We start from the raw sequence: 67,830 nt of genomic DNA, 5'->3' as shown, positions 1-67,830 counted from the left end.
GATAAATCTGATAACGGACTGTTATCCAAAATACACAAAGAACTCTTAAAACTCAACAAGAAAACCACATCCCAATTAAAAATGGGCAAAAGATCTGAACAAACACCTACCAAAGAAGATATACAGATAAGCATATGAAAAGATACTCAACATCATATGTCATTAGAGAATTGAAAATGAAAATAACAATAAGATGCTACTACACACCCATTAGAATGGAGAAAATCCAAAATGTTGACATTACCAAATGTTGCTGAGAATACTGAGCAATAGCAACTCCCTTTCATTGCTGGTGGGAATGTAAAATGGTCCAGCCATTTTGGTTTTTTTTTTTTATATATATATATGAAATTTATTGACAAATTGGTTTCCATACAACACCCAGTGCTCATCCCAAAAGGTGCCCTCCTCAATACCCATCACCCACCCTCCCCTCCCTCCCACCCCCCATCAACCCTCAGTTTGTTCTCAGTTTTTAACAGTCTCTTATGCTTTGGCTCTCTCCCACTCTAACCTCTTTTTTTTTTTTCCCTTCCCCTCCCCCATGGGTTCCTGTTAAGTTTCTCAGGATCCACATAAGAGTGAAACCATATGGTATCTGTCTTTCTCTGTATGGCTTATTTCACTTAGCATTACACTCTCCAGTTCCATCCACGTTGCTACAAAAGGCCATATTTCATTTTTTCTCATTGCCACATAGTATTCCATTGTGTATATATACCACAATTTCTTTATCCATTCATCAGTTGATGGACATTTAGGCTCTTTCCATAATTTGGCTATTGTTGAGAGTGCTGCTATGAACATTGGGGTACAAGTGCCCCTATGCATCAGTACTCCTGTATCCCTTGGATAAATTCCTAGCAGTGCTATTGCTGGGTCATAGGGTAGGTCTATTTTTAATTTTCTGAGGAACCTCCACACTGCTTTCCAGAGCGGCTGCACCAATTTGCATTCCCACCAACAGTGCAAGAGGGTTCCCGTTTCTCCACATCCTCTCCAGCATCTATAGTCTCCTGATTTGTTCATTTTGGCCACTCTGACTGGCGTGAGGTGATACCTGAGTGTGGTTTTGATTTGTATTTCCCTGATAAGGAGCGACGCTGAACATCTTTTCATGTGCCTGTTGGCCATCTGGATGTCTTCTTTAGAGAAGTGTCTATTCATGTTTTCTGCCCATTTCTTCACTGGGTTATTTGTGTTTCGGGTGTGGAGTTTGGTGAGCTCTTTATAGATTTTAGATACTAGCCCTTTGTCCGATATGTCATTTGCAAATATCTTTTCCCATTCCGTTGGTTGCCTTTTAGTTTTGTTGGTTGTTTCCTTTGCTGTGCAGAAGCTTTTTATCTTCATAAGGTCCCAGTAATTCACTTTTGCTTTTAATTCCCTTGCCTTTGGGGATGTGTCGAGTAAGAGATTGCTACGGCTGAGGTCAGAGAGGTCTTTTCCTGCTTTCTCCTCTAAGGTTCTGATGGTTTCCTATCTCACATTTAGGTCCTTTATCCATTTTGAGTTTATTTTTGTAAATGGTGTGAGAAAGTGGTCTAGTTTCAACCTTCTGCATGTTGCTGTCCAGTTCTCCCAGCACCATTTGTTAAAGAGGCTGTCTTTTTTCCATTGGATGTTCTTTCCTGCTTTGTCAAAGATGAGTTGGCCATACGTTTGTGGGTCTAGTTCTGGGGTTTCTATTCTATTCCATTGGTCTGTGTGTCTGTTTTTGTGCCAATACCATGCTGTCTTGATGATGACAGCTTTGTAGTAGAGGCTAAAGTCTGGGATTGTGATGCCTCCTGCTTTGGTCTTCTTCTTCAAAATTCCTTTGGCTATTCGGGGCCTTTTGTGGTTCCATATGAATTTTAGGATTGCTTGTTCTAATTTCGAGAAGAATGCTGGTGCAATTTTGATTGGGATTGCATTGAATGTGTAGATAGCTTTGGGTAGTATTGACATTTTGACAATATTTATTTTTCCAATCCATGAGCAGGGAATGTCTTTCCATTTCTTTAAATCTTCTTCAATTGCCTTCATAAGCTTTCTATAGTTTTCAGCATACAGATCCTTTACATCTTTGGTTAGATTTATTCCTAGGTATTTTATGCTTCTTGGTGCAATTGTGAATGGGATCATTTTCTTTATTTGTCTTTCTGTTGCTTCATTGTTAGTGTATAAGAATGCAACTGATTTCTGTACATCGATTTTGTATCCTGCAACTTTGCTGAATTCATGTATCAGTTCTAGCAGACTTTTGGTGGAGTCTATCGGATTTTCCATGTATAATATCATGTCATCTGCAAAAAGCGAAAGCTTGACTTCATCTTTGCCAATTTTGATGCCTTTGATTTCCTTTTGTTGTCTGATTGCTGATGCTAGAACTTCCAGCACTATGTTAAACAACAGCGGTGAGAGTGGGCATCCCTGTCGTGTTCCTGATCTCAGGGAAAAAGCTCTCAGTTTTTCCCCGTTGAGGATGATGTTAGCTGTGGGCTTTTCATAAATGGCTTTTATGATCTTTAAGTATGTTCCTTCTATCCCGACTTTCTCGAGGGTTTTTATTAAGAAAGGGTGCTGGATTTTGTCAAAGGCCTTTTCTGCATCGATTGACAGGATCATATGGTACTTCTCTTTTTTTTTTGTTAATGTGATGTATCACGTTGATTGATTTGCGAATGTTGAACCAGCCCTGCATCCCAAGAATGAATCCCACTTGATCATGGTGAATAATTCTTTTTATATGCTGTTGAATTCGATTTGATAGTATCTTATTGAGAGTTTTTGCATCCATATTCATCAGGGATATTGGCCTGTAGTTCTCTTTTTTTACTGGGTCTCTGTCTGGTTTAGGAATCAAAGTAATACTGGCTTCATAGAATGAGTCTGGAAGTTTTCCTTCCCTTTCTATTTCTTGGAATAGCTTGAGAAGGATAGGTATTATCTCTGCTTTAAACGTCTGGTAGAACTCCCCTGGGAAGCCATCTGGTCCTGGACTCTTATTTGTTGGGAGATTTTTGATAACCGATTCAATTTCTTCTCTGGTTATGGGTCTGTTCAAGCTTTCTATTTCCTCCTGATTGAGTTTTGGAAGCTTGTGGGTGTTCAGGAATTTGTCCATTTCTTCCAGGTTGTCCAATTTGTTGGCATATAATTTTTCATAGTATTCCCTGATAATTGTTTGTATCTCTGAGGGATTGGTTGTAATAATTCCATTTTCATTCATGATTTTATCTCTTTGGGTCATCTCCCTTTTCTTTTTGAGAAGCCTGGCTAGAGGTTTGTCAATTTTGTTTATTTTTTCAAAAAACCAACTCTTGGTTTCGTTGATCTGCTCTACAGTTTTTTTAGATTCTATATTGTTTATTTCTGCTCTGATCTTTATTATTTCTCTTCTTCTGCTGGGTTTAGGCTGCCTTTGCTGTTCTGCTTCTATTTCCTTTAGGTGTGCTGTTAGATTTTGTATTTGGGATTTTTCTTGTTTCTTGAGATAGGCCTGGATTGCAATGTATTTTCCTCTCAGGACTGCCTTCGCTGCGTCCCAAAGCGTTTGGATTGTTGTATTTTCATTTTCGTTTGTTTCCATATATTTTTTAATTTCTTCTCTAATTGCCTGGTTGACCCACTCATTCGTTAGTAGGGTGTTCTTTAACCTCCATGCTTTTGGAGGTTTTCCAGACTTTTTCCTGTGGTTGATTTCAAGCTTCATAGCATTGTGGTCTGAAAGTATGCATGGTATAATTTCAATTCTTGTAAACTTATGAAGGGCTGTTTTGTGACCCAGTATATGATCTATCTTGGAGAATGTTCCATGTGCACTCGAGAAGAAAGTATATTCTGTTGCTTTGGGATGCAGAGTTCTAAATATATCTGTCAAGTCCATCTGATCCAATGTCTCATTCAGGGCCCTTGTTTCTTTATTGACCGTGTGTCTAGATGATCTATCCATTTCTGTAAGTGGGGTGTTAAAGTCCCCTGCAATTACCACATTCTTATCAATAAGGTTGCTTATGTTTATGAGTAATTGTTTTATATATTTGGGGGCTCCGGTATTCGGCACATAGACATTTATAATTGTTAGCTCTTCCTGATGGATAGACCCTGTAACTATTATATAATGTCCTTCTTCATCTCTTGTTACAGCCTTTAATTTAAAGTCTAGTTTGTCTGATATAAGTATGGCTACTCCAGCTTTCTTCTGGCTTCCAGTAGCATGATAAATAGTTCTCCATCCCCTCACTCTCAATCTAAAGGTGTCCTCAGGTCTAAAATGAGTCTCTTGTAGACAGCAAATAGATGGGTCTTGTTTTTTTATCCATTCTGATACCCTATGTCTTTTGGTTGGCGCATTTAATCCATTTACATTCAGTGTTATTATAGAAAGATACGGGTTTAGAGTCATTGTGATGTCTGTCTGTTTTATGCTTGTAGTGATGTCTCTGGTACTTTGTCTCACAGGGTCCCCCTTAGGATCTCTTGTAGGGCTGGCTTAGTGGTGACAAATTCCTTCAGTTTTTGTTTGTTTGGGAAGACCTTTATCTCTCCTTCTATTCTAAATGACAGACTTGCTAGATAAAGGATTCTCGGCTGCATATTTTTGCTGTCTAGCACACTGAAAATCTCGTGCCAATTCTTTCTGGCCTGCCAAGTTTCAAAAGAGAGATCAGTCACGAGTCTTATAGGTCTCCCTTTATATGTGAGGGCACGTTTACCCCTTGCTGCTTTCAGAATTTTCTCTTTATCCTTGTATTTTGCCAGTTTCACTATGATATGTCGTGCAGAAGATCGATTCAAGTTACGTCTGAAGGGAGTTCTCTGTGCCTCTTGGATTTCAATGCCTTTTTCCTTCCCCAGTTCAGGGAAGTTCTCAGCTATAATTTCTTCAAGTACCCCTTCAGCACCTTTCCCTCTCTCTTCCTCCTCTGGGATACCAATTATGCGTATATTATTTCTTTTTAGTGTATCACTTAGTTCTCTAATTTTCCCCTCATACTCCTGGATTTTTTTATCTCTCTTTTTCTCAGCTTCCTCTTTTTCCATAACTTTATCTTCTAGTTCACCTATTCTCTCCTCTGCCTCTTCCATCCGAGCTGTGGTGGTTTGCATTTTGTTTTGCATTTCATTTAAAGCGTTTTTCAGCTCCTCGTGACTGTTCCTTAGTCCCTTGATCTCTGTAGCAAGAGATTCTCTGCTGTCCTGTATACTGTTTTCAAGCCCAGCGATTAATTTTATGACTATTATTCTAAATTCACTTTCTGTTATATTATTTAAATCCTTTTTGATCAGCTCATTAGCTGTTGTTATTTCCTGGAGATTCTTCTGAGGGGAATTCTTCTGCTTGGTCATTTTGGATAGTCCCTGGTGTGGTGAGGACCTGCAGGGCACTTCCCCTGTGCTGTGGTGTATAACTGGAGTTGGTGGGCGGGGCCGCAGTCAGTCCTGCTGTCTGCCCCCAGCCCACCGCTGGGGCCACAGTCAGACTGGTGTGTGCCTTCTCTTCCCCTCTCCTAGGGGCGGGATTCACTGTGGGGTGGCGTGGCCCGTCTGGGCTACTTGCACACTGCCAGGCTTGTGATGCTGGGGATCTGGCGTATTAGCTGGGGTGGGAAGGCAAGGTGCACGGTGGCAGGGGGGGCAGGCTTAGCTCGCTTCTCCTTAGGTGATCCACTTCAGGAGGGGCCCTGTGGCAGCCGGAGGGAGTCAGATCCGCTGCCGGAGGTTTGGCTCCGCAGAAGCACAGAGTTGGGTGTTTGCGCGGAGCAAGCAATTTCCCTGGCCGGAACCGGTTCCCTTTGGGATTTTGGCTGGGGGATGGTCGGGGGAGATGGCGCTGGCGAGCGCCTTTGTTCCCTGCCAAACTGAGCTCTGTCGTCCGGGGCTCCGCAGCTCTCCCTCCCTTTGTCCTCCAGCCTTCCCGCTTTCCGAGCAGAGCTGTTAACTTATGACCTCCCAGACGCTAAGTCGCGCTTGCTGTCGGAACACAGTCCGTCAGGCCCCTCCGCTTTTGCAAGCCGGACTCAGGGGCTCTGCTTCGCTGGCGAGCCGCCCCTCCGCCCCGGCTCCCTCCCACCAGTCCGTGGAGTGCGCACCACCTCGCCGCCCTTCCTACCCTCTTCCGTGGGCCTCTCGTTGCACTTGGGTCCGGTGACTCCGTTCTGCTAATCCTCTGGCGGTTTTCTGGGTTATTTAGGCAGGTGTAGGTGGAATCTAAGTGGTCAGCAGGACGCGCGGTGAGCCCAGCGTCCTCCTACGCCGCCATCTTCCTGTCTCTCCGGTCCAGCCATTTTGGAAGACAGCTTGGCAGTTTCTTAAAACACTAAACATATTATTACCAGATGATTCAGCAATCACACTTCTTGGTATAGGCATACTTGTTTTATTGTTTCACTTTATTGAGGTTTTTTATATAAATCTTATAAATTGAATTGAGCATTGCCAGACTTCATTGAGGAGGTCTATCAGTGCCATTTTTCCAACAATATTTACTCACTTTGTGTCTCTGTCACATTTTTTGGCAATTCTCATAATATTTCAAATTTTATCATTATTACATCTGCTATAGTGATCTGTGATCAGTGATCTTTGATGTTACTATTGTAATTGTTATGCAGTGCCACAAACCATGCCCACATAAGATGGCAAACTTAATAAATGTTGTGTGTGTGCTCTGATTGCTCCATCAGGCACCTGTTCCCTCATCTCTTTCCCCCTCCTCAGGCCTCCCTATTCCCTGAGAAACAACAATATTGAAAGTGGCCAATTAATAACCCTACAATGGCCTCTAAGTGTTCAAGTGAAAGGAAGAGTCATGTATCTCTCAATTTTTTTTATTTTTTAAATATTTATTTATTTGTGAGAGAGAGAGACAGAGCTTGAGAGGGGAAGGGCCAGAAAGAGAGGGAGACACAGAATCTGAAGCAGGCTCCAGGCTCTGAACTGTCAGCACAGAGCCTGATGTGGGGCTCGAACTCACGAACCATGAGATCATGACCTGAGCCAAAGTCAGACGCTTAACCAACTGAGCCACACAGGCACCCCTCTCTCATTTGAAATCAAAAGCAAGAAATGGGTAAGCTTAGTAAGGAAGGCATGTCCAAAGCCAAGATGGGCCAAAATCTAGGTCTCTTGCACCACACAGTTTGCCAAGCTGAGAATGCAAAAGAAAAGTTCTTGAAGGAAATTGAGAGTGCTACTCCAATGAACGCATGAATGATAGAGAAACTATAAGAAAGTGAAACAACCTTATTGATGATCTGGAGAAAGTTTTAGTGGTCTGGATAGAAGATCAAACCAGCCACAACATTCCCTTTAAGCCAAAGCCTAATCCAGAGCAATCTCCTAACTCTCTCCAATTCCATGAAGGCCAAGAGAGGTGAGAAAGCTGCATAAGAGAAGTTTGAAGTCAGCAGAGGTTGCTTCATGAGGTTTAAGGAGAGAAGCCAGATCCACAACAAAAAGTGCAGTGTGAAGCAGCAAGTGCTGATGTAGAAGCTATAGCAAGTTATCTAGAAGATTAGCTAAGATAATTCATGACGGTGGCTAAAGTAAACAACAGATTTTCAATGTAGATGGGAATAGCCTTTTATTGGGAGAAGATGACATCTAGTACTTTCATAGTTAGAGAGGAGAAGTCAATACCTGGCTTCAAAGCTTCAAAGGACAGGCTGATTCTTTTATTAGGGGCTAATGCAACTGGTGACTTTAAGTGGAAGCCAATGCTCATTTACCATTCCAGAAATCCTATGGCCCTTAAGAATTATGCTAAGTCAAAAAAAAAAAAAAAGAATTATGCTAAATCTATTCTATGTGTGCTCTATAGAACATCAAAGCCTGGATGATAGCACAGCTGTTTACAACATGGTTTACTGAATGTTTTAAGCCCACTATTGAGAACTACTGTTCAGAAAAAAAAGATTCCTTTCAAAATATTACTGCTCATTGACAGTGAGCAGTCACCCAACAGCTCTGATGGAGATGTATAATGACATTAATGTTGTTTTCATGCCTGCTAGCACAACACCCATTCTGCAGCCCATTAATCAAGGAGTAATTTCAACTTTCAAGTCTTATTACTTAAGAAATACATTTCACAAGACTATAACTGTCATAGATAGTGATTCCCTTGATGGACCTAGGCAGAGTCAATGGAAAATGTTGTGAAAAGGATTCACCATCCTAGATACCATCAAGAACATCTCTGATTCAGGGGCACCTGGGTGGCTCAATCAGTTAAGCGTCCAACTTCGGCTCAGGTCATGATTTCACAGCTTGTGAGTTTGAATCCTGAATTGAGCTCTAGGGTGACAGCTCAGAGCCTTGAGCCTGCTTCAGATTCTGTGTCTCCCTCTCTCTCTGCTTGCATGCTCTCTCTCTCAAAAATAAACATTGAAGAAATTTTTTTAATTTAAATTTTAAAGAACATTTCTTATTCATGGGAAGAGGTCAAAATATCAACATTAACAGGAATTTGGAAGAAGTAGATTCCAACCTTCATACATAACTTTGAGGGGTATAAGACCTCAGCGGAGGAAGTAGTTGCAGATGTGATAGAACTAGAATTACAAGTGGAGCCTAAAGATGGGAATGAATTGCTGCAATTTTATGATAAGACTTGAACGGATGAGCAGTTGCTTCTTATGGATGAGCAGAGGAAAGTGGTTTTTTGAGATGGAATCTATTCCTGGTGAAGATGTTGAAATGACAACAAAAGATTTAGAAAACAGACGTGGTTGATAAAACAGTGGCAGGATTTGTGTGGATTGACTCCGATTTTGAAAGAAGTTCTAGTGGGTATAAAATGCTATCAAACAGCATTGCACACTACAGATAAATTGTGGAAGGAAGAGTCCATCAATGAGGCAAACTTCATGTCTTCTTATTTTAAGAAATTTCCACAGCCACCCCAACCTTCAGCAACCACCACCCTGGTCAGTCAGCAGCCATCAACCTCAAGGCAAGACCCTCTCTTCCAACAAAAAGATTGACTCACTAAAAGTACATAAGATGTTTAGCAATTTTTTTTCAACGTTTATTTATTTTTGGGACAGAGAGAGACAGAGCATGAACGGGGGAGGGGCAGAGAGAGAGAGGGAGACACAGAATCGGAAACAGGCTCCAGGCTCTGAGCCATCAGCCCAGAGCCCCACGCGGGGCTTGAACTCCCGGACCGCGAGATCGTGACCTGGCTGAAGTCGGATGCTTAACCGACTGCGCCACCCAGGCGCCCCTAGATGTTTAGCAATTTTTAACAACAAATTATTTTTTCATTAAGGTATGTACATTGGTTTTCATAATGCTGTTGCACACTTGACTACAGTACAGCGTAAACATAACTTTTATATGCACTAGGAAACCAAAAATTTCATTTGACTTGCTTTATTGTGCTATTTGTTTTATTCATTGGAATCAAACCTGAAATATCTCCAAGATATGCCCATATTTATCCAAATCAGTTGACAGATTATGTCCATACCAAAACTTGCACGTGGATTGTGTGTGATTGCCAAAACTGGGAAGCAACCAAGATGTCCTTCAGTACATGCATGGGTAAATAAACTATAATAGATCCAGACAATGTAATATTACTCAGCACTGAAAAGAAATGAACTGTCAAGCCATTAAAAGACATGAAGGAATTGGGGTGCCTGGGTGGCTCAGTCAGTTAAGTGTTCGACTTCAGCTCAGGTCATGATCTCACAGTTCGTGGGTTTGAGCCCACGTCAGGCTCTGTGCTGACAGCTCAGAGCCTGGAGCCTGCTTCATTCAGATTCTGTGTCTCCCTCTCTCTCTGCCCCTCCCTCACTTGTGCTCTCTCTCTCTCTCTCAAAAATAAATAGACATTAAAATTTTTTTTAATTATTCTAAGCATCCTTTTTCCCAGCTTTACTGATATATAATTGACATATTCTAAATATCTTTATGAATATATTTATTCTTTTTGAGATTATATAAGTAGAATTATTTTCTTAATTTCATTCTGGATAATTCATTGCTAGTGTATAGGAAGGGATACAATTGATTTGGAGATTTTTTTTCCAGCTTTAGTGAGATATAGTATTTTTTCCAGCTTTATTGAGATATCCTGTAAGATACTTAAAGTGCATGTCACAATGATTTAATTACTTAAGCACTGTGAAAGGATTCTTCCCATATAGTTCATTAACACATCCATCATATCATATATTTACTTTTTTGGTGTGAGAATATTTAAGGTCCACTCTCTTAGAAAATTTCAATTGTGTAATACAGTCTTATCAAATATAGTCACCACATTATACACTAGATCCTCTGATTTATGTATATTGCTCTTGTACCCTGCACCTTTGCTGGACTTATTAGTTATTTTGTTGGGTGGATTCCTTAGGATTTTCTGTACATAAGATCATATCATCTGTGACTAGATATACTTTTACTTCTTCCTTTCCAATTTGCATTCCTTTTATTTCTTTTCCTTGCCTAATTGCTATAGCTGCTACCTCCAGTAAAATGTTGAGTACCAGTAGTGAGAGTGGACATCCTTATGTTGTTCTTGATAATAAGGGAAAGCTTTCAGTTTTTCGCTACTTGAGTATACTAGTCAAGGGTTTTTCATAGATAGTCTCTACCAGGCTAGGGATGTTCCTGGTTTGTTGAGTGCTTTCTTCTGTATGTATTAAGATGACCATGTGGTTTGGTCCTTTATTCTATTAGTATGGCATGTTACATTGCTTGATTTTCCTGTGTTAAATCAAACTTGCATTCCTGGGATAAATTCCACTTGACCCTTTTTTTTTAAGTTTATTTATTTATTTTGAGAGAAAGAATGCAAGTGGGGAGAGAAGATTGAGGGGTGGGGGGAGGGGGAGAGAGAGAGAGAATCTCAAGTAGGCTCCACACCACCAGTGGAGCCTGATGCAGGGCTCAAACACGTGAACTGTGAGATCATGACGCAAGGCCAAGTCAGATGCTTAACCAATTGAGCCACCCAGGTGCCACTACTTGACCTTTCTTATATGTTGCTGGATTCGATTTGGTAGTATTTTGTTGAGAAAGTCTGCATCTATGTACATAAGGGGTAGTGGTCTGTAGTTTTGCTTTCTTTTGATGCCTTTGGCTTTGTAGAATAAGTTGGGAAGTATTCCCTCTCCCCTCTTCCCCCTTCCTCCCTTCTCTTCCTCCTCCTCCTCTTCCTTCTTTTTCCTTTTTGGTGCTCTAGCTTCACTCCACCTTCATAGGTTGCTCTGTGTAACTGCCTTGTTCAGTGGGGCCCCAGAACTTGGCTGAGTCATATCCCTGGAAGTTTACAATTCACTGTATCAACCATGCTTGCCCTCAAACACATACTCATATATGTGGTGAGAGCCTTCTCTGGGTGGATAAACAGTTTTCTGAAACACCGTCTACCAGCTCTCAGGTAGTTGTTAATAGGCCTTGGGGTAGTTTCTGTTACAAAACTGGCCCAGTCTCTCAGGTTGAAGTGCATTTTTCTAGATTTTTGTGGAGACATTTCAGAACAAGAAACATCTGCTCGATTATGTTCTGGCCAAAGGGGAGTGAAGTAAGGGAGATGTTGTCCCTACAGGAAGTGGGAGCTCGTCTGAGAAGTTCTTTAAGATAACATCAGCCAAGTATCAGAAAGGATCAAGGGGATTGGCCAAGGCAGAGTGTTCTGAGTGGCACCATCTTGTCTGGGAGTCCACCATCCTGTCACCAGCTCATTGAAACACAGAGGCTGCAGGTGCCCTGAAAATCCATTTTGGTCTTGCTTTGCTTGGATGGATTGTCATCATTTTGTTGACAAGTTAAGACCATGTCAAGCCAACTTTTTCACTTTCAAAAAGCAGTAAGTGCAGAGGGACAAAGACCCCTCAGCCCCAGGAATAAGTAAGTCTGAGGTGAGTTTGTGATGGCTACATGATGGGACATGGGGGTTGCCCATGCTGTGGGAAATGGCATGGAGTGGGTGCCCAGCATATGACCTCTCACTGATACCCATGAGTGAGAAGCTGCTGTTTGGGTCCCCCAGGGTCCTCCAAGCCTGATTGGTGCTCCTAGGCTGGGATGGGCTGTCACTGGCATCTGAGGAACCCTAGGGTTGCCCCAAGCTGGAAAGCTATAGATTTTCCCCACAAATCCACTTGCCTCCTTTCAGAACAAGGCTCGGAACAGCCAGCAGTTCCCTCAACTCACAGAACACTCCCCAAAAGCCGTGCACTCCCTCTCCCTCAGCAATGTATGAGGGTGGCTTGCTGCCATCCCATTGTACAGGAGAGGTCAGGGATTGGCCAGGGCCACTCAGCCAGACCCATACCCTCATCTCACCAGAGGCTTGCCCGAGTCCTTGCAGCCCCCAAAATGCCCCAATATTGGGGGAGGGGATCTTGGACAGTAACTGGCTGAGCAGAGTACATGTGCTGGGATGAAGAATCAAGGAGGGTTACTGCAGCCACAGCAAGGGGGTGCATTCCAGATCCCTCCAGACCTGGTCCCTACTCTTGCCTGCCTCCTGAGGCCACCCCAGTGATCTGGATTAGTCACTTCTGGTGGCTTGGGCTTCCTCATCTGTGAACCAGACACAGTAATAGGGCGTCCCTAGATCTGGTGAGTTCTGGTCTGGATCGTGTGAGGTATGGGTACGGTGGGCTATCTGGATACTTGTGTGACAGCGAGGTGGGTGGGGCGCCGTGCTGGATCTGGGGATCTGGCGCAGGGGGAGTGGGGGCGGGCTCTGTGCACGGGCGACGCCAGCTGGCTAGGCAAGCACAGCACGCAGAGCGGCGGCAGCGGTGACAGCAGGTAAGTCTCAGCGAGTCCTGCAGGGACGTACTGGGGCCTGAAAGGAGGCAAAGACTTGGATATCCGGGTGGAACTGGCTCTAGGGGCAGCAGCGGAGGCGGTAGCCTATCGGGGCAGGGGCAGAGAAAGAAGCTTTGGCTTCTGGTGCAGGGCTAAGAGAGCCCCACCTCCGGGCCTGTGCGTCTGTCCCCAAGTCTCACGGGGCCAGGGAGGGAGCGGGGGGTGGGGGTAGTGGTGAGTGCCAATGCCTGAGGCCAGATGGCCGCCTGGTCCCCGCCCAGGACAGCAGGGCTGCTCCTGTTCCGGGGCCTGGAGGCCTGGAGACCTGCCCAGCTCCCGGGAAGTCTGGGGCTTCCACCTTGCTCTTGGATGCCAGACCAAGGAGAGTTTCCCAACCACACTTCCTGGAGCTGCACCCTTTCCACCTTCAGACCCACCCCCACCCCTGGCCCCCCAAGCACGCCCAGGTCCAGCTGCAAGAGGTTCCTTCACCTGCCCAGAGGCTTCCCTGTGACCTCCTGCCCACTTCTGACTCATCCCAACCCTCAGGCAAGCTAGCTATGCAGGTGTTCGGTCCGGGTGTGTGTGTGTGTGTGTGGGTGATGGATGGACAGAGCAGACTGAAGCTTGGCCCGAACCTAACTGGGCAGCCTGTCATTCCCCTCTTGCCCTGGTAGGTGCCGGCAGCTGGCTTGGTGCTCCTCTTATGTGCCCATCATGCTCAGGGGGCTGCCCAGCACTGCCAGCCTGGCGCGCTTCTGCCAGAAGCTGAACCGACTGAAGCCACTGGAGGAGTCCACCATGGAGACATCACTGCGGCGCTGCCTGTCCACGCTGGACCTGACCCTGCTGGGCGTGGGTGGCATGGTAGGCTCAGGCCTCTATGTGCTCACAGGCACTGTGGCAAAGCAGATGGCTGGCCCTGCGGTGCTCTTGTCCTTCGCTGTGGCTGCCGTGGCTTCCTTGCTGTCAGCTCTGTGCTATGCAGAGTTTGGGGCACGGCTGCCACGTACGGGCTCTGCCTACCTGTTCACCTATGTGTCCATGGGTGAGCTGTGGGCCTTCCTCATCGGCTGGAATGTGCTCCTCGAGTACCTCATTGGTGGTGCAGCCGTGGCCCGTGCCTGGAGTGGCTACCTGGATGCCATGTTCAACCACCGCATCCACAACTTCACCGAGGCCTATGTTGGAACCTGGCAGGTGCCCTTGCTGGCCCACTACCCAGACTTCCTGGCTGCTGGCATTATAATTTTGGCCTCTGTCTTCATCTCCTGCGGAGCCCGGGTTTCCTCCTGGCTCAACCACACCTTCTCTGTTGTCAGCCTCGTCATCATCCTCTTTATCATCATCTTGGGATTTATCCTGGCCCGCCCGCACAACTGGAGTGCTGAGGAGGGTGGCTTTGCACCTTTTGGCTTCTCTGGCATCATGGCTGGCACCGCCACCTGCTTCTATGCCTTTGTGGGCTTTGATGTCATTGCTGCCTCCAGTGAGGAGGCCAGAAACCCAAAGCAAGCTGTGCCTGTAGCCATTACCATCTCACTTGGCCTGGCAGCTGGCGCCTACATTCTTGTCTCCACCGTGCTCACCCTCATGGTGCCTTGGCACAGCCTGGACCCTGACTCCGCACTCGCTGATGCCTTCTACCGGCGGGGATATAGCTGGGCTGGCTTCATTGTGGCAGCTGGCTCCATCTGCGGTAAGGGGCCATTCAGGCACGGTGGAAGTGACCGGGGCAGTGGGGCCCTGCCCTAAGCTTCCCAGGGATCACATCTCCATCTGGGTCTGTTACTGGTTGCATATTGGGCCCAGGAAGTTGCTAATTATTAGACTCTCCACCTAGGCTTGTTGAGAGGGATCTACCCACTGTCCCCTCCTAATTGTACATTAGATGTTGGTTCTGAGCATGTGCTTCCAGGTCCTTTCCTGGGAGAAGGACTTAGCCCTCATCAGATTCTCTGATGGACCTGTCACCTAAACTAAGGTGTCCCATTTCTGGTGGGGGGGAGGTGGGGAGTAAGCCCTCAGGCTCACCTTGAGATCCCAGACAAACGCATGCCCGTGCTCCCAAGGGGTTGGGCATGCCCTGGCTCACAGAAGAGGCCCCTGGTAGGCCTGTCACCATGCTGACCAGTCCCCCACCCTCTGCCACAGCCATGAACACTGTCCTGCTCAGCAGTCTCTTCTCCCTGCCACGCATCGTCTATGCCATGGCCGTCGATGGGCTCTTCTTCCAGGTGTTTGCCCAAGTGCACCCCCGGACGCAGGTGCCCATGGCTGGCATCCTTGTGTTCGGGGGCCTCATGACTTGCCTGGCACTGCTGCTGGATCTGGAGGCACTGGTCCAGTTCCTGTCCATTGGCACACTGCTGGCCTACACCTTCGTGGCCACCAGCATTATTGTGCTACGCTTCCAGAGGACCCCTCCGTCCAGTTCCTCAGGCCCAGCCAGCCCTGACCCCAGCGTCAAAGAGTACCATTCTTTCTCGGACCACATACAGCTGGTGGGCACTGAGCAGGACTTAGCCCCCGAGCCTGGGCAGCTGCGGCCAGCCCTAAGGCCCTACCTGGGCTTTCTAGGTAGGTACAGCCCTGGAGCTGCTGTGGCTTGGGCCCTCGGCATCCTGGTGGCCTCGGCCATCACCCTGGCCTGTGTACTAGTCTTCGGGGACTCAGCCCTGCACCTCCCATACGGGGGCTACATCCTGCTGCTCCTGCTCAGCTCTGTCATGTTTCTGTTCAGCCTCCTCATCCTGGGGGCCCACCAGCAACGGCGCCAGCAAGACACCTTCCAGGTACCTTCCCCAGCCAATCCCCACTGGCCGTCAGCCAAGCTAGCTCTCTTTGCCCCTTCCTCCTCTACTGTAGCAGGATGAATCAGGGCTCACAGGGTTGGGGAGGCCAGTATGCCCATCTCCCTCTCTTTCTGCATGGCAAGTGGGCGCTTGTTTCCAGAATCTCCAGAGGTGGAGAACGGCTCTGTGGACTCTTGAGGAATCAGGCCCTGAGCCAGCAGACCTTCTCTGCAGCCCAGCCCAGCCCTGCTCTTCCCCCTCAGATCCCCATGGTGCCCCTGACTCCAGCCCTGAGTATCCTCCTCAACATCTGCCTCATGCTGAAGCTAAGCTACCTGACTTGGCTGCGCTTCTCCATCTGGCTGCTGATCGGTGAGTGGGGGCCAGGCTTGGGGCCCTGGGTGGGCTGCAGGAAGAAGGCAAGGAGAGCAAGCAGGGCCGGGACCTGCCCTTCAGTCTCCCACAACTCCTGCAGGGCTCGCCGTGTATTTTGGCTATGGCATCTGGCACAGCAAAGAGAATCAGCGGGAGTTGCCAGAGCTGACCACCACACGCTACGTGGTATTCCCCAGCACCAACCTGGAGGAGACGGTACAGACTGTGCAGCCCCCCAGCCAGCTGCCCTCCCAGGAGCCCAGCCCCACGGAGTAGCCCACCAGTCCGTGAATCGAGCTGGAGGCCCGCCCATGCTTGCTCTGCCCTCACCCCACCTCCTCAGGAGCCCTGAGGAGCTGGGAGTCCCTTCTGTCTGAGCCAGCTCAGGTTTGCAGGCCTGCCCATGCTGAGGGGTCCCCCAGACCTTAAAGCCTTAGCCCAAGTGCCTAGCTTTGGGTTTTGGGGAGTGGGCCGTGGCCAGTGCTGGTGTGGGGAACATTTTGCCCAGAGCCTTACTGTTCACGAACAACTCCAGTTACTTGGGCAGGTGGGGTGGGTTAGGGTGGGTGGGGAGGAAGCCCGCAACCCCAGATAGCCATAATAATAACGTCTTGGCCAGCCACATGGCCTGCTGCTGTGTCCACCATTGCATTCTTTGTGTCACTGAGTCCTCTCCTGCCCCCAGGAACCAGGTGATTGTTCTCAATCCATAGCAAAGATGCCAAAATTTGGCAAGAGGGGGGCACCAGCTGTGGTCAGGGACACCACCGAGCCTGAGTCCTGGGGTCCTGCCCTCAGGCCGGTGCCCTTTGCCGAGCTCAGAGGGAAGCTGCATACACCCCCGCACACACCATGAGAGGAGGGATCCATGAAAAGGGCAGAGTCAGGCTCCCCTGCACAGGCTCCCCACATGTCCCCTGGTTGGGGGGCAGATCCAGAGAGCAGAGCCTGGGTCCCAAAAAAGGCCACCTAGAAAGGGCAGTGGAGTTCCAGGCCCCTCTTGGGTTCCCAGGGTTTCCAGGAAATGTAGTCCCCAGAGATGTAGAGGTACACTGCATTGGCACACGTGACTCTTAAGCATGTGCCCACGTGGCCCACATGGCTACCCTGGTAGTTCACACCCACATGCAGACTGAGGCAACAGCTGTTTCCAACTCAAGCCTGGCCACAGCTCTCCAGCTGTCACAGCTGGCACTCATCCTCTCCCCCCACCTCTTTCCTCAAGGGCTTTGAGAGAAAGGCTACACACGTGTATGATATACACTCCCTGTATACGGATGCAAAATACCCGGGCCTGCTCCAAGTACCTTTGAGTCCAACTGGTGGCTGTGAGGCTCCAGTCCTTGGGGGGGTCATCAGGCCCTCCCTGCCCCCTCCCACTGCTTTCAACTACCCATTCCTGCATATAAGGACTACACAGGAAGCTGCTGGTTTTGGCAGGCTTTACTCTTGACTTTCTGCAGCTATGACAGCTTTCGTTGGGCCCTGAGGACAACCAGGTACATGTGACCCCAACTCCAATGACCACACCTCAGAGCCATGTCCTCTCACCCTGGCTCTTCTGAACCTGCCTCCCCATGGACGTTGCTCTGGGGACTGAGAAGCAGCAGAGACCCCGAGGCTTTGCTGGGGCTCCAGGTGCCTCCCAGATGCTAGTTCAGCCTGAGCGCCAGCCCTGGTCTTCCCCAGCTGGCCTTTGTTGCTCCACCGCCAAACTGCCAGCACACCCCTGGTCACCAGGGACCCATGAGAAAGAAGCCCCTTGCCTCCCTGGGGTGGGTACTCCCAAATCCTTGCCTCTGCCCTGGGAGCAGGAAGGAGTTTGGCTCCTACAGCCCTTGTTCCTCCCCTACTGATATGGGGCTGTGGGGGGTGGGGGATTTCTCCAGCAGGCAGGACTCAGACCCTGAAAGATACCAGGCCAGCCCACTGGGGGTCTTTGTGTCCTTTGGGACGTGCAGATGCCCTGACAGGTTCTTAGATATAACCTTGGGTAGCAGATGGACAGCTTCCCTAACCCCATGGCTCCAGTGAGCAGGTTCCAGGGCTGGGGGGTTAATGAGGAGGCATATAGAAGATCCCAAAGGATCCAGTGACCACTAACTCAACCTCTTCACCTTCTCCTCCCCATCCCAACCCTCCACACCCCAAGGGCTACTACCAAGAAGGAGCTGATGCTCATAAGCTGGGCAGGTGTGAGACCAAAGGGTGCCTGTGCCCTTGCCTGGGGTGCCAGGGGGTTGGATTATCTTCCTACACACCCCTCATTCCATGGATGAGGCCCAGAGTTGGGTAGGAGCCCACCTCAGGCAACCCAACATGGGAGCAGCTGACCCCTCTTGTCAGGCTTCTTTCTACCTTGCTTTAGACTCCAGTTGCACAGACCCCAGCGGGGCACAGCTGAGAGGGAGGGGTTCTACCTAAGATGGGGTGTAGGTAGGGGGAGGAGGGCTGGAGTCCGCCATTGCCAGTGGGAGGGTCAGTGCTGACAGCTGGTGAGTAGGCCACCTCTGAAAACACTGGTGATGGAGGCTGGGAGAGAGTTCTTTAGACCTAGACACAGCAGGAGCCCCACTGGACCATTGCCCTGTCATGTGCGTATCCCAGGGGCTCCCCTTCTCTGTGGCTCCTGTTCTGCTGCAGGTCTCTATACGAAACTGGCTTCTCTGGCTCCCCCAGGCAGCATCCTGCTAGAGCTGGAGTCAGGGGAGAGACAGTCTGTCTGGGAGTAGAGGGTGGAATTCTCCCCTCCCCCATACCTGCTCCTGCTGGGGCTTTGCCCAGGAGGTCCCCAAGGTGGGCCCCCACCCCCACCCCACAACCAGCAGGGAACAGCTGCAGGCCTCAGGAACAGGCCAGTGAGTGGGAGACCGGAGCCTTGGCACGGTCACTCTGGTGTCGGTGTCTGGCTCCCAGACTGGGTCCCCTCTAAGACACCTGGGCAGCCATGCACGGGGGTGCAGAAGCTGGTTCTGTCTGCTCGGGGTTGGTGGTCACCTTCGGAGCCTTTGCCTGCAAATGAGAACATCATATCAGGGCTCTGACCAACATCCTCCAAGGTGTAACAGAACCCAAGGATCTGGACGGGTCCGTGGCTCACCTCCTCATACTTGGTCCTCCAGTAGAAATGGGCTTCTTCGTCCACATACAACAGCAGCAGATCACAGAAGAAGGTGATCTGGGAAAGGCAGGGCAGACCTGTGCCCTGGCCCTCAACTTGCCCTTCTACCACCTCCCTGGCCCTCACCACAAGACAACGTTATGCACGGGAGAGGAGTGGGGGGCGGGGGGTGGGGCTCAGGTATGCACTTGGGCAGGCCTGGGCACGCAGTTGCAACCAAAGGGAGCCCACGTTAGTCAGACTCACCACACCCAGCCAAGCTGCTCCGGTGCCCAGAGTGATGGTCGTGGGGATGAGGCCGAACTTCCCTGCCTGAGACCGACCTGGGCTGAGCCTCTAGAGCTATGACCGTCTCCCCCTCCTACTCCTACCACCCATTGCCTTCACCCAACACCTCCTACCTGCCCAGTGACAAGGATGTCGAAGCGGATCCCATAGAGCTTGAGCAGACTCCGAGCCTCCACACCTGAGGCTTTCCGCCAGTGAGTGGCTGTCCTGAGGGTAGGAAAGTCTGGTGGCTTGCTCTGCTGCCACTCCTGGGCTGGGCTGGTCCTCCCAGGCCTCCTTCTTACCCATCCATTGATTCTAAAAACCCCCATCCCCAGCTGTCTCCCCCTGTGCCATTGCTGAGGACCCAGGGAAAAGGCAACCTGGGACCTGCCCCGTAGAAGCTCCCTGCCTGCTGAGGGGACAGAGGGGACAGCAGGATCCCTACATAGACACTATTACTGGGGGAGGGGGCAGGTAGGGAGGCAAGATCTGGGCTGTGTGAGTCCAAAGGGCAAGGGGGAACTCACTACCCCTAGAAACTGGGTGGGAAGGGCTTTCTACAAGGGATACTTTGAGGCTGGTCTTCCAGGGGTCAGGAAGGAGTGTTCTAGACAGAGACAGTAGGACAGGTAAGAGCACAGAGGTGCAGGAAGCAGAATGTGGGTAGGGAGCCAGCCCCTCATCATTGCAAAGGGCCGGGGAGGTCAAGGAAGCCAGGCCAGGAAAAGCCCAGTGAGCAATGTCAAGGGACATGGTCTCTAGGCCTGGGGGCTGTGTGCGCGTATGTGTGACAATGACCAGGTGACAGGAAGTGACAAGGATTCCCGGCAGGTTGACGGAGATCTGTTTAGGAGACTCAAAGACATGACAATAAATGCAACACAAGATCCCTGAAAGCATCCTGGATCAGAAAATAAAAAGATAAAGGACTATTATTGGCATGGTTGGAGAAATTCAGAGTAAATATTCGATTTACTCTGCCAATGTTAAATTTATTGAGTGTGACTGTGGTACCGTGGTCACGTGGGTAAGGTCCTCATTCTCAGGACAGTGTTGAGAGGAAGAGTGTCAGATGTCTGCCACTTACTCTAAAATGCTTCCCTTTGAAATCTATCTAACTCTATCCAGCTCGTTCTAGAGAGGGAGAGAGAAAGCAAATGTGGCAAAATGATAAAAAATAAAACCAAAACCAAAAAAATCCTAGTGAACCCAGATAGAGGGTATATGGCTTTGCATTTTTATGTAGGTTTTTGAAATTTTTGAGATAAGACCTAAGGGAAAAGTAAAAAAGAACCCCCCCCCCAGCCGAGGAGGGAGGTGCTAGAGGCAGGGTGGGGTGGGAGAGGGGCTGGGGGGGTTGAGGAGTCCCAGGGAACAGAAGGGGGATGGGATCAGGAGGGAGGCTGGACAGAGCCTGTGCTGGGGGACCAGAGCTTAGGACACCCCTCCTGCCCCTGGGGCCCTCCTCACACACACAATGGACTCTCCAGAGAGCTGGGCCAGGGTGTGGCCAGTCCTGGTTGCCACAGGACAGTGGGGGGACCTGGCTAAGGAACAGCAGGAGGGCAGTAGGGGCCGCACCTGAAGTTGTAGCTCCTCTCCTGCAGCTGGAAGGAGTAGTGGGGCCGACAGTCGGAGCCCCCAGCATCCAGGTCACAATCCCAGTGGACTCGGACGCCCACAGCACCTCCCTGCACACAGCACATTGCTCGCTGCTTCACCAGCACGCAGGCCCCGGGACCCTCTCCCTGAGCCTTCCTGGAACTCTTCCCCCCATGGACCCACCAGCAATGCCAGGTCCTCAAAGACCCCTCCAGCTGCAGCCACGAGATCCCCAATGCGGAACACAGGGCAGTAAGGGCTGTAGCGTGAGTCGTAGCGACAGCGCTTGAAGTAAGTGGCGTCCCAGGTGTCTAAGGCATTGGACCTGGGGGTGGGGGTGGGGGATGGGACAGACGGTCAGGTAAGACAGGACACAAGGAGGGTCTGGGGCCAGCAGGACACACCCACACTTACTTGGAGAAGTTGAACTTGCTGAAGGTGACAGTGTTCTTGATGAACAAGGTGAAGTTCTCTGCCTGGACCAGTAGGGGCTTCCTGCTGGTAAAGAAGTGAAGGGCAGACTCCTGGGTTCTGGGGCCTTGTCCTGGAGGTGGGTGGGGGTGGGTGGAGAGACTTACATGGGCACAGTGCCGCTCTCCACGGGGCACCAGCCCTGGATCTCACAGGTCCTGTGGGTCCCGTTGAATCCCACACATTGGCCCGTTTTTATGCCTTGAGAATACAAAACAAACACCAGGCCCTCAAATCTCCACAGGGCCAGGGGATGAGACAGGGCAGGGGGCCACTGACAGAAAGGAGAGATGCAGAGGCACCACCAGGCCTGCCCTCAAGAACCACCCAGGGTCCCAGCCCGGGCCCTGGAGCCCCCACCCAGGGGAGCCCATGGAAGACAGGGCCCACAGTTACCGACCGTGGCTGTGTGTCCCCGTCTCCCCTTCCGGACAGTCCTCATCAGCCCAGCAGTTAGCCAGCGGGATGGAAGGGTGCTGAGGTGGGGAAAGCAAAGTTGCCAAGGGCTCGGGGACTGTTTCCCCTCTGTGACCCAGTCTTGCAGTCTGCAGGGACACAGCCCTCCCTGCCTTAGCTGCATAGAGGTCCCTGAGTTTGGGGGCACATGGCAAAGCTGGAGGGTAAAAATAAAAGGAGGTGGTTGGAGGAGGAAGGTGGCAAGCACCCCCACCCCCCACCCCCCGCCAGATAGGGGTGCAGGTGCTGCATTCCAAGGCAGAGCAAGCCTCCTTCCTTCCTGATAGCTCTCTCCTGGCCGGAGGCCCAGATCCTCTGGTCCACCTCAGACAACAGAACAGGGAAGGTGAAGGAACTCTGGGAAGGGCTAGTTCATGCCAGAGTGGAGGGGTGGGGCACGGTGAACAAAGGGCAGGGACCTAGTTGGAGGGGGCTGGGTAGGGAAGTGGCAGGACCACACACACTTGCTGAGGGACCATAGGCTAGTCCCTCCCCTACTTATTCTTGGGTAAAACAGGACACAGTCACAGCGTTCTGGCGATCAGTCAGAAGGGGGGACTAGCAACCTTTCTGGGGGTCCTACATCCCCCAAAGAGGAAGGCACACTCTCAGACACAGTTCTGCCCCAGGCTGACAGTGAGCACCATTGTCCAGGTTACCTGGCTCAGGAGCAGAAGGAGGAGCGGTGTGCCAGGGTGGCAAGAAGGACTTGGGGACTCCAAGCCAAACGAGACAGTGGGACTGTGTGGGGTTGGGACCGTGATACGTGGGCAGAGGACAGAGTGGGGCCTCCTGTGTCCTGAGTCCGCCCCTCCCCTCCACCCTGGCTGGGCCACCCTCTCCTCCAATCGAACCTCATGATAACCACCACGGGGCCGCTCTCTGCATCATCTGCCTCATTCATTCAGCAGAGACCATCCCTAGTTCTGCCATGCTCCTGTGATCAAGTTTAGCTCTTTCACAGAGTTCACAGGGCCCCTGAGGTCTTGGGCTACCCCCTTGCCACCCGAATCCAAATCTAGGCTCCAACCCCACTCAGCAGCAGGTGACCCTGGAGGTGCCTCATCTCACATAGCTTGGGGCCTTTGCTCATACAGCTCCCTCTGCCTGGACCGTCTCAAGATCCCACTTGAGCCTTGAGTTCTGTGGGAAACCCTTCCTGAGGCCCTGAGCTGGCAGACATGCCTCCCTGGGTCTGCAGCTGCAGCCTCTGCCCCCATCACGGGACCGGCCACCTTGGCTGGGCTGCCTATGCAGGAGCTCCTTGAGATAAAAGGGGGTGGAGTCTTGCAAGCCCAGCATCAGGCCTGGCCCCCAAGAGGCTCAGCAGTTGTTTGCTAAAGGCTGTGAGTCTCCAAGGAGCACAGCCAATATGTCGGGAAGGACCGGATGACCAGGACCGCCGAGAAGAGCTGGCGGGATCTCTGGTGAGTCTCCAGAAGCCATGTTGTCAGATCTGATTACTTCCCAGCTCCAGTAGTTTCATAGGAAGACCTAGAAGCTGGGACATGAGGCAAATCACATGGATCCAGAAAACACAGAATGATGGCTTCAGGAAATTTTCAGGACAGCCTACAGCCTGAACATTAATCAGATGTCCTCTGAGCATTTAGAAAATGAAGGACATCGTGTGTGTTTGCCGTGTGTAAGCACATCCTTTGTGCACATGCTTCACATCCTTTGTGGACAGAGCCAGCCTAGGACATGTGATGCCTCCAGCAACTGTGGTGGCACCAACAATCAGGACACAGGGGACAGGTGACCACACAGTTACTCCCCAGCCCTGCAAGCAATTAAATGTTAGATGTGATTTAAAAAATTTTTGTTTAAGTTTATTTACTTTGAGAGAGCGAGCAATCAGCGGAGGGGCAGAGAGAGAGAGGGAGAGAGAGAATCACAAGCAGGCTCCTCACTGTCAGCATGGAGCCCAGTGCAGGACTCAGACTTACAAACTGTGAGATCACGATGTGGGCCGAAACCAAGAGTCGTCGATGCTTAACCGACTGAGCCACCCAGGTGTCCCGTGTTAGAGGTGATCTTAAAAAGCTGTTACCATGGAAGTAGGCTTCCAAGGCTATGTCCTGAGTCCCAACTGCTCAAACAAAATCCACAATTGGAGAACCATACACTTAAAAACGGGTAAGATGCGGGGCACCTGGGTGGCTCAGTCAGTTAAGTGTCCGACTCTTGGTGTCAGCTCAGGTCATGGTCTCGAGGTTTGAATTCAAGCCCTACATTGGGCTCTGAGCTGACAGCATAGAGCCTGCTTGGGATTCTCTCTCTCTCTCTTTCCCTCTCTCTCTGCCCCTCCCCTGCTCTCTCTCTCTCTCTCTCTCTCTCTCAAAAGTAAACAAAAAAAATTCTTTAATGGGTAAGATGGTAAATTTTATGTTACATGTATTTTATCACACACACACAAAAATTTGAGGGAAAAAAAAACCATAACTGGAGAGAAGAGCACTGTGCACTGTGACAGACGCTGGATCCATGGGTCACCCTTAGGCAAGGGACAACGGGGAGATTTTAGGTGGAAAACCTGCAATTCTGGATGAGGAATAGACAAGAATAGGATGAGCGACTCTGGTGTGACCACAGTTGTAAAAACTGCCCGGGACACCTGAGTGGCTCGGTCGGTTAAGTGTCTGAGTGGAGCTCAGGTCATGAACTCGCGGTCCGTGAGTTCAAGCCCCGCATCGGGCTCTGTGCTGACAGCTCAGAGCCTGGAGCCTGCTTCGGATTCTGTGTCTCCTTCTCTCTCTGCCCCTCCCCCACTCGCACTCTGTCTTTCTCTCTCTCTCAAAAATAAATAAAACGTTAAAAAAATTTTTTTTTAATGCCCAGAGATCATAAGTGACCCTGAGGTCAGCATAAGCTGGTGTTTTCGTGCTTGCCCACAAAAATGGAAGGTGACTTGGGACACATTAATAGAGTCTGTGCATACAAGAGAGGAAGGGCTCTATTGGAGCTCACCTGAGTCTTATACCCAGTTCTGACAAACTGGAAGGTGCCCAGAGGTGGGACCAGGAAGGGAAGGGGCCTGGATATCTCACAGGGGGCTACAGTGGAAGACTCCAGAAGACTGCTTGGAGGACCAGAGACTGGGCGGCCTTGAACATGTGACTCTACCTTACTGAGATTCTCATCTTAAATGGGATCATAGTAATTGCTTTTTAAAAATTTTTTGTAAATGTTTATTTATTTTTGAGAGAGAGAGAGAGAGAGAGAGAGAGAGAGAGAGAGAGACATACACACGCAGAGTGTGAACGGGGGAGAGGCAGAGAGGGAGACAAAGGATCTGAAGCAGGCTCCAGGGTCTGAGCTGTCAGCACAGAGCCTGACGTGGGGCTCGAACTCACAAACTGTGAGATCATAACCTGAGCCGAAGTAGGACGCTTAACGGACTGAGCCATCCAGGTGCTCCTGGATCATTAGTGATTCCTACCAGGCAAGGTATTTGTGAAGACTAAATGGAATGATTCACTAAAAGGTTTTCGCTCAGTGCCTGGGATACAATAGCATATATATACTAAGCCCTCAGTTACCTGGGAAGGCGAGCGGAGGACATGGCTGGTGACCCAGGTCCGGCAGCGGAACTAGGGACCTGCTGGGAAGCTCCTGAGCAACCTTACCTCTGGACATCTGTCCTGAACTTGTTCTGGCGTCACAAGAAAATTGGTCACCAAGAAGAACACATTCTCTCCCTAGAAAGCAAGTGTCAGAGTCAGTCTCTGCTTCCCTCTCCAAAAGAGAGAGGCCAGAAGCTGGCAGCTTGGCTTGTGGGGAAAGGGGTCCTGGCCCCATCAAGTCATCAACTCTGCCCCAGGAGAGCGCCTCCAGTGAGGCAGGTTGAAATAGAGAAGAGAGGCCAGCTGGGTTTCTGGCCTTTTCTAAGCCCACAGCTGCCTCTTTGAGACAAGTGTATCTTCCATGTTTGTATTCATTCCTTCAACCAGAATTTTCCAATTGCCTCCTGCTTCCAGGCACTGAAGATCCAGAGCTGAGTTGGACCAGGAGCCTGCCCAGGCTAGTCGGGAGGCGGGCCCCTCGTTGCACACATGGTCAGGGGCCAGTGGAGCAGGCGGTGAACTCTGCCTGGGCAAACGGTGGCTAAGGACAGGCGGGGTGGCTGGCATCCAAGCGCCGTGTGTGTGAGTTCTGAAAGTTTGGGGCAATGCACACCCAGGAAAGAGAGAAGGCAGCAGGTGTGACAGCGGTCAGGATCTGGAGGGACTCGGTGGCCACCACTATGGAAAGGAAGTCTCCCCAGGGTGGAAACAAGGGTTGTCAAGCTCTGATTGATAACATATAGGACAGCTCAGGCTGGCTGCTGGGTAGAGTGCATCCGGGGACCCACTACCCACTAGAAGGTCACGGCCTCACACAGGTACGACACAGGCAGCAGTGAAAACTACTAGGAGATGGGATGGTCAGAGGGAGGGACAGGTCCAGCTTTGGCCCTCATTGGATGAAGAGAGGCCACACTGGGAGAGGGAGATGATTTTTCTATGGACGTGGTGGGTGTGCACCCAGGAGGCAGCTGTGCTAGAGGCAGGTGGTCACTGGGGTTACAGTTCTGGCACTGGCAGGATAAAGGTAGAAACTGAGGCTGTGGGCAATCTGGGTAAAGGGAGGAGCCAGAAATGCCTCGTGGGAGGGCCAGAGGAGGAGTGTCCCAGGTCAGGGAGGGGAGCATTCAGGAAGCTCAAGGCCCTGGTTCCCCACGCTTCTCCTGCCCCACCCTCAAGCTCAAGCCTTGAGTTCCTAAACTTTCCACTCTTCTAAGTACAGCCTCTGTAAAGGCTGTTCCTCTGGCCTGGCTTCCTGGGCTGTCCCCTTGTCCTCCTAGACACTCCTTACACATCCCAGAAAGCCCTATCCAGGCACCACTCCTCTGTAAGGCTCTTCCCAAGCCCGGCCCTATGACGGTGCCAGCACCCTGCTCTGGCATCACATGCCTCTCTCACACACATTCTCTGCAAGGGTGGTATCAGAGGTGTCACTGCCTAGCAGCAGAACCACGGCACCTACCTGTGGTGGCTTCACGAAGTCTGCCACATCCCACAGTCGGTTACCCAGCTCCTCGATCTGGGTCACAGAAACCCCTTTGAGTTTGGTGATGACGGAAATCTGGGGGTCCAGGTCTCGCTCCTGGTAGCCTTTTTTGGCGAGGAGAGCCCACCTTAGGAAGAATTGATGGGCAGTGTGGCACGTCCCCGGCCCATGGTAAGCAAGTGGGACCCACCCTCTCAGCCTCTCTCCTCATACACCCTGCAGGCTCCCAACCCAGGATTCAGGGCCCCTGGCTCCCCTCCAGCCTCATTTTCCACCCCAAACACCCTGCACAGATCAGAAGCTCCAACCATGATCAGAGAGCCAGTCTTTCATGGCACCCATGGGCTTGGAGATGCCCATCACCTCCTCCTTCACCAGCCAACACCCTCCTCCTGTCCTGGCTAGGCCCAACTCCTCCTTAAAGACCCCCCCGACCCAGCTAAAATTGGTGGTCTCTATCGGGGACCTTAGTGCTGCAGCTCTCCCAAACATCAGGAGCTACTTCCTACCCCACCAGGGGCCTCCTGGGTATGGGTGGGGGCCCATCTTGCTCTGTGTGCAGACCTCAATATGGGCCTGGCAACAAGGCACAGGAGAGGAGGCAGGTGGACACACAGGAAGGAGTACACAAGCATACAGCTTGCTCTTGTATCCACTGACCTCCAGACAGACAAAGATCCTCCCTTCTGCCTACTTGCTCCCCTGTTCCCACCTGCTCCCCTCTGCTACCACCAGCTCAGCCCCCGAAGAGTCAAACCCTCAACCCTCAGCCCAGGACTAAGAGTCATTATCCCTCCAGCCAGTGTGGCCCAGGAGCCATTCTCTTACCCCACCACGTAGGCCATGACCCCGAGCTGCAGCAACCTCTGCAGGGCGCCCACCCGCCAGTTCCTGGTTATCACATACTTCTCCGTTTTGTAATCCAGAAGCCCCCAGCCCGCCAGGGCCCCCGGGGAGCCCATGCCTCCAGCTCCTGCTGTCTGCTGGGGCACATGAGTCAGCACAGCAGCTGCAGCCACAGCTGAATAGGAGGTAAAGCAGGCGTCCAAGCCGGCGGGCCAGCAGCTTTTAAAGGGACACTTCCACTGGGACAGGTTCCAGCCTCCACCCCTCAGCCCTGGGTTTAGTCCCAACCACCAGCTGCCCAGGGCCTGCCACCCTCTCCCTCTGCAGGGGCCCAGGGCCAGGCAGAGAGGAGCAGCCCCTGCAACCTGCCCTCTGCCTCACTTCCTTGGGGGAGGGAAGGAGGAGGAAATGACAAGTGTCATAGGTGCTGTGAGAGGGCAGCATGAGGACTGCAGGAGCCCAGAGGAGGGGTCAAGAAAAACCTCAGGAAAGGGGCGCCTGGGTGGCTTAGTCGGTTAAGCGTCCGGCTTGGGCTCAGGTCATGATCTTGCGGTTTGTGAGTTCAAGCCCCGCGTCGGGCTCTGTGCTGACAGCTCAGAGCCTGGAACCTGCTTCAGATTCTGTGTCTCCCTCCTTCTCTGCCCCTCCCCTGCTCACGCTGTCTCTGTCTGTCTCTCCAAAATAAGTAAACGTCAAAACAATTAATAAAAGAAAAAAAGAAGGGAAGAAAAACTTCAGGAAAAAGTGATCTCTGAAGTGACGCTTGCAGATTCTGAAGTTCAACAAGGAAACTTGGAGAGGAATGTTCCTGGTGGAGGAAATAGCATATGAGACGCCAGAGCATGAGAGAGAACTGGCAGCCATACGGTGAGAGCGTGACTCTGGCTCCAGAGAGGAGGGTGATGGGGCTTTGCAAGGCTCCCCAGGCTTTCTCGTGCCGTGCGCCCGCAGAGCGCAGGGACTAAGGCACAGACTCTGGAGTCAGCCACGTTCCCCAGTCCGTGGAAGGCGGGGAAGGGGGACCGATGCTGAAACCGTGGAGCACGCTCTCATCCGCTCAGCTTGTCAGCAGGCTAAAGGTCTACCCAGGCCAGCGACGGTTTCTATAGCAACCCACAACACCTGGGTTGCCCAGACGACGGCTGTCGGGAGGGGAGCGTTCCTATTGGCTGCAGCGGACGCCTGTTCGCTGCACGGCATATCCAATTGATCGGCGCAGACGGAGGGTCCGCCCACATCCCTGGGGAAGGGCTCGAGTTGCTGTGCAGTGCAGTCTCCGCCTCATTGCTGCCACTGAGAAATGGGCGTAACTATGAGGGGTCCCAACAAGAGGCCTGGGGAGAATGAAGGCGAGGAGGAGGAGGAGGAGGAGGAGGAGGAGGAGGAGGAGGAGGCGGCGGCGGCAGCGGCCGCTGGGCATCTTGCAGGAGCTCCGGAGGCCGAACAGCGTTCGGAAGTTGATTCAGACTCCGACCAGGAGACGGAAGGTGCTCCCGGGCAGGGATGGGGGCAGGCCTTTCTCCTCAACTGGGAGCTTATCCCGCAGGGTTGCAGAGGGCAGGCTGGGGCCAAGTAGGCAGGGGACCCCTGTCCAGCAGGGAGCGCACCCCTCCGTGGGACACCTTCAGGACAGCCTGTGGTCTCTCCAGTCCTGTGCCCTCCCCACAATGCTCCTGGCGGCATCAGGAGTTCCATCTTTAGAAGACGCCTCCAGGGGCGCTTGGGTGGCGAAGTCAGTAAAGTGTCCCACTCTTGATTTCCGCTCAGGTCCTGATCTCATGGTTTCATGAGTTTGAGCTTGAGGCCCGCATCACGCGCTGTGCTGACAGTGTGGAGCCTGCTTGGGATTCTCTCTCACTCTCTCTCCCTCTCTCTCTACCCCTCCCCCACTCACACTGTCTCTGTCTCTCTCAAAATAAATAAATAAACTTCAGAAAGAAAGAAAGAAAGAAAGAAAGAAAGAAAGATCTCAAAAGAAAGAAATAAGCTTAAAGAAAGAAAAGGAAAGGAAAGGAAAGGAGAAAAAAAAAAAAAAGAAAACACCTCCAGGGGCACCTGGCTGGCTCAGTAGGTGGAGTGGGGGACTCTTGATCTTAGGGTTGTGAGTTTGAGTCCCATCTTGGGTGTAGAAATTACTTAAAAATAAAATCTTAAAAAAAAAGAGGGGTGCCTGACTGGCTCAGTTGGTTATTAAGCTTCGGACTCTTGATTTCGGCTCAGGTCATGACCTCACAGTTTGTGGGATTGAGCCCCAAGTCAGGCTCTGAGCTGACAGGGTAGAGCCTGCTTGGGATTCTCTCTTTCCCTCTCTCTTTGCCTCTCTGCTGCTCTCTCGCTCTCTCTCTCTCTCTCTCTCTCTCTTAAAAGTAAATAAATGAAATTTAACAGAAAGAAAGAAAGAAAGAAAGAAAGAAAGAAAGAAAGAAAGAAAAGAGAGAGAGAGAGAAAAGAAGAAAACACCCCCAAAGTGATGTTAAAATGCAAAAACTCCACCAAACTGTGTAAGAGGGGGTGTCCTACCCAGAAATGGGATCAGGGCTGGGTTTTCCCAACCCCCAGGAACAACTAAGCTAATGAATGTATAAAACAGAATTGTTTCAGTTTCTTCCCCCATAAAATGTTCACAAAACATACGTGTTCTGCAACCCAGTGGAAAACACATAGCATGCACTTTGGCATCAGACAGGCAGGGTCCTGATCCTGGCTCTACTCAGATTAGCTATTACTTTCTGCGTGACTTTAGGGAAAGGATTTGCTTTCTCTGAGCCCCAGTCTCTACTAGCAGAGGAAGAAATACTTCTAGAGGGAAACACAGACTGGATGGTGACAGAGGGTGGGGGGGAGGAGGCTACTGTGTGTAGAGAGGGATCTACATTCATCATCTCCCTGTCTCCTATCAGGCATCCATGGGCCTGGAGAACTGGTCAAGGACACCCTCTACCTGAGGTCTTGCCAGGCCCATAGAGTTGTGCCCGCCTCCTGCTTTCTGCGCCAAGGGAGCGCCCCAGAGCTGAACCTGCGGCACCGTGGCCTGGGGCCCCAGGTAACCTTGGGGAAACCCCGGGGCCAGGCTTGTAGTAAAAGGACCTCAGAGGCAGCAGCCATGGAGTGGCCCCTTCTTGAACCCATACTGCACACTCCCCAACTTTGCTATGTGCCAGGCATGCCCCATCCCCTGTATCTGGGTGACAGGTAGGATCGAGGCTATGACAGAATTCAGTGTAAGGGTTGAGGGGCCTGCAGGGGACCTCTAACCTGCTGGGGGGGGCAGTCAGGGAAGGCTCCAGGAAGTGAGATCTGGGTGCAGCCTAAAAGAGAAGCAGGTGTCCCCTGGGCATGTGGGAAAGAGAGAGCCTTCCAGTTGGAGGGCACCAGGTGGGCTGAGCCCTGGAAACAAGCCAGGGTAGTGGCTAGCCGTGTCTGAGGCCTTCGCCCCTAGGAAAGACCAGGCCCCTCAGGCCCCTCTTTGTCCAAGGGTGCCCGGGCTCTGGCTTTCGCACTGAACTCCAATCCCTGTGTCAAGCGGCTGGACCTTCGAGACAATGGGCTCTGTGGGGCCGGTGCAGAGGCCCTGGCAGGTGCCCTAAGCAAAAGCAGCAGCATTTGTGGTAAGTGCTGAGTTTGGGGCTGGTGGGCACATTTGAGTCCTCCCTTTCCTGAGGGGTGTGGGCTCCCCCCATAGCTGGGCCTTCTCACTTGGGGCCTGTTGGTGTTGCTGGTGCAGGGGTCTTAACACAGGGTGGGGCTGATGGGGGTGGAGTTAGAATCTCTGTGGTGCCCCCAATGCTGGATGCTACTCCTCTCCTGATTGCCTACTCCCCACTCCCCTCCTTGGCTGGCCAGCACCTCCCCCTCCATATGGTGGCCTCCCATTGCCTAAATGCAGGGTGAAAGGGTCCTCCAACAGAGAGCCAAGGGGTGGGCAGTGTGAGAGGGTGGAGGGCTGGGTGGGAATGAAGTGGGGCTGGATGCAAACGCCACCTCTACCACCGATGAGCCACCTTCTACCAGGGATGACCCTGGGCAAGCCATTCACCCTTGCCGAGCCTTACTTTTCAATCTGTGAAATGGCCCCAACGATACCACTTAGCCCTTGGAGTTGTACTGAGTATTAAATGAAACTGCATATGTGACATGCTCCAAGCATGGCCACCTGGGCCGTCATTGCCAGTTCCCAGAAATGCATCAGTGAAGACTTCTGTGGATGTATTATATCGCTGCCAGGCATGAATCATCAACAGGGTGACTGGATCTCCATCGCAGGCATCCTGCACAGCTCCATGAAGTAGGCGGTTTTAACCCCTTGACAAAGAAGCTTGTGGATGCGTGGGGTGGGTGTGGGCATCAGAGAAGCTGCCTGGGGGCCTGGGGAGAGGCAGCTGGTGAGTGGCAGAGTCACCATGCGACCCAGGATGGTCCAGCTGCAAAGCCCCTTCTGCTGCCTCAGGTCTGGAGGTTTGGGGGATAGAGGAAGGCGGAAGAGGGTGGTGCCGGGCTTCGGATGCCACTGATTGAGAAGTGGTGCTGACCCCTAGATGTGGACCTGTCGGAGAACCAGCTGGGAGCAGTGGGAGCCCAGGCTGTCTGTGCTGCCCTCATGGTGAACCCAACCATGCAGAAGATACAGCTGGCAGGAAATGGCCTAGACGAGCAGGCAGCCCCGTACCTTGCTGAACTCCTGCTGGCCCACACAGGCCTGAAAGCCCTGGACTTGAGCTATAACCAGCTGAATGACCAAGCAGGTAACATCTGACCAGGGTCACCATGGGGGCACTTGAGCCCATCTTCCTGGGGCAGGGGTGGGTGAAGGTTGGCAGAACCATTCTGAACATTCATACTCTGGCTCCCATTTCCCATGTTCCACTTTAGCCTACCCCTCTCCCTGTCCTTCCACACAGAACCCTTAATCCATTCCACGGAAGTCATGGCCTGCTGCTGCATGTGCTGGGTGCTAATTTAGCCACTAGGGACCCAGTTGTGAACAAAACAAAGTCCCTGGCCTCAAGGAACACACGTTAACTAGATAATTGTCTACAATTATTGGTGCCACAAGATAAACAAAAGGAATGATTTTAGAGAAGAATGCTATAGAGAGGTGGTTGGGGAGGGCTCTGTGAGATGACATTTAAGCTGAAATGCGCAGGGTGGGAAGGAATCAGCAATAGCAAGACCAGAGAGAGAGAGCATTTAAAGCAGAGGAACAGTAAACATGCAGGCTTATTTCCCAGACTGATAGACACCGGTGTGACTGGGCTAGTGAGCCAGGAGAGAGGGGCCAAGCTGTGAGTTGAAGAGGCAGTGGAGAGCTTCAGGCCTACAAATCTTGGCAAAAGGCATGAAGATTTTATTTCAAGTACCGTCTTCACGGTACATCCACTTTGATGGGATTTCTTGATCTCACCACTTTCTCTCATGTCCCGGGGCCTTTGCACAGGCTGTCAGCTTTGCCAGGAGCATGCACTTCTACCTGTCTGTCCTCAAGCACTCCAGTCAGTTACAGGAATCACTCAGGACCCTGGGTTAGGAATACAAATTCCTGGGCCCTGGGCCTGCTGAACCAGAATCTTGGTGGGGGGATGCCCATGCATCTACATTTTAATGGGTACCCCAGGAGATTTATCTGATCAAGACAGTTTGGGAATCACTTTTCTGTCTCAAGCTGCTTAGGGTAGGAATGGTACCAGCCTTGGCCTTTGAGAATCAGCCTTAGAATTTAACTGCCAGAGAGCCATTTACCTTCTAAGAAAATTATCTTTTTTTGAGAGAGAGAGAGAGAGAGAGAGAGAACACAAGGGGGGTGTGTGTGGGGAGAGAGACAGAGAGACAGAGAGACAGAGAGGAGACACAGGATCTGAAGCAGGCTCCAGGCTCTGAGCTGTCAGCACAGAGCCCAATATGGGACTCGAATCCATAAACTATTAGATCATGACCTGAGCTGAAGTCAGTCGCTTTAACTGACGAAGCCACCCAGGTGCCTCCCTTCTAAGAGAATTATCATGAGAAGTCTGTGAAATTAAAAGAGAAGTTCAGGGCTGCTTGGGTGGATCAGTCGGTTAAGTGTCTGACTTCACCTCAGGTCATGATCTCGTGGTTTGTGAGTTCAAGCCTTGCATTGGACTCTCTGCTGTCAGCACAGAGCCCACTTCAGATCTTCTGTCTCCCTCTCTCTCTGCCTCTCCCCTACTCTCTCTCTCTCTCTCTCTCTCTCTCTCTCTCAAAAATGAATAAATAAACTTGAAAACAGGGAGAGAAGTTTATTTCAGACTTCCAAAAAACTAAGTATAGATGTCTCCCAGATCTTCACAGTGAAAAGGTAAGCACCAGAGAGACAGCCAGGATAGTAGGGGCCGGAAGCTAAAGCTCTGTGAAGCCTGCACAAATATGGAGTATGGAGGTCTTCATCTTGGAAAAGGACAAACTCAGCAGGACCATTTTGTTTCCCTAAATGGGGATCTGTGGGGATCTCAACTGCCTTGAGGGGTGAAGAGCTTAGGTCTCAATCTCCCGATCTGACCCATGGCGAAGGTAGCCCCTGCCTCATAGTTGGCTACAGAGGTCATGAAGACCAAGTATGGGAATTTCAAGAGGCCAATCATGCATGTTGGAGAATCTCCTCACCCTCTAGTTGTTCAGAAAGAAGGGTTTCCCTACAAAGTGCGGACCACCACTCTCTCTTCTCAGCCCTAGAAGCGTCTGTATCTGAGAACCCGCCGTGTCAGACCCAGTGCAAGTGTGGAATCCAGAGTCCTAGCTCAGGAAGGCATCACTGGGAGTCCTAGCAGCCTTGCAGGGAGCTCTCCAAGGTGCCAAAGCATCTTGCTCCAGTGGGTCCTGCTGGAGTAGTCTGGCTTGCTTGCTTGCTTTCTTTCTTTCTTTCTTTCTTTCTTTCTTTCTTTCTCCCTTCCTTCCTTCCTTCCTTCCTTCCTTCCTTCCTTCCTTCCTTCCTTCCTTCCTTCCTCTCTTTCTTTCTCTCTCTTTCTTTCTTTTAAACATTTTTAACATTTTTATTTATTTTTGAGAGACAGACAGAGCGCAAGCAGGGGAGGGACAGAGAGAGAGGGAGGCACAGAAGCAGGCTCCAGGCTCTGCAAGGTCAGCACAAAACCCGATGCAGGGCTCGAGCCCACCAACTGTGAGATCATGACCTGAGCCAAAGTTGGATGCTTACTGGACTGAGCCACCCAGGTGCCCCTGTTTCTTTCTGTCTTTCTTTTTGCCTTTCTTTCTGCCTTTCTTTCTGCCTTTCTTTTTTTCTTCATTCTTCCTGTCTTTCTTCCTGTCTCTGTCTTTCTTGTCTTTCTTTTTTCTTTTCTTTTCTTTTCTTTTCTTTTCTTTTCTTTTCTGTCTCTCCTCTTTCTTTCTCTTTTCGAGATTTTATTTTTGGGGCTCATGGTTGGTTCAGTAGGTTGTGCTTCTGACTCTTGATTTTGGCACAGGTCATGATCTCACGGTTTGTGGGATTGACCCTGAGTTGGGCTCTGAGCTGAGAGTGTGGAGCCTGCTTCAAATTCTCTCTTTCCCTCTCTCTCTGCCCCTCCCCTGCTCACTCTCTCCCTCTCTCAAAATAAATAAATAAACTTAAAAATATTTCAGGTTTAAGTAACTTCTACACCTAAGGTGGGGCTTGAACTCACAACCCCTAGATCAAGAGTTGCATGCTCTACTGACTGAGCCAGCCAGACACCCCCCAAGCAGGCTAGTTCTGCTTAATTAGTGCATCTGTTTTTCTTCCATGCATTTCTTCAAACTAGCCTCACTAAACCTGCAAGAGGAGGAGCTGAGACCATGGAGAGGAGTCAAATTCAGATCCTTGAGGGACTCCTAGGCTGATGGGAAAGACTGGCCAGAAAAGAGAGGTCATTAGATCAGAGCCTGGAAAGATAGAAGCATAGTGGACTTGGGCCTGAGGCAGCCTAGCCCAGGTGGGTAAGCAAGGCTTCCTGATGTCATGAACCCAGGTTAGAAGGACGAGGAGCTGTTATCCAGGTGAAGAAGGGGGTCAACAGTTCTACACAGGGGGACAACCCAGAGGCATGGGAGCAGGTCAGACTGGCTGAATGCTGACAGAGTGGAGAGCATGATGGGTGGCTGGGGCTTCTCTGCATTTTATAAGCTAAAAATCTCTCGGGGTTTCTTACCCTGCACTGCACCCTCTTTCCTTTCTCCACCACAAGTGTCTCCTTTGCACACAGCTGCACCAGCCTCATCACCTTTTGCCTATAGACTATGGCACAAGCCTTCCAACTGGTGTCCTGGGTTCTAACCCTGCCCCTGCCTACCCCAGTCCATACCCTACACCTGCCACTAAGGAGCCCGGCCTTGTCATTTCTTAAAGCCCTCCCTGCCTACTAATCGGTTTGTGCCCAAAAGTCTTGGTCCAGCATTGATGGCCTCTCAGTATCTTTCCAGTGTCCATCATTGCTACCTCATTTCACTGGCTTCCCCCCACCCACCAGGCCTGTGGGAATTTCCTCAGGTGTTCTATGCTCCCACATGCCTCTACACATTTGCTCTTTCCCATGTCTGTTCTCCACTGTGCATGCACACACACCTGGTGAGACCCTCAGTCTTCAAGATTATCTCCTTTTTCCTCACTTTCCTGACCCTCCTCAAAAGGGAGTAAGTCCCCATGCTGTTCCCACACATCCCCATTTGTAGTCTATAATAACTCACACCCCATTAAGTTGTATTTACATTTGAACAACATGGGTTTGACTGCGTGGGTCCACTTATACACAATTTTTTTTTATAAATACAGTCTAGTATTATAAGTGTATTTCCTCTTATGATTTTCCTTCTTTTTTTAAGTTTTATTTATTTGTTTTGAGAGAGAGAGCAAGCACGTGCATAAGCGGGAGGGGGCAGAGAGTGGGGAGAGAGAGAATCCCAAGCAGGCTCCATACTGTCAGCACAGAGCCTGACACTGGGCTTGATCTCACAAACCATGAGATCATGACCTGAGCCAAAAGCAAGAGTTGGATGTTTGACCTACTGAGCCACCCAGGTGCCCCACATAATTTTCTTAATATTTTCTTCAGGTGGGGCGCCTGGGTGGCTCAGTCGGTTGAGCATCTGACTTCGGCACATGATCTCACCGTTTGCGAGTTCAAGCCCCATGTGGGGCTCGGTGCTGACCGTTCAGAGCCTGGAGCCTGCTTCCGATTCTGTGTCTCCCTCTCTTTCTGCCCCTCCCCCGATCTCTCTCTGTGTCTCTCAAAAAAAAAATAAACGTTTAAAAATAATAATAATATTGCGGTGCCTGGGTGGCTCAGTCGGTTAAGCGTCTGACTTCAGCTCAGGTCATGATCTCTCAGTTTGTGAGTTTAAGCCCCGCGTTGGGCCCTGTGTTGCCAGCTCAGAGCCTGGAGCCTGCTTCTGATTCTGTGTCTCCCCCTCTCTCTCTCTGTCCTTCCACTGCTCACGCTCTGTCTCTCTCTCTCTCTCTCTCTCTCAAAAATAAACATTAAACAAATTTTTAAAAATAATAATAATATTTTCTTCAGGTTACTTTATTGTAAGAATACAGCATATATATGTATAACATACAAAATATGTGTTAATCAACACTTTACATTCTCGATAAAGTCTTCTTTCTAAAATCCAATAGCGGTAGGCTGTTAGTAGTTGAGGTTTGGGGGGGCGGTCAAAGTTATAGGCAGATTTTTGGCTGCACAGGGGCTGGCACCCCTAACCCCTGTGCTATTCAAGGGTCAACTGCTTCTCCCCCATTAAATGTGAATTCTTTTAGGACAGAGCAGGCCCATATAGGGTTCAACTTGGTGACTGTTGTGCCAAGCGGAGGCCCTGGCACACAGCGGTCATCAGTATTATTTTTTGAGGGAAAGAACAGAGTGAATAAGGCCTGTCTTGGTGTTTCTGAAGGGGAGATGCTTGGACCAGCCCTGGCAGAAAATACTGGACTCACCGAGCTTAATATAAACTGGAATCACCTTCGAGGACCAGGAGCTGTAGCCTTTGCCAGGGCACTGGAGGTATGAACACCTCTGTCACCCATCTGCCCTCTGGCCTGTCCTGTGGGGACAGTCTCCCAGGTGCCAGCTTCCTATCTTTGCAGCTCTTCAGAAATGACCCTTGGATCCTTCAAGCAGAGCTTAAAGAATATTTTGTTTGGTGATTTTAATTGTCCCAGCCCCATTTCGTGACTCCAAAATACCGTGCTCACTCTCATGTCACTTACTCAAGGGTCTGCAGTTCAATGTTGCACACCTTCTCCATTTATTACAGACATATGGCTGGTGGGGGACATCGTGCAGTCTGGTGACACATGCCTGCTATGGGCACATGCAGATGCTTCCCTGAGATGACAGCCCTGCACCCTGCGTCCCAGCACATAGTCTTAAACATCCCACCTGCTTCCTTCGATGTTGTGGTTCATAAGCCTCAAGAATGTGTGGCTCCTAGCCCCTGCCAGGATGCCCCTGGAGCTGGCTAGCTTTGTGGGGCCGTCCTCAGGGAACAGCAGCAGCTGCCTTGCCCCCCTCCTCAGGGGCTGACCTGGGGATCCTGCCCCACAGGGTGGTGGGTCAGGCTCTGTCCTCCCAGTGCACCCACAAGCTCCTGCCCTTCTCCCCATCACAGCCCCCCCAAAGCCCTTCACCGGAGTCCCTCTGTCATTCTGCTCTGTGCCTCAGAGGACCTGCCCTTGAGCCTCGCCCCCCCCCGCCCCCAGCAGCCATGGAACCAGACCACTGTGTCCCTGGGGTCTGCTGCTGAGCGGTGGGCCTCTCAGTCTCTGAGGATCATCCACACCCACAACCACCCTTGGTGCCGCGCTTCCAGTCATTTAGTTCTCCCGGTCACCGTCATCCAAGCCACAAGACTCTTACCAGGAACCTCTGACCTTCTGCTCTCAGCCCGTGCTTTTTTGCACCCTGGGCCTCCCGGGCTCTGAGGCGGTGACCCGTGGCTTTCCCCACTTCACAGGTGGTCTCCTGGCTTCACTCTTTTGCATTCTAGGCAAACATCTTCCTGAGAGTCCTGGACATCTCATACAATGGCTTTGGAGATCCTGGAGCATCTGCAGTGGGTGAGGCACTTAAGACCAACAATGTGTTGGAAGAGCTCAACATGAGGTGAGGCACACAGGGTGGCCCTGTGTCACAGTCTCCAGATCCATAGCCACCTGAGGGACCAGGGACTCCATGATCCTGTTACTGTTTACCACCTTAGCAACTCCCAAGCCTACCACAGTTTACCCACGATGGGGCTTGAGACACAATCCAAGAGCACCCAGCTCCCTCCTTCTCACTCAAGTTTAGCACTGGGTTGTTTTTTTTTTTTTAAGTTTGAAAAAAAAAATTATTTAAGTAATCTCTACACCCTACAAGAGTTCAAACTCATGACCCCAAGATCAAGAGTCACGGGCTCTATCGACTGAGCCAGCCGGGTGCCCCTCAAGTTCAGCACTTGTACCTTGGAGCTCATAATTCCTGACGGATAGGTGGGGGCTGCTAGTGAAAACATATATGTAAAACATCTTCACTTAAAAAGGGGAGGAGGGGTGCCTGGGTGGCTCAGTTGTTTGAGTGTCCAACTCAGTTTTGGCTCAGGTCATGATCCCAGGGTCGTGGGGGGCGGGGGGTAAGGGAGGGGAAAGTAGGGGAGGGATGCTCCAGGTGTGCTTGCTGAGTGATCTCCCTCAACACTGGGAACCAGGGTTGTTATCCAGCTTTTACATACTGACCTGCCCAGGGTCCCTGGGGCATCAGTGGAGGCTGGAACATGAAGCCCAAGCAGGTGGATGCACCAGCAACACCAGCTTGGACCCTGGGACCATCTGGCTCTACACAGCTGCTCGGAAGGTAGCAAAATGCATATGTCTTTCTGTTGCAGCAACAACCGCATCTCTGCAGTGGGAGCCCTGAGCCTGGGCCTGGGCCTCCGGGTCAACCAGACACTGAGGATTCTTGTTGTGAGTGCTAGCCTGATGGGGCAGGCCCCAGCATAGACCTGCCTGTATGCGTCCACACAGATCCCTCCCCTGCCTCATCTCCCCACTCCAGTGGCAGCAGAGTACGAAATTTCTAGAGCCCAGATGAGGGAGGGGACCTCCTGGTTTCCTCCTATGACTACTTCTTTCCCTTGCCATTCCCTCACCCACCTGTGACCTGACCCCGGCACTTCTTCCGACTCCTCCCTCGTCCATCCTTCTCCCCCCAACCCCCAGCAGTGTCACCTCCACCTCCCGACTGTCCTTGCTCCTTCTCAGCTCACTGGGTCAGCCCAGGTGTACCGTTGGCTATGCTCAGACCTACTTGAGGCCTTGTGTGACAGATGGGGTTTCCCTTTCTTCAGCATTGCCAGTCGGGTAGGAAAAGGGAGGGTGCAATGGAAGGTGAAGCCCAAGTGGGCCACTGTGCTCAGAGGACAGGTCCTGGGGGGCATCCAGCCCTGCCTGGCTCTCAGCTCCATCAACTGGCAGAAGAGCCCCCTGTGGGCGTCTGGGTGGCTCAGTCAGTTAAGCATCAGTCTTCGGCTCAGGTCATGATCTCATGGTTCATGAGTTCAAGCCCCGCATCAGTCTCTACTGTCAGTGCAGAGCCCACTTTAGATCTTCTGTCTCCACTCTCTGTGCCTCCCCTGCTCATGCGCTCTCTCTCTCTCTCTCTCTCCTCTCTCTCTCTCTAATAAACATTAAAAAGAAGAAGAAGAAGAAGAAGAGCCCCCTGAAGCACTCCCATCCACGCTCCCCCCTGCAGCCCAGACCTCTCTTAAGCTCTGGATCCCCATTTACAGCCACCTGCTGGACCATCCCCTAGATGTCCCATGGGCATAAAGCACAACCCGAAGGCGTCCTTTCTCTCTAAGGGCTGCCTCTTGGTGGTGGGGGAGGGGGGGCTCCTCACTGAGTCAGAAGTAGGCGCCCAGTGCTCACTCCTCCCTCTCTTTTCCTTGCCTTCCAACCTTCATCTTACTTCCTGCAGGGTGCTGGGGCTGCCTGCTCTTCCTTCTCACTTCCCCTCAAGGTCCGTTGACCTGTGAATTTCCCATCTCTCGTCCTTCCTTCTCACCTGCCAGTTGATCTTTCTAAAGCAGAAACATGCTCCCGTCCCCTCCTTGCTTTAAACCTGTCAACGGCTCCCCTCTGGATAAATCCAAGGTTAGTAGTATGGCATTCACCGCACATTGGGCTCTGGGCTCTGCCACAGCCCCTCTGCCTTCCACCGCTGAGGTTCATTCGCTCACCCCAAGCTGCTCTGAATTTTCTGCACATGATGCAATTTCTCCCCTTTGTTTTGCTCCTCCTGCTCTTGCTGAAATACCCAGCTCTTCCCGCCTCACCCGTAAAGCTCAGTGCGGGTGCGTAAACTTCACCTCCCCAGAAGAGTTGATGTACACTCTCATTGCACTTATCACACTGCATTTTCATGATGTTTCCTTTTCCTCTCCTCCCCGTGATGGGCGAATTCCTTAAAGGCAGAGCTGTGCCTTGTGTGTCCGTATCTTTGGCACCTGGCACAGATTTGGGCATATGGTGGGCGCTCAGCCAGTGCATACTCCCTTCCCCTCTTCCCCAGCCTCACCGCCTCACCCAGGGTGTTTTGTCAGTGGAGACAAATTCTGAGCTGAGACAGTGGGGCTGTCCTGAGGCACTTGTCATCAGAGATGAAGAATCCTTCCCTCCCTTTTGACTTGCTCCACCTCCAGCTTCCCTGGGCTCAGTTTTTCTCAATTGTGTGTGTGTTTCTCAGATGTCCAGGAATCCCATGCGAGGCGAAGGCTGCTTTGGAGTTCTAAAGTCTGTCCGGGATAATCCAGGGTCTGCCCTAGAACTGCTGGACTTCTCTGTAAGAGCTTTTCATAAATCTCATCTGTGATCCTTGCAACAGCCCCACGAGTTCTCATTTAGAGGAAGAAAGTAGGGATTAGAGAAACAGCATGTCCTGCTCAGATACTCAGTGTGGCTAAGTCTGAGTTCCACCCCAGGCCTGAATGGAGGGTCACAGTGCCACTGTGGCTTTATTTCCACTCCTGACTGGGGGATACCGTTGCGCTCTCATCTCTGACTCATGCCTGGGTTCTTCATTGGCTGAGAGAGAATTGCCTCAGAGGACACTTAGCTCACTGTTCACTGACGTTTGGATTTGAAGGTTCAGTACTTACCCACCTCACCCCCTGGCCTGTTCTGCCTGCAGGTGGATATTGGTGCTGGAAGATTCACTCGTGTGGCTTTGAGGGAGATTAAGACTCCTTTTCATTCAGTTGTGGGTTTGTTTGTTTTTTATTTTTAGGGGAGAGGGGCAAAGGGAGAGAGAGAGAATGAGAGAGAGAGAGAGAGAGAGAGAGAGAGAGAGAGAGAGAGAATCTTAGGCAGGCTCCATGCAAAAATGGAGCCTGATGCAGGGCTCAATCCCATGACCCTGAGATCATGACCTGAGCTGAAATCAAGCTCAACCATCTGAGCCACCGAGGCATCTCAATGGTGCCTTTTTAATATAGAAAATTCAGGGCACCTGGGCGGCTCAGTTGGTTAAGTGTCTGACTCTTGCTTTTGGCTCAGGTCATGATCTCATGGTTCATGAGATCAAGCCCCATGTTGGTCTCTGCATTGAAAGGAGGGAGCCTGCTTAGGATTCTCTCTCTGTCCCTCTGTGTCCCCCTCCCCTGCTCGCTCGCTCTCTCTCTCTCAAAATAAATAAACTTAAAAATATATAGAGAAAATTATATAAGCAGTAAAACATTAAGGAGAGAATCCCCAAACACAAGTTATTAAACTGAAGTCTAGTCACAAATCACTGCTTATTCTAACCCTCATTTATTTAAAACCAGATTTGTGTCAAAGTCTTTCCAGAGACGTTTTTACAGTTCCAATCCTTCAGGCTTGGGACAACTGATGCTTCCTTCTTCTTATTGCTTATTGCTTCCTTCTGCCTGCCCAGTTTCTACAGCTCCAAAGCCAGAGAGTAGCATGCCTTGACCATGTTCTGCTTGCTCTGAGAATTCCTGTCAGCACTGGATTCCATCGTTAAAAAAAAAAAAAAAAAAAAGGAATTATATATGAAACTTCTGCAAAAATACATGCTTATTCAATATAACGTATGGTTATTAACAGAAGCTTTTAGCATAACAGAAACACCACAGACTTTGGAATCAGGCCTGGGACCAAATCCTGAGTCCATCAACATGGGATCTTCTGAATTGGAGAGCAACACCTGTCTAGATGCAATGTTCCATTTTCCTATTCCTTGACTGTTATTAGTCTAATCTCCCTAGCCTAGATCTTCTCAGTTTTAAGGGAAATACTTCAGGGCACCTGAGTGGCTCAGCTGGTTGAGCGTCTGACTTCGGCTCAGGTCATAATCTCACGGTTTGTGAGTTCGAGCCCGGCGTCAGGCTCTGGGCTGACAGCTCAGAGCCTGGAGCCTGCTTCGGATTCCGTGTCTCCTTCTCTCTCTGCCCATCCCCTGCTTGTGCTCTGTCTCTCTGTATCTCAAAAATAAATAACTGTAAGGGAAATACTTCTAAATCCTTACAGTTCATGTAAAACCAGGGCTCAGCCTGGTCTTTCTGTGAAATGAGGCTAAAATCTCCCACCCAGAGTCATTGTGAAGATGGGATGAGATAGCAGACCCCACAGAAAAGGCCTATGTAGAGAAAGACACTATTGGTGCTAGTATCCTTCCCCTCACTCCCCGTGCCTTTTCATTTGTTATTGAGGAATAACGTTTATGCTGAAAAGTGCACATGGATTGGGGTGTGAATTTCCACAAACAGCACAGACCTATGCAACCAACCCGCGGGTCAAGAAATCACAGACTCCAAGGAGCTCCCCGGAGCCCCTTCCCTTCCCTATTTTCATAGTTTGGGGACTAATGACATTGTCATCCATAGGAGAGAAGCTGCCCTAAGGATTTTCTCCAAAACCTTGTGTGTACCAGCAAAAACCAGCAAAGTTCTCAGAAGGTGGTAATGTACTGCCTTGTAATGGGTTTCTCCTCAGGATATCCAAGTGGACAGAGAGTTTGATGACCTCGCTATCTCAGTGAAGGTAATTCTTCCAGCACTTTGTATCAAGACTGCTGCCCACAGAGTGGAGTACAAAAGACTTGCCTCCAGTCTACACCCCGTCCCTACTGGCGTCTGTCCCTAAGTGACTGCGGTATGTGGCTTCCTCTCACATTGGCCACTTCAACTTCCATGTGGAGAGTTCTTGGCCTCATGATGCTTTATTACCACTTGAGTCTGTAGTGAGTCCCCATGTCAGCTGGGTGGTAAGTCTTGTGGAGCCTGTCTTCATGATGACTCAGACACTTGTACCCTCCTCTCCATCCCATGGCCTCTGTTAATGCAGAGGGTGGGCCTTCCTTTGCTCACACTAATTTCCGTAACATGAACTTGTGCTGTGTGCTACATGTTGAGCTGGGTATGGGGTCAAAGATCTCCAAAGTTCCTGCCTTGGTGACTTCAAGAGACCATGAAAATATAAGGTGGTGTGTGACTGGCATTCCCAAACTCAACTTGCCAGAGCGCAAACTGACACAAGGTTTTTGGAAGGTTTTTGGAAGGTTTTATGTACCAAGAGCCTTAAAACTGCCTATGCCCTTTGATTCAATGGTCTGACTAATCTGCTCTTCAGAAATAACCAGAGATGCATAAGAATATTGATGTCCAGGGGTGCCTGAGTGGCTCAGTAGGTTCATGAGTTCGAGCCCCGCATCGGGCTCTGTGCTAAAAGCTCAGAGCCTGGAGCCTGCTTCAGATTCAGTGTCTCCCTCCCTCTCTGCTCCTCCCTCACTCGTGCTCTCTCTCTCTCTCTCTCACAAAAATAAATAAATATTTTTAAAAGTTTCACAAAATATTGATGCCCAAAAATGCTCACTGAAAGGCTGTTTATAAATATGAAAATTGGAAATAATCTAGATGCCCAATAACAGGGGACTGATTAACTAAGAATTGGAACTCTGCAATCATTAAAAGCCAAGCGTTCAAAAAACATTGAACACGTTAACAGTTCATGAAAAAGCACATGGTTAATGTTAAGTGAGAAAATCAGGATTGAAAAAAAATCACATGGTTTGTCTGGCAATTCCTTAAAAGGTTGAACCTGTAGTTTATCACAGACCCAGCAATTCGTGTCATAGAGAAATGAAAACATGTGTTCACAGCAGCTTTATTCATAATATCCACAAAGTACAAATGTCCACCAACTGATGAATGGGTAAATAAAATATGGTATAGGGGCACCTGGGTGGCTCAGTCAGTTGAGCAACTGCCTTTTGATTTCAGCTTAGGTCATGAGCTCACGAACCTTGGGATGGAGCCCTGCATCAGGCTCTGTGCTGTGCGTTGGTGGAGCAGAGCCTGCCTCGGAGTCTCTCTCTCCCTCTCTCCCTTGCTCTTTCTTGCTCTCAAAATGAATAAAATAAACATTAAAAAATAAAATAAAAATGGTATGCCCGTACAATGGAATATTATTTGGCCATAAAAAGAAATGAAATTTGAGGTGATGATAGCATTCTAAACTTGCTTGTGGTAACGGCTGCACAACACTGTGAATATACCAAAAGTAATTGGACATTTTAAATAGACGAATTGTAGAGTATGTGAACTGTATCTCAATAAAGCTGTTTACAAGAAACAGGAGTGAAGGATCATGCTACCACAGGAATGTATCATGTAACAGGAGGAATGTGTCATGCTACAACATGAATGAACCTTGAAAACATGATGCTGTGAAAGAAGCCATTCACAAAAGACCACATATTGTATGATTCTGTTTATAGGAAATGTCCAGAATAGGTAAATCTACCAAGACAGAAAGTAGATTAGAAGTTGCTTAGGGCTGGGGCGCCTGTGTGGCTCAGTGGATCGAACATCGGACCCTTGATTTCAGCTGATTGTGATCCCAGGGGATTGAGTCCTGTGTCCTGTGTCTCCATGCTGAGCATGGAGCCTTCTTGGGATTCTCTCACTCACTTGCTCTGCTCCTGCTCTCTGTCTCTGTCTCTGTCTCTCTCTCTCTCTCTCTCTCTCTCTCAAATAAAATTTAAAAGAAGTTGCCTAGGGCTAGGGAGATGGGAGGGACTGGAGGTTGGCAGCAAAAGAGCATGGGTTTTTTTGGAGATGGTAAAAATGTTCTAAAATGGATGGTGATGGGGCACCTGGGTGGCTCAGTCGGTTATGCCTCCAACTCTTGATTTTGGCTCAGGTCCTGATGTCACGGTTTGTGGGTTTGAGCCGTGCTTCAGGCTCCCCGCTTACAGTGTGAAGCCTGCTTGTGATTCTCTCTCTCTCTCTCTCTCTCTCTCTCTCTCTCTCTCTCTCCACCCCTCCACCACTCATGCTCTAAATAAATAAATACATAAATAAACTTAAACAAATAAGTCACCTACTCTAACTTTTCAACTGGATTGTGGTGATGGTTGCACAACTCTGTGAATATACTGCAAACCACTGGATTGTACACCAGTTTAAATGGGTGAGTTGTGGGGCACCTGGCTGGCTCAGTTGGTAGAGCATGTGATTTGATTTCAGGGTTGTGGGTTTGAGCCCCACATTGGGTGTAGAGATTACTTACAAACAAAAAACATATTTTTTAAAAAATGAATTGTATGGTATGTGGATTATATCTCAAGAAAGTTGTTACTAAAACAAAAAATCATATTGTTGGATCCAATTTTGTAAAACCCATGTATAAGTATATACACAGGGGGAAAAAAACTAAGAATACCTTGACATATTAATAATGTTTAGCTATAAGGTGTGGGTTTGGGGATGATTTTTATTTTCCTTATGTTATTCTTCATTTCCTACACTTTCTCCTCTGAATATGTGTTACTTTTAAAACCAGAAAAAATAAATAGTACTTTAAAATGTGATACAGGCTACAATTCAGTTATGTATGTGGAATGATTGGAGCCGTGAGGGTGGAGGAGGGTGCTATAGACTGAATTGGGTCCCCCTGCCAAATTCCTACGTTGAAGCCCTAACCCCCAATGCGACTATATTTGGAAATAGGAGGCAATTAAGGTTACATGAGGTCATAAAGGTGGGACCCTGATCTGATAGGATTAGTGTCCTTGTAAGAAGAGACACCGAGAGCTTGCTCTCTCCTCCCACCCCTATAGGCAGACACAGCAAGAAGGGAGCCTTCTGCAATCAGGAAGAGAGCCCTCGCTAGAAACCAACCCTTCCAGAACTTGACCTTACATTACTCTCCTAGCCTGTAGAACCGCCAGAAAATAAACTTCCGATACTTATGCTACCCAGTCCATGGTGTTCTGTTATGGCAGGTGACCTAAGATAGAAGGATTCACTCTCTTGGAGGGAAGAAGCAGGGAGGGTTTCTCCTGGTTTCCCTGGCTCTCCGTTGACCTCCTTCCATCTCCCTCCTCCCTGCTGCCAAAGCTATCTTTCTAAGGGCCGACCTAATCATACTATCCAAATGTTCCCAAGGCCTACAGAAAAAGTCCAGCTCCTCTACCTGCTGTGTGCCACTGCAGGGGCAGAGTTCCCCGCTCTTCTGTAAGAAGTTAAGGGTCTGCTCCAACATGCTCTAGGGAATCACCAGAAAGGATGTTGCATTCTGGTGATAAGTTTGAGGTTATGCGAGAATTCCTTTTCCCCTGCTTTTCTCAGAAATAAATACACAGTGGATCCCAAAGAAAGTTAAGTCAGTCTTTACAGAATGGAAGAATCAGGTGATTGTACCAAAGTTCCCCAAAATGGACACTGCACTCCAACGCAGCCTTGGCGGGGGGAGCCTGGGGTATACCCTCCAACTCCCTTGTCCCCAGAAACTCAGAAATCCCCAGATTAAAGAAGTAATCAAATCCTGCCTGGTTCCTGGGCGCTGGATGGCAAAGGCCTTTCTGCACCGGAAAAAGGGTGGACAAGAAAGCCGGGTGCAGATTTGGGGTATGAAGCTGGCATCCATCTTGTTGGTTGTTAGTCTATCTCAAGTCTCTTGAGATAGAACACACCTCCGTGGACCAGATGAAGCCACTTGAAGTAACAAAGTAACATCTGTGAACATGACTTCATGAGCCTCCAATCAACAGCGTCCACCTTCTCAGGAGACCCCCCCCCCCGGGCCCCCGCCCTGCCCCCAACTTTCCCCATAAAACCCCTCGTTTATAAGCCATCAGGAAGTTCGGGACGTTGAACACTGGTTTTACGTTCTCCTGGCTGGTGCCACACCAACGAATAGCCTATCTTCAAGGCAAAAACTTGGTGCAAGTCTTTTATTGGCTTGCGAAGCACGGGAGAGCAGCTCTCCTTTGCATTGCTTACAGGTAGATGGTGGGCAGGCCTTGAGAGGGTGTCTCGTTTGCAAAGACCGGAATCACGAGCAGACAGGTGAGTGGGCCTGGGCCTCCAAGCAAGAAGGCAGCACAAGCTTGACGTGAAGCCACGCGCACATTGAGGGCTTACGTGCACGAAAATGTGCTATGTCCCACGCAGAGAAAACCGTGACCACTCCCACCTAACATCCGAGGATGCGTCAGAATGCTCGGCTTTGGCTAGGCCACAGCCTTCCCGCCAAAGCCATATCCAATCAGAAAGCACCATACTCCGCAAGTCAAGTAACGTCCAATCAGAAGCGGGATTCCAGGCCTAGGTCCGCCCCGAGGCACTGAGGACCAATGGGCACCTGGGCAGCGGCGGGCCAATCCCGGGCCGGGTGCACCGCGCAGCAGCGGCAGTTGGGCGCGTGGCGTCGGTGGCAGCGGTTGAGGTCTGGTAACGGCGTTGGGCAGCAGCTGAACTCACCATGGTGAGGCCCCCCCCCCCCGGCCACTCTCGGTTCATAGAGGCCCAGGCAGGAGGGAGGATGAAGCCCGCCACATGAGGCCCCTGGGTGGGGCAAGACTGGGACAAATCCTAGGACCGGGGCTGTGTGTGTGTGTGGGGGGGGGGGCGGGGGGGGTGGAGATCGGGGGAAAGAGGGGGCTGGGCTGGGCACGGGAGGCCCAGGGCTGCCCGGAAGAACAGATGATAGTCCTCTCGCTTGTTCTCTGGGTGTGCGAACCCTGAGGGCAGCGGCAACCTGCGTCGTGGTAATGTCCCGGATGAAGGGGGGTCGGCAGGTGCAGATGTCTTCTCGAAAATTGTAACTTTATGAGCCAGGTTGGAAGCTGGGTGACCTTGACTTGTTGGGTGGCCTTGACTCAGTCTCTGAGGACAGCCGTTATGTTGGGTACCTGAGGCCTGGAAGGTGGTTCTCAAACGTTGGGGTCCCAGGACATCCCTAGAGTATGTATGTATGTATGTATGGTAACGTATGTTTATTTTTGAGAGAGAGAGACACACACACAGCACAAGTGGGGGAGGGGCAGAGAGAGAGGGAGACACAGAATCCCAAGCAGGCTCCAGGTTCTAAGCTGTCAGCACAGAGCCCAACGTAGCGTTCGAACTCATGCGATATGAGATCATGACCTGAGCTGAAGTCCAACACTTAACCGACTGAGCCACCCAGGTGCCCCTACAGTATTTATTTTTTTATAGAGTTTATTTGAGAGAGAGAGAGAAAGAGTGCAAGTGGGGGAGGGGCGAGGGAGAGGGAGAGAGAGAATCCCAGGCAGGCTCTGCACTGCCAGCCCAGTGAGCTCAACTCACAAACCATGAGATCATGACCTGATGGGGAAGCAAGAGTCATGCTTAACCATCTTAGCCACCCAGGCACTCCATGGACATCTCTACAGTGTAACAAATTAGGACTCCAAAAAGCCTTTGTTTATGTGGGTTATCTCCATAGTCATTTGCCATGTTAGAAATTTTAAAAATATTTATTTACTTTCAGACAACATGCTAACATAAACACCAGATATCCAAGTTGCAACAGCCATAGTTTGTCGGCTCTTGCAAGGAAAATAACATTCTGTGAAAAAAGCTAGTTCAGTTGGCAACTGAAAACACACAAGTGCTATTTCTTCAAACAGCTGTATTTCAGCAGGTGCACAAGTGCTTTATGGATACTTTCCGTTTTATCACAGTACTTGAGGGTGGATGTTTTATAAAATAATCATTTTTTGCTTCATCATGAATATTCTGAAATGAAATTGACTTTTTTTTTTTTTTTGGTCTTTTTACCGTGAGTGCATAAGGGTGAAGAATCTAACGAACACTGGTATAGTTTGGTGCCACTACCTTGATTTGTACTAGGGCATTAAGAGTTTTACCCACTTTTTTTTTTTTAAGTTTATTGTTTTGAGAGAGAGAGCGTGAGAGAATCCCAGGCAGGCTCTGCACTGTCAGTGCGGAGCCCAGTGCGGGGCTTGAACTCATAAATGGTAAGATCATGACCTGAGCTGAAGTTGGATGCTTAATTGACTGAGGCACCCAAGCACCCCAGTTTTACCCACTGTTTGATTATGCACCATCAGTGAACACGGTGAAAAGGGCTGGTTATCTCAGTAGTCCCACTGTGAAATCGCTTTAATTTCCAATTACCCTGAAGAGGTCTGTGGATCTCTAGTGGCCTGAGAAGGCCAGTGATTACTTTGAGGACTGTTAGCGGGTAGGGGATCAGTAGAAACAATTGACAGGAGGAAGAGAGCAGAAAGGTCTGCGCATTTGCTGTCTGGAAGCTGAAGCTTCTGGGTACAGAGGGAACAAAGTAATCTGCCAAGAATATGAAGAGAGCAGTTGGACTGGAGCTTGAAAAGAAAGAGGATGAAGATAAGGCTGAGTAAAGTAAGGTAAAATTTTAATGATCCAGGTGAGGTTGGTGATGAATTTTTAATGGCTTTCTGTTGAAAGCTAGGAATGATTTCTCTGACTGCTTTTCGTTAGTTCCACTGGATAATCAGATGGAAGTGGCCTTGCAGATCATGTAGCACACCAGCCCCCATTTTGTAAAAGAAAAACCTGAGGGATTTTCTCAGGGTACAGAGCTTCCTGTGATCATACTAGGGCTGAGTCCGTAGAAAACTAAATCAGGCATCGTGTGAAGCATAGGCTGCCTGGATTTAAGTAAGGCAAAATGAATAATACTGATCTGTAAATGGTGTGAGTGTGTGGATTCCAAAAGACTTCCCAGAGTGTTGATGAATTTCTTCTCTGAAGGAGTGCATTCCTTGTCATTGGAGAAGTTCTTTCTGCAACTGAATAGTTCCTTCTGGGATGGATTCTTAGGGTATTGTGGCGTTCCGTGAATCTCTATGCCCCTAATTGGAGAGTTGGTGTTTGTGTGATAAGAAACGGGACTTCAGGGGCACCTGGCTCAGGCGGTTAAGCGTCCGACTTCAGCTCGGGTCATGATCTCACGGTCTGGGGTTCGAGCCCCGTGTCGGACTCTGTGCTGACAGCTCAGAGCCTGGAGCCTGCTTCGGCTTCTTCTCCTTCTCTCTCTGTCCCTCCCCTGCTTGTGCTGTCTCTCCATAATAAACAAACCTTAAAAATAAAAAAAAAAATTGCCTGCCAAACTTAAAAACAGGACTTCAAGTTCTTGGTATTGTATATTAGGATTTAGGGTAGGTGGGACACCTTGAATTTTATTTGATCTCCTCTATGTATTTGTAAGGATAAGGTGTCTGAAATAGAACAAATGATTAATGACTGTACGGTTATGTTTATGGCAGGAAAGATAGGCTACAGTCAAAATAGGTACTTTGAGTCTAAGGAAACCACCAAAGGACAGTGTAGTGTCCTACCATTTGTGATGTCTGGTTGCCATTAACTCCTAGCCTTGAGGTGAAGGGAGTGGTCACTAGAAGCTGAGAAGGTGGCTTTATCAAGAACACTGACTGCTGAAAGTTTGTGGCCTTGATAAACACACTCAGGGAGCCCATGGCAGTCCGGCAGGGTGGGAGCCAGGAAGTGAGCACCCTGACCACACTGTCCTCTAACCTCGCAGTCTCTTGCCGATGCCTGCCTTGGCTAATGCAACCAGAAGCCAGGTGCAAGGAAGCCCCTTTAATGCAGTCCAGATGGGTCAGCCTCCCTGAGCACAGCCCTGGGTGGAGAAAACAGAGGGTAGCTGTAGATGGGTAGATGGATGGCACACATATGGTGACCACTGGCACCTGGGCCATGGTGACCTGTGTCCAAGTCCACTCTTCCTTCCCTGATCTGTTACTTGTTACATTCTCTTTGGACAGGACACCATCAGAAACTAATCGCTATACTCTTTCGAGAATAACTGTGGCTGTATGGTGACTGTGGCTGTATGTGACTGTATGGTGTGGCGTTTATCATTGACATTACGTGTGTGGTAGCAAACACTTTTGTGTAGGGGCTAAGTCCGGCACTTAGTAGCTAGGGTGGTTTAGAGCACCTCAGTTTTCATAGGGACTTGAAAAGGGTCACATAAGCCTTCTGGGAAAGGTCTGGGAAAGCCATAGACAATGTGAAATACATGTAGATGTGTGTGTTAATATGGTTTCCGTGCCATATAGCGTTGGTTCCCTTGAAGACAAGGGGATCTCAACGTTTGTGTTCTGGTTCCCAGCGCGAGTGCATCTCTATCCACGTGGGGCAGGCAGGTGTCCAGATCGGCAATGCCTGCTGGGAACTGTACTGCCTTGAACATGGAATTCAGCCCGATGGTCAGATGCCAAGTGACAAAACCATCGGTGGTGGGGATGACTCGTTCAACACGTTCTTCAGCGAGACTGGGGCTGGCAAGCATGTGCCCAGAGCGGTGTTTGTGGACCTGGAGCCCACCGTGGTCGGTAGGTACTCGGGCACTTGGGCGGCTTTCCCGGGAGAGTGGCAGAGCCTCCCTGAAGCCCCCTCCATGCCCCCTGTGCTCCTTTGAATCCTTTCTGCAGAAAGGACGGGGTGTACAAGTACACGCCTGTGGCTACATCAGGTGAGAAACTGAGGCTCCTAAGTTAGGAGAACCTAACGTACAGGAAAAACATAGGCTGGTAATAGATTCACTCGTGGCCGCCTCAGCCCCAGGCCGGTGGTTGTGTAGACTCCACCTGCGGGGTGCCCAGGCACTGGTCCCTCCTTAACGCTGCGCACACCAAAATGCTGCTGCGTGAGAATCTTGACCTGCATCTGACAGAAAGGTAAGTAGAGAACATTCGTTGGCTTCCTCCGGATTAGAAGGCTGAAGTGGTTGCCAGGGAGAGCTGCAAGGAGAGAGCACCTTTCAGTGGCCACCCAGGGGAAGACAGGATGTCACCCTAAAGCCTGTGAGAGGCAGGCCACAGAGGGTGCCCTGATGGGACTGGCCGGCCAAGGTCATGCTGACCTGGTGACTGTCTAGCATGTAAGCGATTTTTTAGTTACACTCTTTGAGGTAGCTGTGGGTAGGAGGACATACGTATGCACGTGCAGAATCACCTGTGTGCGGGTGTGAGTGGTTTCCCTTCTTTGAGGACCAGTCAGATTGGACTTTGTACCTCCACTTGACTTTACCTGCTGAGCCATAGATTGCTGTTGTGGTCTGCGTATGACGCAGAGACGTTTTCTACGAGACCCTGATGCCGCCGACCCGCGAGGAACGGCACGTGCTCGGTAGATGCCGACGGTCCCCAAACCCACCCCTCCCGGTGAGTTGACAACAGGCTTGAAGCCCTGCGGCCCACGTGTCCTCTTTGTAGATGAAGTGCGCACAGGGACCTACAGGCAGCTCTTCCACCCAGAGCAGCTGATCACCGGGAAGGAGGACGCAGCCAATAATTACGCCAGAGGCCATTATACCATCGGCAGGGAGATCGTCGACCTGGTCCTGGACCGGATCCGAAAACTGGTAAGGGGGTGCCGAGAAGGCTTCCTGTGGACGTTGCCCCGGACGGGAGGGTGTGCAGGGATTGCGACCAGGAGGTCGCTCTGGCAAAACCCCAGGCCAGAATCTTGAGTCCACGTTTCCCTTCACGTGTGGCGTCAGTGTGTCCGTACATCTCTAACGTCTGCCTTGCTTTGCTCCTGAGCGTCCCGCACGTGCGCTGTGGACGATTTGAATGTGTGATCATCCCGCAGAGGCAAAGAAGCGAGCGTGGCTTGTCGGAGGTCGGCGGTGTGGCTTCCGCAGGCACTGACTCACGGTCTCTGGTTTCTCTCAGGCGGATCTGTGCACGGGGCTGCAGGGCTTCCTCATCTTCCACAGTTTCGGGGGCGGCACCGGCTCTGGGTTTGCGTCCCTGCTCATGGAGCGGCTGTCGGTGGACTACGGCAAGAAGTCCAAGCTGGAGTTTGCCATCTACCCGGCCCCCCAGGTGTCCACGGCCGTGGTGGAGCCCTACAACTCCATCCTGACCACCCACACGACCCTGGAGCATTCTGACTGTGCCTTCATGGTGGACAACGAAGCCATCTACGACATATGTCGGCGCAACCTGGACATCGAGCGGCCCACGTACACCAACCTTAATCGTCTGATCGGGCAGATCGTGTCCTCCATCACGGCCTCCCTGCGATTTGATGGGGCCCTGAACGTGGACTTGACGGAATTCCAGACCAACCTGGTCCCCTACCCCCGCATCCACTTCCCCCTGGCCACCTACGCCCCGGTCATCTCAGCTGAGAAGGCGTACCACGAGCAGCTGTCTGTGGCCGAGATCACCAATGCCTGTTTTGAGCCGGCTAACCAGATGGTCAAGTGTGACCCTCGGCACGGCAAGTATATGGCCTGCTGCATGTTGTACAGGGGGGACGTGGTCCCGAAAGATGTCAACGCAGCCATCGCCACCATCAAGACCAAGCGCACCATCCAGTTTGTGGATTGGTGCCCAACTGGATTTAAGGTAGGACTGGGTGATGTTGAGTGGTGTTACCGGTCAGCAGGCAGCCGACCAAGCACGGCATGCCCTTTGTAGGGGATGCCCTGTTCCATGGCAGCCAACCCCTTGGTCATAAATCAGTGAGCCGGAGTGAGAATTTATTCAGTGGTGCCATTTGAACTCCCTTCCTGAGTTATCACGTTGTGTATCTGCGTGAGAATTTTCTTTTTTAACAGAACAGAAAGTTTTTGGAAGGATTTTTGTCGCCGCTTCTGGGTGGAAGAATTAGTGTGGGAAAAATAGTTTGGACTTAGAAATGTAGCAATTTTCAAGGGCATTTTGGTAATTTATGTGGATATTTGAAATTGGGGTATCACTGTAAACATCAGTGTTCCTAAATCCCACGTCATTCTTCAGGCATAAGGAAATTAAACCAAATCTAAATGTCCCATGCAGCATTTGATTTAACGAAAAATGGTCATGGGTGTTTTTGGAAGAAATGGCAACATACTCATTTCTCTGTTAGTAAGATTGGCAAGTTTGGGCAGAGGCTGCCTCCAACACAGTTTGTGCCAGTCTTCCATCTGATACAGAAGAGGAAACTTGCTGTAGCTCTTCAGCTTTGTCCAGTGCTTGGACGCTAAGCTGTCGATGCTTTCCATCTGGGAAAACGTGCTTCCCTCTGCCTTGCTTTCCATGCCGCCTAGCTGGCTCAGACCTTACTGCTTCTGGTGGGCTCGCTGCAGCGGGTCCTTCACTAGCCCTTCCTATTCTGGGTTCAGGGATCGGCACAGTTGGCAGACCAGCCACGTAGAGTTTTATGTGGACACACCCACACCTGTTCATTGGTGTCTTGTTGTGGCTGCTTTTGTGCTCCAAAGAGAGAATTAAGTAATTGTGACAGAGACCATGTGGCCCACCCAGCCTAGAATATGTGCTGCCTTGCTCTTTTTTTTGTTAACGCTTATTTTCATTTTTGAGACAGAGACAGACAGAGCATGAACGGGGGAGGGTCAGAGAGAGAGGGAGACACAGAATCTGAAACAGGCTCCAGGTTCCGAGCTGTCAGCACAGAGCCCAACACGGGGCTCGAACTCACAGGCCGTGAGATCGCGACCTGAGCTGAAGTTGCACACCTTAACCAACTGAGCCACCCAGGCGTCCCTGTCTTGCTCTTTATAGACAAAGTTTGCCGACCCCAGCTCTAACTGACCCTGTGTATTCCTGCCCAAACCTCTGGTCGTGGTGTCTCCTGGTTTGGAAACTTAGAATGCCTCCCCTTTTGGACCCAGCCCTCGAATATCACCCCCTTTCTCCTACTTAGCACACACATAGGCCACCTCCTGTTGCAGTAGTAGCAACAGTCCTAGGACCTGAGGGTGTGCCTGTCGCCCTATTATGCACAGGCTGGCTCATTTGGTGGGAGACCGGGGGTATGATCTCCCCTGGTGATACAACCATAGTACTCTGAATCGAGTGGAAAAGGTTTCAGCTACAGAAATGAATCCCCATCTTGTAGAAGCCTATGGGGAAAATAACATGAGCAATACAAAGCAGCGTCCCCTTTTAGAAGAAGCAGCCCTGTTACCTGAGCACCTGTCACGTGTCTCAGTTGCTGGGACACAGCCCTTCAGGCAACTTGGGACTGAGCCGGGAGCCAGGGCTCCTTTTCCCCAGTTTTCCTGGTCTGGAAACCGGCACCCTGCTCACCTGACACCTTGCCTGGCACAAAGAAGGCACCTGCATGCCTTTTGTTTCCATGAAAGCAGCTACCATTTCTGGGTTTGACAAAGTTGCACAGACTGTTTTCTTCCCCTTCTCTGGCAGGTGGGCATCAACTACCAACCCCCCACCGTCGTCCCCGGAGGGGACCTGGCCAGGGTGCAGCGGGCTGTGTGCATGCTGAGCAACACTACCGCCATTGCCGAGGCCTGGGCCCGCCTAGACCATAAGTTTGACCTCATGTATGCAAAGCGAGCCTTTGTGCACTGGTACGTGGGGGAAGGCATGGAGGAAGGGGAGTTCTCCGAGGCCCGGGAGGACCTGGCAGCTCTGGAGAAAGATTATGAAGAGGTGGGTGTGGATTCCGTGGAAGCAGAGGCTGAAGAAGGGGAAGAATACTGAATGGGGACATGGCTGGCAGGCATTCCTCTCTCCCTCTCTCTCTTGCCACCCTGCAGCACAGGTGGTTTTCAGTTGTTTCCAATTAAAGTTTCTGTATGAAACTTCGGTCTGTTGTGATGCTCATTTGGGATACACTCATGTGACTGCACAGATGGGTAGGACCCCAAGGCCTGTCAGGCCGTGTGGAAAGCTGTCCTGGGCTGCACTGTGAGTTGTGTACAGCACTACCTACATCTGTAGGGAGCCAGTGCATGCTTGACATGATCTGCATGGCTTGGGGAAAACAGTTCTTTCCAAATTGAGGTTCCAAAGCACAAAGATTGCCTAGATTCTAGCAAAACTGAGTTAGGCTTTCAATTGAATTTGCAATTTTTCAGGTTTCTCTGTTGATGGCACATGGTGACTAATGTGTAAGTTTGGAACTGGAGGTTGAACACCTGAGGTCCATGGAAGGGGGCTGTCCATAAAGTCCTTAATGCTGTGGGTCAAATGTGTAGGGTGAGGACATTGGGCAGGGGCGGGGGGGTGTTGGAGTTTTATTGGATTCTCCATGGCATTCACAGTCACAGGGTGAGCTCTAGATTACGGCTCATCTTTGACTTTACTGTGCACGTAACCTGTAAGACAGCATTTCCACTCCACCCTCAGACCCTTGCAGCTCTACCCTGGGAATGGTCTCGGCAAAAGCACTGCACCTTTCTCTCCAGCGAAACATGTTGACGTGCATTTATAAAAGTTTTAGTAACAAGAGTTTGAACTGTGCAGGTCACTTCTATGTGGATTTTTTACAGCATGGTACTGTAAATGTATTTCTCTTACGATTTTCTTCTCTCTAGTTTCCTAGAGTATAATACAGTATGTAATAGTATATGATATATATAGTATATGTATACAGTCTATAATACATATGTAAAAGATGTGTTAATTGACTGTATATTATCAGTAAGGCTTCCTACTAACAGTAGGCTGTTGGTAGTTAAGTTCTGGGGAGTCAAAAGTTACGCTTGGATTTTCAACTATGCAGGGGTTGGTGCCCCTGACCCCCATTTGTTCATGGGCCAACCATACAGATATTTTTCTCTATGACCTGAAAATAAGGTACAGTAGGGTGAAACCACTGGTTTAGGTCAGTTGGTTGTTACGTTCAGCTGCAGTACATCTAGGCCCACAATGCAAAACTGATTCTCAATCTTTGAGCCTTAATGTATTCAAAAGGTGATAGAAAACAGCTTGGATGGACCCTCGGTTTTTCACAAAGCTTTATTACCAACCGGAGGAAACCACACGTAGCCTCTGCTAGGAGGCTGGTGGAGCCCACAGCTGGGTGGCGTGAGAAGTCTGCCCGTCTCAGGTGCTGCTCCGAGTGGGGCTCTTCCCCGGCCCGCCCCCCTTCGGCAGCCTGGTAGCACTGGGTTGTCGGGGCATTCTTTGGCTGGATCCTTCCCGGCCGCCACGCTCTGCCAGTGCTGGGCCTCCACCCAGAGCCGTGCTGCCTTTGTTTCTCCCTGAGCGGACGCAGAACACAATTGTTAGGAACCAGGGCAAACTCCACAGTCGGCACACCTACTACATTTGTGTTCCTTGCACATTACGTCTGGTACATCTCTGTGCGACCTTTCAGCCAGGGATCCTCTCAGCTCTGAGCCCTGAGGCTGAGGACCACCTGGAGAGGGCACATCCGAGAGAAGTCCTCCACAGAGTGCAAGAGGCCCTCGAGCATAGGTCCTAGGACAGAAGCAGCACGAGGAACAATGGGGAAAGTCCGCAAGGCCCATTTAGGGAAAGGTGAGCTCAGCCGGTTGACTCCCTCCCTGGAGAGTGTAAGGAATCGCCCGACCACCAGCAGCACAGGAGGGCTCGCCACCAGGGCCACCACTTCGAAGCCTCCCCTGGCGCTCCCTGCTCCAGATCACCCACAGCTGAACTGCTGGAAGCACATCCATCAAGAATGGAAGTCAGGCTTTTGGATTTGGACCTTGGAATCTTTCCCTCAGGCGTTTCCCTGACTACCTCAAAGTATTTTGCAAACTTTCGCTGGTCAAGCCTCTTGCTCTCAAGTTCAGCTCCAGGATCCTGTGACTGGCTTCATGCTGAGGCTTGACTGCTCAGAGGAAGCTTGCCCTGACCACAGGTAGTCACATTCAGATGGAGACCACTGGTGCAGATATCCCTTGACTTGTAATTTACTTACCTTCCCCTCTTTCTGTGAAGACAGGAAGATCTGTAATCACACTTGGGCCAAAGTTTATTCTAAAGGAATGGCTTCCCTGGCTTCAGGATGTTGACAGCATTCACAAGACCGAGAGGACACCAGGAGGCACAAAATGTGCCCAGGGAGCAGGCTCACCCCCTGGGTCACAGTCCCTCCCCACTGGGCCTTCCCCAGCCAGGGCTCCTCTCTGCTCCAGCCTGGCAGGGTCCATCCTGCAGACTCTGACCAGGGGATGCGTCCCATGTTTGACCCTCAACCTTAATGTCAGTTCTTAGTCAAATCAACAGCCTGCAATGGGGACATGTGGGTTTTTGGAGAACAGACACCATGAATTTCTTGGGGGCATGTTGAGTCACTCCTGGTTCACCATTTGTCACCTGGAACAAGGGGAGGCACCTACATTTGTGACACTGCAGTTCCTGGCTTCTTCAAGACATCAGACTCCCTTTCCATCCTCTCTGACACTACTTTCTCCCCAGGACTCCTGCAGAGATAGGACAGCCCTTCCTAAGAGCATTTCTGAACAGCTCCTCCCCAGGGAACAACAGGGGGTCTTTGCTGCCTAGTGGGGTGGAAAGGGTTACCATGGTGCCACTGCTTGGAATGCCACAGCTCAGATTTTCCCCTGCCCTGCCTCCCTGGGCTTGCACAGGTTTGATTCAATGGAGATGTAATGACACGTTACAGAGGGCCAAGGGCATGTGGTGGGGTGAAGCTGGGCCAACTCAGCCTGCCAGCGGTTCATGGAAAAAACAAAAGTAGAGAACCGTCACCACACATTTCCTTTTTCCTGTTACACATTCTGATATTCTGGTTCCCACTGACTGGTCAGTGGGCAAGGATCCTGTCTCCTGTGAGTGCACGAGCCCCGCCACCCTACAGCTCCCAACCTGCTGGTCAGCTATGAGGCCATGTCCCTCTCCAGGCCTGGCCAGACTGGCATAACTCATCTGTAGCACCTGGCCTACCCCTGCGTGCTTAGGCATCCTACAGACTAGGCCCAGGGCTCCTGAAGGACCTGAAAATACAGCTCAAGCATAGGCCACCCCCAAAATGGCAGTGTGGGTCTCAGACGTGGGCCCGGGTCTGAATGCAGCTTTTCTTCACCCTGCCATATATCTGAATTTCCTCTCCCCCTCAGTATAATGACCAGGGCCCTTCTGGAAAGTCCAGGATGAGAGGAAAGGAGAAAATAGCAAATAATGTTCATTTTTAACCTTGATGAGGCTGACAAACCCTGGAAATAAGACACCAATGTAAATTTGAGCCATTAAGAAAACCATCTAACCGTTTATCGAGCTCTGCAATTCTTGGAACCTTCAGGAATCACGTGCTCTCAGTTAGTGGAGAGACCCACTTAGGCCTCATGCAGAGCTGGGGAGGCATTCTGGTCTGAGGAGAATGGTGTGAGGGCCTGCCAGTGGACAGACCTGCTCTGTCCTGGACACAGCAGGGGACTTTCTGGAACCGGTCTTACCTGCCCCAGCTCCCTGCAATGGGGTAGTTAGGGTCCCGTGGATTGGAGGGCAGGACCGAGCCAAAGGTGACTATAGGCTAGGGTGGGTGGCAGTGACATGCCCCCAGGCCCGATGCCTGAGGAGCCCTCACGCCTGAGGAGCCCTCACGGGTGTCAAAGACAATGAGCACTGAAGGTTAAAAACAGCCTGGCTCACGGTGTTAAAAAGTTGGTGCTCCTCCTACCCCTAATACCTGACCGAACCCCCCCAACCCCAGATGAAGCAAAACCCCAGAGGCAACCCTAAACGCACCCCCTGCGGCTGGGGAGCTGGCCCGCCCCAGCGGGACCCACTGAACCATTTAACTCTGGTGTGGCCCATGTGATCCCAACTCCCCATCCCCTGCAAGCTCTGTTGGCAGAGGTGCGGGGGGATCAAGGGTTGACAAAAAGCCCAGAATGTGAGAAGCTGCTCCCATCTTGCCCATGTTCCCCGGGAGTGGCCTTTCTCCTTCACGGTGGGAGCACTCCCTGGTGCTCAAATGGGCCGGTGGGGCCCCTGAGGTCAAATATTAGTGACTGGCCGTAAGCGGACACTGGATGTGTGTGTGAGGAAGGAAAAGAACAAGGGGGTGAGGCAGCATAGCAAGTGCCCTGATATCCTCAAGGCTGGCTGGCAAGGTCTGGTGACCAGGGTGAGCGTGCAGCCAGGACCACCTATCACTGCTACTCGAGAGCCCACCAGAAGGTCTACACGCACCAGCCAGTCCTGCTGCCCTCTCTGGCTGAGCACACACGGGTGGCTTAATCAGTCAGTGCTTCCAGAACACATACAGACATAATGACAAAGACTGATGTGCACCATGGACATGCACACATGCACTTTTAGCCCTTAACTGGGCCTGTGCTTCTTAGGAGAAGTGACCCTCTCCTGCACACATGCAGTACATACAGCCCTGACTCAGCGTTTCAGGCAAAGTTCAATTGTTCTGGAGCAGCACTGTCCCAACAGAAATATGATGTGAACCACATGTAACTCATTTTCCAGTAGCAACATTAAAAAGTAAAAAGTGGGGGAGGGGCCGGGTGGGCTCAGTCAGTTAGGTGTCCGACTTCGGCTCAGGTCATGATCTCATGGTTTGGGGGGTGGAGCCCTGTGTTGGGCTCTGTGCTGACAGCTCAGAGCCTGGAGCCTGCTTCGGATTCTGTGTCCCCCTCTCTCTCTGCCCCTCCCCCAGTTGAGCTCTGTCTCTCTCTCTCTCAAAAATAAATAAATGTTAAAAAAAAAAAAAAAAAGTAAAAAGAAACAGGAAATTAATGTAAATCATGTATTTTAATTAACCTAAAATGTGCAATATTACCATTTCAGCATGTAATCGATATGAAAATTACTTGTGAGGTATTCTTTTTGTTCCAGTTCTCTGGCATCTGGGTGTCTGGTGTATACTTAAACTTGCAGTGAGTCTCAGCCGCAAGCCCCGGGGGTCCCATGGCTCCTGTACTGGACAGCGCAGCTCTGTGTAGGGCTCACAGCTTCTGCACACCAAACTTCATCTTACACATTCCAGAGGAACATCTTTTTAAAGCATACAGTTTCCCTAAGCCTCGGCAGAGAACACTCGACCGAATTTTATTTTTCCTTGGTGACCACACCCTCATCATGACAAGCATTTACCCTCTTTGTGCTCTTAGGGTCTTCTGTTTCCCCATGTTCTGCCTAGTAAAGCCAGGAATGGATGAGCTTGTCAGTGACAGTCCCCACAGGCCACCTGGATGCTGAGCATGCTGCAGCTTACCAGATCAAACTCCTGGGCGGGCCTCCAGCCCCTGGTCTGCAGCAGCTGCCACCCCAATTCTGTGGGAAACCTAAGGCCAGCGAGCCCTAACAGCCCCAAACCCCCATCATGATCCTAGGCTACCACAGTCCCCCAACTGATCACTCTGACAACTCTCCTCATTTTTTTCTACCTCAGATTCTGCCCAAGGTCTGTGTGGACAGACAGATTCTGCAACATGTGGCCTCAGAGCTCTTGGTCTCCGATGGCCTCTGCCTCTTGGCCACAGCACGCTCCTGGCATGGCCCCTCATGTGCCCCACTCCCCTCCACTGCCTCCCCACCCACCCCCTCTCCAGGCTGCCCTCTACCCTCACTGGGCACCTCCCCAGGACCTCTATGTCCTCATATCCTGGCCACTGGCTGCCCAACCCAGCAGACCCAAGGCATAAGCACTTGAGAAAACCCTGTGGGGCCCAGCACTCCATGCCACTCCTGTCCCTATGCTTGGGGCTTCTTCCCCACCTCTCTCCGAGCCCCTCTGTGTCAGTGCTCTGAGCACCAAAGCAAACCCACTCCACCTCTGGGCTCTCCGCCCTCCCTTTCCCACCTCTCCCCTCCAAGCTCAGGCCCGCTCCCACCAGTGACCTGGGCCCGCATCTCAGGCTGGAGCGCTCCCCACTACTCCTACCTCAAAGGGCCGCAGGGCAACAGGACTCTGAGCCTGCTTAACCCTTGCTGCTCCAGCAAGGCTGGCTACACTGGCTTCCTCCTGTCTCTGTCACCATTGGCGTATCTAGCCATCTCCCAAACTGGAAGGCGGACCTGTCCATCTCACAGCCCCCCTGAGCCCTCAGCGCTGAGAGCCAGCCTGGCACCCGGTCACTGGGTGAACAAGCAGCAACACCCCCTTGAAAGAGGAGGGCTCCGTTCCCAGTTTCTCCCTCCCTCTGCCCACTGATTCCTCAACTCAGCCTTGTAGTCGACTGGCTCTACCCTGACCTGCCCCTTGGCCCTTCCCCATGCCGAGTTTCAGGTGGCACCTAGAACAGCGAGGTAGGTGATGTGGGAAAGGATAGGGAGAGCACAGCCAGGGCATCTGTGGGATCTCAGGCCCTCACACGCCCCTGGCTCTGGGCCTCCAGCCTCACCACACCGGGCAATGCCTGGAAGGTACCCTCAGCTCAGGAAACAGGCAGGAAAGGACAATCACATCTTACCCTCTAGGCTACCTGTCAGGTGACAGCATCTAAGCAACCAAGGTGTTTCTCACACCTGAGGCTTCCCTCTCTACAGCAAAGTAAAGGCTCTCCTGCCCCTAGGCCTGTTGCCCTCCTCTCGGGGTGAGGGCACCTCTACAGAGCACAAGTCACACCTGGCAGAATTGGCCTCTGGGGGCAGGGGGCGTTGGTCCCATTCCAGAAGTACTGCAAGTGGTCTCTAATAAACCAAGATCTGAAATTGTGTCCCCAATCCCTAAGCTGTGTAACAGGGGTGGCCCATAGGGTCCTGCCCTGGCAGTTCATCTCCAAGTTGCTCTGACTCTCGAATAGGGGCCACAGCAGTTTCCACAGAAACAAGAAAGAGCACCAACCCCCAGAGATAAACCAGTAAACGCAACCTGCAAAAGGAGAGAACAGGCAGCAAGAGAACCGGAGGGAACCGGGGGGCCCTGGAGAGAGAGGCGAGTGCGTGGCAGCTGGGCCGTGGAGCAGAACCGGAGAGGCCGCAGGCCGCGGGGCCGAGGAAAAGGAGGGCCTTGCAGGGGGACTACAGCTCTTGGCAGAGAGAAAGGAGGCCTCTGGAGGTCAGAGAGAGACACAAAGAGAGCAGACAGAGCGTGGATCAGTAAGGAAGCCTGCGCTCCAGTGCCCAGGGCCTCTCAGGAAAGGGGGCGTGGGTACCCAGGGCCCTGGCACTCCCTCCCACAGGGACCCAGCCTGCCCCCCACCTGAACATCGGCCCCTTCTCAGGATGTCTGTGAGTGCCCGAATGCTTCTGGCCAAGCATTCAGGTTGTTTCTGAAACTGGGAGCAGATGCGACACACCAGGAGGATGCAGCTGGAGCTCCACTGTGACACCTTTGTCATGGGCACCTGCTTAGCCCCCAGTCATGACTCTCGAGAGTGAGGAGGCCCCTCAAACTTGAGCCCAGTGCGGTGCCCACTCAGGCCTCTGCACCCTGCGTGTCTAGGGCAGCCAGGGGCTGCCATGATGACCCGTCCTGCAATCCGAGGAAGAACGCTCAGCTGGCTAGACTCCTGGGCAGCACCTGGGCCCAGATGGGGTATAGGCTAAGGGGCGGCAGTAAGACCTCTGCCTGCCCCGCTCCCTGAACACTTTCCTGGAGGCTGTACACACCGTGAGAACAGGAACCAAAGCCACCTTGTTCCCGCGTTTGTGGAATGAAAGCATTTCTACCCAAGGAAGGAGGCAGAATCCCATATGAGGCTTAGCCTGCTGGCCACCCTGGACACCCACTTTGCGACCACCTGATCTGGACTTGCCTATGTAGCAAAGGGTAGCAAAGAAACGAAACTGGGGACTGGAAACCAAAAGGCGAGCCCTTGGACAGTCCCTGTGGGTCCTGGGAGAAGACGCACAGTAAGGCCAGGCCACTCAGGACCAAGCCCACCTTGTGTCTGGCACCGCCCACGTGCCTCCCCTGCCACCCGCCTCCTGAGTCACAGGGGCAGGGAGCACCGGGCCCAGCTCTGACCTCGGGTCTCCGGGACGCTCGATGTGGGCAGAGACACGGCCACAGGGTCCTGGGGCTCGCTCGCCAGCCTCTGCCCAGCACACATGGACTTGAGCATCTGGAAGACAGCGAGGGGCGCCACGTTCAGCTTCAGCAGGTCCACCAGGATCCTGGAGAGAACACACGCGGTGGGCAGTGAGCCTTCCTCGCCCAGGCCCAGGAAGGCCACTTCCCTCAAGACCCCAACTCTACTCTGGGCGCTCAAAGGGGTCCGAAAAGGGCGGGGTGGGGGTGGGGGGCTCCTCCAGATCAGAGGCCCGGGCGGGGGAGCAGGGGTGTCTGGGGGGGTAGGATGGGCGCGCACTCCCACCCGCGCGCGCTCACTTGAACACGTCGGGGTCTATGGCGCCACCCGCCGCCTGCGCCAGCTCGTAAAGCTCCATCTCCTCGGCGCTCAGCACCTTCTTCCGCCGCAGCGCGAGCTTCTGCAGGGCCGCCTCCAGCCCCGGGGGTGCTCCCGGCGCGGGGCCCGCGCCCGGGGCCGCCATGTACCCGGCTAGCGGGAAGACGAGCGCCCCGCCCCGCCGCGCTCCCTCCTCTGACCCCGCCTCCGCCGGGCCCCTCCGGCAGCTCCCACAGCGCCTTCTACTGGCTCCGCCGGTCGCTTCTCTCCCTGAAGCGCTACCGCCTGGCCTGCCCCGCAGCCCTACAGCAGAGGGCGCAAACCGGTTTGTCGCCTCTCCGCCATTCGATCCGCAGAAATTTACCTGCGGGATGATGAGGGATAAAAGCAGAAAAATGTGCATCTTTAGCCCAGAAAGCTGATAGCCTGCATAGTTTTGATAAGGATCAAATAAGTACTGGTTGCTACATTCTTAAAGGGTCTCATGACTGCCTGTATGTCTCATCGATAGTTAATACCGAACTGAATGATAAGCACCAGAGAAATCTTGTGACAGTAGTTTTAGGAGTAGAAATTGCAAGAAGACATTTATGATCTATACTCCCTGCACGTCCTCTCCCCCTTGAACACTAAGCATATAACCACTAGCTTCATACAGCAAAAATGCAGCTCTTTCGGCCCACAAGTCCTGTATCGTGCTACCTAAATGAACTTACTAAGTTGCACGGATCATCTCAAGAATTCTTTTTTGAGGGTCGCACTCAATGATCCCACAACTGGGAGACGTGTTAGGCGTAGGGGATGCCGTGGCGGACCTCAGAAACCCGTTTCTGGGCCATCAGGGTCGGGCCGCATTGGTCGTTCTCGCTTGGGCAGCAGCACCCAGGGCAGTGCCTGGCATATTGAAGGCGCTCAATAAACGTCTATCGTAAGAAGGTCAGTCAATCAATGCACAGTGTATGATTTTTCCGCTCCAGTTCCCCATTAGAGGGCGCGCTTCCAGGACCTCAATAAACGGCTTCTCTTTAGCAGGCGCACGCGCGCTCCTTCCAGGGCACACGGAACTCTGGGCTAAGGGACACAGCTGCCCCCGCTGCACACGCGCATCCGGAGGTGTAACCCATAAACCCCGCCGGCCTTCACTTTGCGCACGCGCCCTTTGGGGTAACTGCTCGCGGAGGTAGCGGTGCGTTTCCCGCCAGGCCAGGGGAGGCGTGACGCCAAGCGCAGCTTGATGACGACATTTCGGCGCGGGGTAGCCGAATGGCGGTCTCCGTCCCTTAGGCGGGCGACTTTATGGGTCCCACAGGTGAGTGGTTGGGGCCGCGTGCGGGACGGCCCCCGCGTTCCGGCCCCCCCCCCTTCCGGACCTCCGCCTAAGTCATTTCCGTTTCTACGCGAGCCGCAGGCCTCAGGCCCGGCGCCGGTAGCTGTGCCCCCGGCCGGGCGGGCAGGCTGGGAAGCCAAGGGCTCGGCTGTGCGCTCATGCCGTCTTCCTGGGCTGCGCACTCGTGCCACCTTCTCGCGCGCCTCGCACACCCGGTCCTGGTGGGTGCTTGGTTAACGTTCGTTGACGGGTTGGCGGAAGGAGAGATTCAAGTTAAAGTTGAGCCTTGGGCTCCACAGGCTGTGTGGGAGAAGAGCCGGGTGTGGATTCTCGCCTGACTCTTCCTCCCTGTGTGGACCGACCTTTGTGAGCCTCAGTTTCGTCTTCTGTAATATGGAGCTCCCATGCTCACTTAACAGCATACTTGTGAGCATACTCTGCTTCTCAGAGCGCAACCAAAGGGAGGCCTTGGCAGTAGTGTGATTTGCTTGGAATGACTGGCGATGCCTCTCTGAGAAGAAACCCCAACAGGATCCGAAGCAGCCATTGAAGAAAGTGGGTGTAAAGTGGCGGATGCAGGGAACACTTGGTACACAGCGGAGAACGGTGTGATGGACGAGCCAGGCTGTGGCAGCGTTAGAGAACAGGGCAGACGAGACACTGCCCTCTCTTGGAAATACTCCTTGTTTTGGTGCCTCTGGGCCTCAGTTCTTAAGCTGCTGCCTATGCAGGCTTCGTCTAAGAAGGAGGTGCTTCCACCTCATCATCTCTAAAGCTCTGCCCTTTGCAAACAGGCCAAGATTTTATTTACGCTGCTTTGATCCTTCTGCTTTGGTCATCTTAATCAGTGTTCTCCTGGCCACTTGGTTCAGGAGCAAAGTGTTTACATTTTCCTTGAAACTGAATTTGATAGCGGGTGCCTGGATGGCTCGGTTGGGCTTGATGGATTGATCACTCGTGGTTTTGGCTCTGGTCACGGTCTTGCTGTTCATGGGTTCAAGTGCAGAGCTTGCTTGGGATTCTCTCTTTCTCTCTCTCTCTCTCTCTCTGCCCCTCCTCTGCTCATGTGCTCTCTCTAAATAAATAAATAACCATTTAAAAAACACCTGAATTTGACAGCTAATATCAAGAATTGAAGAAAACCTGGAAGATGCTTATATTGCCAAGAAGCAGAGATGCACATCTCCCCTCAACTCCACTGCCTCACAGCCTCCTTGCATCTAGTCTTTCTCCATCCACATACACTTTCATTTGCCACCTCAGCACCTTTACTCTTGCTGTGGGCACAGCTGTGCCAGGAAAGCCATCATCAGTGGGACTCGGCAGGCTCCCTTCCTGTTCAAGTCTGGATATTTTCCGTTTCTGACCTGGGTGGTCAGAGAGAAGGGAATCTAAAGAGTTGCTCCTGATTTTCTGATGGCTTGTTCGAAAGCTTCCTCCAGCTTGCTCA

General features: G+C 51.1%; 6 protein-coding genes across 8 annotated transcripts in view; 4 read left to right on the top strand and 2 right to left on the bottom strand.

The window, feature by feature from the left end:
* Positions 1-13,479: 13,479 nt before the first annotated feature.
* Positions 13,480-16,208, top strand: SLC7A4 (solute carrier family 7 member 4). Its single transcript, XM_047090221.1, has 4 exons — positions 13,480-14,461; positions 14,917-15,557; positions 15,821-15,929; positions 16,033-16,208. The coding sequence occupies exons 1-4, from the start codon at positions 13,480-13,482 to the stop codon at positions 16,206-16,208; spliced, it is 1,908 nt and encodes a 635-aa protein (XP_046946177.1).
* Positions 16,209-18,860: 2,652 nt separating this feature from the next.
* Positions 18,861-27,890, bottom strand: LOC124519785 (P2X purinoceptor 6-like). Its single transcript, XM_047090201.1, has 12 exons — positions 27,733-27,890; positions 26,881-27,031; positions 25,482-25,553; positions 21,797-21,872; positions 21,504-21,597; positions 21,340-21,420; positions 21,109-21,250; positions 20,905-21,014; positions 19,455-19,548; positions 19,300-19,365; positions 19,033-19,110; positions 18,861-18,944 (listed from the first exon to the last, which is right to left on the bottom strand). Exons 1-12 carry the CDS (start codon positions 27,864-27,866, stop codon positions 18,861-18,863), a joined length of 1,182 nt encoding a protein of 393 aa, XP_046946157.1. The 5' UTR covers positions 27,867-27,890.
* A 1,172-nt stretch (positions 27,891-29,062) lies between these two features.
* LOC124519828 (leucine-rich repeat-containing protein 74B-like) lies at positions 29,063-43,861 on the top strand. The gene is made up of 9 exons (XM_047090261.1): positions 29,063-29,237; positions 30,651-30,793; positions 31,226-31,358; positions 32,286-32,492; positions 37,633-37,742; positions 38,728-38,843; positions 39,604-39,682; positions 41,463-41,558; positions 43,712-43,861. Exons 1-9 carry the CDS (start codon positions 29,063-29,065, stop codon positions 43,859-43,861), a joined length of 1,209 nt encoding a protein of 402 aa, XP_046946217.1.
* A 4,944-nt stretch (positions 43,862-48,805) lies between these two features.
* Positions 48,806-56,510, top strand: LOC124519869 (tubulin alpha-3 chain). 2 transcript variants are annotated; one of them, XM_047090327.1, is made up of 5 exons: positions 48,806-48,823; positions 52,163-52,385; positions 53,268-53,416; positions 53,730-54,410; positions 56,214-56,510. In XM_047090327.1, the coding sequence occupies exons 2-5, from the start codon at positions 52,265-52,267 to the stop codon at positions 56,508-56,510; spliced, it is 1,248 nt and encodes a 415-aa protein (XP_046946283.1). In that variant the 5' UTR covers positions 48,806-48,823; positions 52,163-52,264. The 2 variants fall into 2 exon arrangements, with proteins under 2 accessions (XP_046946283.1, XP_046946284.1); XM_047090328.1 differs by lacking the exon at positions 48,806-48,823 and adding an exon at positions 51,880-51,888.
* Positions 56,511-57,752: 1,242 nt separating this feature from the next.
* LOC124519864 (mitotic-spindle organizing protein 2B-like) lies at positions 57,753-65,213 on the bottom strand. The gene is made up of 3 exons (XM_047090323.1): positions 65,035-65,213; positions 64,672-64,820; positions 57,753-58,015 (listed from the first exon to the last, which is right to left on the bottom strand). The coding sequence occupies exons 1-3, from the start codon at positions 65,196-65,198 to the stop codon at positions 57,858-57,860; spliced, it is 471 nt and encodes a 156-aa protein (XP_046946279.1). The 5' UTR covers positions 65,199-65,213; the 3' UTR covers positions 57,753-57,857.
* Positions 65,214-66,211: 998 nt separating this feature from the next.
* The window catches only part of LOC124519832 (sphingomyelin phosphodiesterase 4-like), a 22,771-nt gene continuing 21,152 nt past the window's right edge, over positions 66,212-67,830 (top strand). Inside the window, exon 1 of one of the 2 annotated variants that reach the window (XM_047090264.1) lies at positions 66,212-66,362. In XM_047090264.1, coding sequence (XP_046946220.1) covers positions 66,288-66,362 — 75 coding nt within the window. In that variant the 5' untranslated portion in view covers positions 66,212-66,287. The remainder of the gene's footprint in view (positions 66,363-67,830) is intronic. The other variant, XM_047090265.1, reaches the window with a different exon arrangement.

This window comes from Lynx rufus, unplaced genomic scaffold (assembly GCF_022079265.1).
Source record: "Lynx rufus isolate CCGP_SWC_20201006 ecotype Redwood Valley unplaced genomic scaffold, mLynRuf1.p SCAF_29, whole genome shotgun sequence".
In the NCBI taxonomy this organism is placed as follows: Eukaryota; Metazoa; Chordata; class Mammalia; order Carnivora; family Felidae; genus Lynx; species Lynx rufus.
The sequence above is the reverse complement of the archived record's forward strand: the minus strand, read 5'-3'. Positions and strand labels throughout refer to the sequence as shown.

Coding starts and splice junctions, on each gene's coding strand:
- LOC124519785 (XM_047090201.1), bottom strand. CDS start 27,866: ATGGGCTCCCCGGGGGCCCTGGCGGGCTGGGGGCTTCTGGATTACAAA. Junction 25,554..26,880: donor ACTTCGTGAAGCCACCACAG/GTAGGTGCCGTG, acceptor CTTGCTTTCTAG/GGAGAGAATGTGTTCTTCTT. Junction 21,015..21,108: donor TTGAGGACCTGGCATTGCTG/GTGGGTCCATGG, acceptor TGCTGTGTGCAG/GGAGGTGCTGTGGGCGTCCG.
- LOC124519828 (XM_047090261.1), top strand. CDS start 29,063: ATGAGGGGTCCCAACAAGAGGCCTGGGGAGAATGAAGGCGAGGAGGAG. Junction 31,359..32,285: donor CAAAAGCAGCAGCATTTGTG/GTAAGTGCTGAG, acceptor GCTGACCCCTAG/ATGTGGACCTGTCGGAGAAC. Junction 41,559..43,711: donor TAGAACTGCTGGACTTCTCT/GTAAGAGCTTTT, acceptor GTTTCTCCTCAG/GATATCCAAGTGGACAGAGA.
- LOC124519864 (XM_047090323.1), bottom strand. CDS start 65,198: ATGGCGGCCCCGGGCGCGGGCCCCGCGCCGGGAGCACCCCCGGGGCTG. Junction 64,821..65,034: donor ATAGACCCCGACGTGTTCAA/GTGAGCGCGCGC, acceptor TGTTCTCTCCAG/GATCCTGGTGGACCTGCTGA. Junction 58,016..64,671: donor GAGCGTCCCGGAGACCCGAG/GTCAGAGCTGGG, acceptor GCGTCCGCTCAG/GGAGAAACAAAGGCAGCACG.
- LOC124519869 (XM_047090327.1), top strand. CDS start 52,265: ATGCCAAGTGACAAAACCATCGGTGGTGGGGATGACTCGTTCAACACG. Junction 53,417..53,729: donor TGGACCGGATCCGAAAACTG/GTAAGGGGGTGC, acceptor GGTTTCTCTCAG/GCGGATCTGTGCACGGGGCT. Junction 54,411..56,213: donor GGTGCCCAACTGGATTTAAG/GTAGGACTGGGT, acceptor CTTCTCTGGCAG/GTGGGCATCAACTACCAACC.
- SLC7A4 (XM_047090221.1), top strand. CDS start 13,480: ATGCTCAGGGGGCTGCCCAGCACTGCCAGCCTGGCGCGCTTCTGCCAG. Junction 15,558..15,820: donor GCCAGCAAGACACCTTCCAG/GTACCTTCCCCA, acceptor CTTCCCCCTCAG/ATCCCCATGGTGCCCCTGAC. Junction 15,930..16,032: donor CTCCATCTGGCTGCTGATCG/GTGAGTGGGGGC, acceptor CAACTCCTGCAG/GGCTCGCCGTGTATTTTGGC.